General features: G+C 48.5%; 1 protein-coding gene across 5 annotated transcripts; it reads right to left on the reverse strand.

The window, feature by feature from the left end:
• Positions 1-8,723: 8,723 nt before the first annotated feature.
• Hck (HCK proto-oncogene, Src family tyrosine kinase) lies at positions 8,724-49,945 on the reverse strand. 5 transcript variants are annotated; one of them, XM_048811125.1, is made up of 14 exons: positions 49,652-49,776; positions 40,915-41,031; positions 31,436-31,553; positions 28,450-28,489; positions 28,019-28,121; positions 27,309-27,407; positions 25,724-25,827; positions 22,388-22,537; positions 21,537-21,689; positions 20,071-20,250; positions 18,664-18,740; positions 14,556-14,709; positions 11,350-11,481; positions 8,724-9,262 (listed from the first exon to the last, which is right to left on the reverse strand). In XM_048811125.1, exons 3-14 carry the CDS (start codon positions 31,550-31,552, stop codon positions 9,060-9,062), a joined length of 1,512 nt encoding a protein of 503 aa, XP_048667082.1. In that variant the 5' UTR covers position 31,553; positions 40,915-41,031; positions 49,652-49,776; the 3' UTR covers positions 8,724-9,059. The 5 variants fall into 5 exon arrangements, with proteins under 5 accessions (XP_048667082.1, XP_048667081.1, XP_048667080.1 ...); XM_048811124.1 differs by lacking the exon at positions 40,915-41,031 and having other exon boundaries at positions 28,019-28,118; positions 31,436-31,571; positions 49,652-49,945; XM_048811123.1 differs by lacking the exon at positions 40,915-41,031 and having other exon boundaries at positions 31,436-31,571; positions 49,652-49,945.
• Positions 49,946-56,996: the final 7,051 nt, after the last annotated feature.

Genomic DNA, 56,996 nt, shown 5'->3' on the forward strand with positions numbered 1-56,996 from the left:
GGGCTGGGGGTGAGCTCAGTGGTAGACAGCTTGCCTAGCAAGTTTGAGGCCCTGGGTTGGATTTCCTGCACAGTGATAGCAGTAACAACAAGCTTGATCCCATGAGGAAACGCTGGGAAATAATAGTTATTCTACCTGGGAAGGGAGCTGGGAGTCACTAATAGAGGACTGCTCCCCAGGCCCTTAACTCCTACCTACTCTCAGCCTCCTGGGAATCCCTGCAACTGAGGCTTTTTGCGGTTTCCAGAAATATAAGCCCTCAGGCATAGTAATGCAAAAATGACAGCAGAAAGCCCAGTCCACTCTAAGGGATAGGAGCACATGCCACACCCTCTGATGTCAAAGTCTGGAGGAGGACTGTCCAGGCTGGTATGGTACCCTACAACATCCTCAGGGGTCTAGGCTCTATCCAACTTGTCAGCCTTTAGAGTTGGTTCATTTTCCTCAGGGTCTAAATTGGCAGCTAGAGCTCCAGCCTTCACACACACACTTTCTAGGCAGCAAGGCAGAGGAAGAGATGAGAAATGAGGGCAAAGAGCCTATACCAGTTGTCTCTTAAAAAAGGTTCCTGGAGAGCTGTGGATGTGGCTCAGTGGTAGGGCACTTAGCTAGCATGAGTGAAGCTCTGAGTTCAACCCCTAGTACTGAAAAAAAAAATTCCTGGAATCTTCTATAACATACTTAAACTTATAACCATAATTATCAGAACTTAATGATGGGGTCATGTTTTGCTGCAAAAAGGGATTGGAAAATGTAACTTTCATTCTAGGTGGTTATGCTCTCATGAAATAATTTTATTTCCTGCTGGGTGTGATGTCCCACACCTGTAATCCCAGTGATTTGGGAGGCTGAGGCAGGAGAATTGAAAGTTCAAGGCTAGCCTCAGCAATTTAGTGATACCTAGTCTCAAAATTAAAAAAAAAAAGGTTGGGGGTGTAGCTCAGTGGTAGAGCTTTCTGGGTTCAGTCCCCAGTAACACACACACACACACACACACACACCCTCTTCCATTTCTCTAGAAGGAGAAACGTGGATATGGAGATGACCAGCAGTCACTGCCATCGCCTAAAAGGGAAGGAATGCAGATAGAGTGCAAATTGCTAAGAGCCTGTCAGAATATACCATAATGGGGACAGATGTGTGACAAAAATTAAGGGCCCACGTAGGGGACTAAGGAGGCAGTTGTATTCCAGAGCACAGGAGAAGGTTGAAACAGAATGCTGAAGCTCAGTGCCAAGCCAGGGTGAGACGAAGCAGGCCGTTTTGGCCTCAGATTGGAGCATCTTACTTGCCTTTCTTTGCCACCATCCGGGGGAGGATTCCATGCAGTTTTCCCTCAGAACAAGTAACATAAAAAGTATTCCCATGCGCTTTGTATAATTGTCAGACTTAATTTTTAAGAGCAGTGCCATGGTTTGAATGTGTTCTCCAAAATTCGTGTGTTGAATTAGTCGTCAATCCCATAGTGTTGAGAGGTGGGACTTAAGAGTCAATTTGGCCATGAAGTTTCTGCCCTCACGCGTGGAGGAGAGGGGTGAGTTCTCCTGAGACTTGGCTTCTGATACAGATGATACAGATACTCCACCCCTCCCCACACAGTGCTCGGTTCCCCTTCTGCCTTCTGCCATAGGATGATGCACCAAGAAGGCCCTGGCCAGATGAGGGACCCTCAGCCTTGGTCTTCTCAGCCTTTAGAACGATAAGAAATAAATCTATGTTCTTTACATTTACCCAGTCTCAGGTATTCTGTTACAGCAGCAGAAAGGGAGTAAATAGTTTAAGTACACAGAAAAATGAGTGGAAATTACAGTTCTAAAATAGCCCTTCATCTGCCCCCGATTTCCATTATTATTAACATCTTGTGTTGGTGTGGTGTGTTTGTGACAACTGACAAACCAATGTTGAAATACTACTAAAGTTCATATTTTATAATAGGGTTCACTCTTTACGTCCTATATTTTGTATGGGTTTGGACAGCTGTATGATGATATGTAAGCACCATGGTAATATCATACAGAAAGGTTTCACAGCCCTCCAAATGCCCTGTGTTTCACCCATCCATTCCTCCCTCCCTTTCTCCACACTCCTGGCAACCCTTAATCTCATTACAGCCTACATGGTGTTACTTTTTAAGAATGTCATATAGATGGAATCTACAGCAAATGACCTTTTAAATTTGGTTCCTTTCACCTAGCAACATGCATTTAAAATTTATCCATCTCTTTTCATAACTCATTTCTTTTTAACACTGAATAAAATTCCATTATATGGATGTATCCATTTGCCTATGAAAGGAAATCTTTTTTCTTTCTTTTGCTGTTACATCTCAGTCCTTTTTTTTTTCCCGGACAAGTTCTCGCTACGTTGCTGAGGCTGGCCTCAAACTTGCAATCCTCCTGCCTCAGCCTCCTGAGTCGCTGGGATTACAGGCTTGTGCCACTATACCCAGCTTCAAAAGATATCTTGATTTCTTCTGAGTTATGGTATTTATGAATAAAGTTTCTCTGAACATCTCTGTGCAGGTTTTGTGGGACATAAATTTTCAATTCAAATGGGTAAACACCAAGGAGCCCAAATGGTGGATCATATGGTAAGAGAAAGTTTAGCTTTCTAAGAAATTGCCAAATGTCTTCCAAAGCGACGGAGCCGGTTTGCCTTCCCACCAGCAGTGAGAGGTCCCGTTGCTGTATGGCATCAGCATTTGGCATTGTCAGTGTTTTGGATCTTAGTCATTCTAATAAGAGTGTCATTGTCATTCTAATTTGCATTTCCCCAATGGCATGTGATGTGGAGCAACTTTCATATGCTTAATTGCTATCTGTATATCTTCTTTGGTGAGGTGTTTTCAGATCTCTTGCCCCCACCCCCCACACCTTTTTGTGGTATAGGCATTCAACCCAGGGGTGCTCTGCCACTGACAGATACAGCCTGTATTATTATTATTATTGCTTTTAAATTTTGAGACAGTGGTCTTGCTCAGTTGCCAAAGCTGGCCTTGATCTTTTGATCCTCAGGCCTCACCTTCCTGAGTGACTGGGATTTGCAGGCATGTACCACTGTGCCTAGTTTGCCTATTTTTATATTGAGGTTTTTTGTTTGTTTGTTTTTGTACTGGCAGTTAAACCCAGGGAAGCTTCACCACTGAACTACAATGCCAGTCCTTTTTATTTTTGAGACAGGGTCTTTCTAAGTAGTGCTGAGTGTCATGTTAAATTGCTGAGGTTGGTCTCAAACTTGCAATGCTCCAATCTCAGCCTCTCATGTGGCTGGGATTACAGGGTTTGTTTTGTTTTGTTCTTGTACTGGGGATTGAACCCAGAAGTGCTTAACCACTGAGCCACATTTTATTTAGAGACAGGGTCTCACTGAGTTGCTTAGGGCCTCCCTAAATTGCTGAGGCTGGCTTTGAACTCATGATCCTCCTGCCTCAACTTCCCAAGCCATTGGGATTACAGGTGTGCACCATCGTGCCTGGCAGGACTACAGGCTTTTTGGTACTAGGATCAAATCCAGAGTGTTTAACACTGAGCTACATACCCAGTTCTTTTTTCTTTCTTTCTTCTTCTTTTTTTAATCTTGAGACAGGGTCTTGCTAAATTACTGAGGCTGTCATTGAACTTGAGATCCTCCTGCCTTAGCTTCATGTGTCACAGGGATTACAGGCATGTGCCAATGCGACCAGCTTTTTTTTTTATTGTTGAGTTTTAAGAGTACTTTGTATATTTTGGATATTAGTCTTCCATCAGTTATGTTTTGCAAATATTTTCTCCAAACTTGGGGCTTCTTTTCATTTTTTAAACAATGTACTTTGCAGAGCTGAGTTTTCAATTTTAATGAAGTCCAGTTTACCTTTTCTTTTCTTTTTTTTTTTTTTTTGAGACAGGGTCTTGCTTTGTTGCCCAGGCTGGCCTCTAATTCCTGGATTCAAGTGATCCTTTTGTCTCAGATTAACTTTTTCTTTTCTTTTTTTGGTACCAAGGGTTGAACCCAGAGGATGCTTATGGACTGAGCCACATCCCCAGCCCTTTTTTATTTTTGAGACAGGATCCACTAAATTGCTTAAGGAGTCATTAAGTTGCTGAGGCTAGCATTGGAATCCTCCTGCCTCAGCCTCCAGAGTCTCTGGGATCACATGTGTGTGCCATCGCATCCAGTTCAGGTTAACTTTTTCTTTCATGGATCATGCTTTTGGTGTTGTATCTATACCCATATTTTTGTTTGTTTTTCCTGTGACCAGAGGGATAACTCAGTGTTGGCTGAAGGAGTAGGAGGGCAGGAGCTGACTCCTTAGCCTTGTCCCTACAGTCACAGGCTCCAACTCCTGAGATCATGTCTCAGTCAGCTATTGCTATAACAATTCTACATAACAAAGCAACCGTAGAATTCAAATGCATATGATAATAAGCATTTCATTCTCTTCCACGTGTCCACAGGTCAGCTGGGGTTCCGCTGATCTGGGCTGGGCTCAGCTCAGTTTAGTGGCCCCCTGCAGGCGGAGTCCCACCCTGTTCCTAATGTCACTCATCTTCCTTAGGCCATGTTCTTTTCAGGGCAAAAGGCTGGAGCAAGCCCAGACCCGCAAACATATTTCAAGCCTCTAACATACCATTGGCCAAGCTCGCCATCCGGGGGCAGGATGTGTACTCCTCCCATGGATTCCCGAACAGGATCCCGTGTACCTCCAATCAGGAGGGCAAATTCCCATTGCAGGACCATGGGTTTCGATTTCGGATACCTGTCAGGATGGCCTTAGGCCTGAGCCCAAGCAACTCCGTTTTAAAAACTCCAGTTTGAAACCTGCAGTCTCACCAGGCGCACCTAACGGAGCCCTCCAGTGTGGTCCTCAGGCACCAAGAAGTCACTTCTCCCCACCCTGAGAAACTCAAGAGTGAAGCCTGTGGCAGGCTGTCCTCACCTGATAAGAGGGAAAAGCGAGAAAATCAGGGTGTAAATGATGTCACTGAGAGACCCGGGGCAGCTGATAAGGATTGAAAGGGGAGTCAAAAGCCCCCAAATTTGGTATAAATAATAGAGCAAATGAACAGACATTCAGCCAGACGACAGTGATGCCTTCGCGCTGAGAGCCTGAGGACCTGGACTGAAGTCCCGACATCTTTCATCATTAGCTGACCCTCTGCGTTGTTCTCACCGCCCTCAAACTCCACAGCCACTTCTTGACCCTGGTGAGAGCTTCTCCCTAGGACCGCCTCCCCAGCCAGCCGTCACCTCCACCCCAGGAGAAGACTGCCTTGGTTCCTGACCTGATCACCGACGTCTGACTGGGCATCTGCTGGACCGAGAGCCTAAGGTTTGAGACTTCTGATCTGACGCTTGAGCTTAGCATGCAGAGGGAATGTCTGTCGTGAGCCTGTCATGATTAAGCATGTTTGCAGTGCTTAGAATCAATCTAGAATTGTTTGCTGTGAATTGATGATGTCTGTGGCAGTGCCCAGCATTAAGCATTGTCATTTTCTTAAGAACGTAGAGTGAAATTGTATTGAGTGGTCTGAGTGAATAAAGCATTGACTAGGGCAGAAGCGCGTGGACATTCTTTATTTCTCCCCTTGGACTGCATAAGTCACACCTTTTGTTCCTCATGACAATACCCAAGCACCACCCAAACCAAAAAGCAAGAGAGAAATGAAATGACCAACTAGGCAGGTTATGATATTATGCTGTATTTATTTTGGGTTTCTTCCATGGTTCCTGGCTCATGACTCCCTCCACAAGGCGGGCCATAAAAATGGAACTTTCTCTAAGGTGGGTCCCAGAAACTAATCTTCCCTTGCCTTTTTGTCTAAGAGTTAGCTGTACAGAAATTCTCTGACCTCCTCTTGTTCTGTAGTAGGTGATAAGACCCCTCCTTACTGCAGCTGGGTCCTGCCCCAAACCCTGGAGGAAGGACAGCCACAGAGAGAGGCAGGAAAAAAAATCTAAATACATGGACCTTGCTGGGTTCCCCACCCAGTCTGTCAGCAAAAATGCCTATGCAATAAAGCGCTCATAAAACCCCCAAAGGACAGGGTTCAGAGAGCTCCTGGACAGCTGAACACTTGGAGACTTCCAGGGGGTGGCAGGTCCGGACAGGACATGGACACGTCATGCATCTTCCCCCACACCTCACCCTCTGCCTCATTTCCTGTGTATCCTATATAATGTCCTTTATGATAAACCATTAAAACCTAAGCGCTTCCCTGAGTTCTCTGAGCCACCTGAATTGATGTATTGAACCCAAGGAGGGGTTTGTGAGAACCCCGACTTGTGACAGTTGGTCAGAAACACAGATGAAACAGCTGAGGTTGTGACTGACATCTGAGGTCAGATGTCAGGGGCAGTGTTGGGGACTAGACCCTCAACCTGTGGGATCCGATGCTTTCTGAGTGAATAGTGCTATAAACCGAATTGGATTAGAAGTCACCCCCTATGACAGAACTGTTTCCTGAATGGTAGGGGGAAATCCCACACCTTTTAGAGTCACAGAAATCTGTATTGATTGTGGTGTGAAAACAGGAAAAACAGACACTTTGGACACTTTTGATTTTTTTCCTAGACATATATAAGTTAAAACATGTTGGGGCTGGGGATGTGGCTCAAGGGGTAGCGTGCTCGCCTGGCATTCGCAGGGTGCTGGGTTCGATCCTCAGCACCACATAAAATAAAGATGTTGTGTCCACCAAAAACTGAAAAATAAATAGTAAAAAATTCTCTCTCTCTCTCTTAAAAAAAAAACAACAACAAAAAAAAACATGTCTNTTTTTTTTTTTTTTTTTTTTAGTTTTCGGCTGACACAACATCTTTGTTTGTATGTGGTGCTGAGGATCGAACCCAGGCCGCACGCATGCCAGGCGAGAGCGCCACTGCCTGAGCCACATCCCTAACCCTATACCTAGTACTTAAGGTTAGTACTGCTGACAGGTGCACAGTAGATTCAACAGATATAGATTTCTGTGTGACCCTGGGGGTTTGTGTTAGTTAGCTTTCCATTCCTGTGACAGTATACCTGAGAAAATCATCTTAAAACAGGACAAGAGTTATGTTGGCTCATAGTTTCAGAGGTTTCAGTTCATGGTCACTTGGCCCTGTCACTTTGGTCTTGTGGGAGGCAGAACATCACTGTGGAAGCACAGGACAAAAGAAACTGTGCTGTAAATGATCAGGAGGCAGAGAGAGGGAGCAGAGAGAGAAGCTGGGATTTCCATATACTTTTCAAGGTCATGCACCCAAAGGCCTACTTCCTCCAACTCAGCCTGCCCTCCTAACATTTCCGCCACCTTTCTGTAGCCTGGTAAGCTATGAATCCATAAGTGGATGAATCCATTCATGAGATCAGAGTCCTTGTGATCCAGTCACCCCCCTCCTAATGTTCTGACCCTGAACATTGTTGCTTTATACACCAAACCTTCAACATATCACCTTATGAGGGACCAAACCAGAACCAGGGTGCTGAGATACAGATCCTTCAGGGGATGCAATAATATTGAAAAGTGTCATCACGCCCTATCCCATTATCTACATCTTCTTATCTTTCCTCCATGTCCAAAGCTAACTGCTATGCCCGGCACAGTGGCGCACGCCTATAACTGCAGGGGCTCGGGAGGTTGAGGCAGGAGGATCCCGAGTTCTAGCCTCAGCAAAAGTGAGGCACTAAGCAACTCAGTGAGACCCTGTCTCTAATAAAATACAAAATAGGGCTGGGGATGTGGCTCAGTGGTCAAATGTCCCTGAGTTCAAACCCCGGTAACCTCCCCCCACCCAAAAAAACAAAAAAGCTAACTGCCAGAAAGGTTCAGTTTTTCAACTGTGGGAAGCACCCCTGCTTTCTTGTCTCCTCTGCTTCCTGTTAAGTCTCTCTCCCCAGCCCATTGAGAGCTTTCCAAGCGCCGTACGAGGTACCTCTCAGCTGCCCCATTTCTAGACTCCAGGATTCCTGCAACAATGAATACCATCTTAACAATCACGATGGCCATGTGGCCATAGGAGCTGCCAGGGCTTCAGGCAGCACCCACCCTGGGGGAGATCTAGACCAACCAGCTCAGCTAGCAACGTGGCTTGGCAGGACAGTCAGATCATGAGAAATCATTCCTAGCATCTGGCACAACCTGGTCCTGGGAGGCAACACTCATCCAGCATCTGGATGCCAGTGTGATAGGCAAAATAACGGCCCCTCAAGGATGTTCATGACCTAACCCCCAGAAACAGTGACAACGTTACCTTACTTACACAGCAAAAGGGACTTTCCAAATACGATTAAGGATCTTGAGATGGAAAAAGTGTTCTGTATTTTTTGGGCGAGTCCAGTGTAATTCCAGGGATCCTTACAAGTTGAAGAGGGAAACAGGAGACTCAGAATTGGTATAGGGGAAGCGATGATGGAAACAGAGTTCGGAATGATGTACAGAGGCAACCATGAGCCAAGGCGGGTGTGGCCTCTAGAAGCCAGAAAAGACAAGGAAACAATTTTTCCCCTGGGTCCTCCAGAAGAAAGGCAGCCCTGACAACCCATTTCAAACTCTGATTTCTGGAACCATAAGATAATAAATTTGCATTGTTTGAAGTCACTTGTTACAGCAGCAATAAGAAACTAATACAGCCAGCAACTGTTTTAGGGCAGTTGGAAAACTTTGAGCATTGAATGTCACTTTTCTTTACACTTCTGTTCTCTAGGAATGTCCTTCAAGACGGCAAATAGGTATTCTGGAACTGGAAGGACAGGAGGGCAGAACTTCCGGTAAAGCCCTTGGCATTCATATCTTTTATTCAATAGCTTTTATTTAAATATACTTATTTTATAATTTTAAACATTTCTAAATCACAGCTGTAATTGGAATTCAATCATCCCAGGCAATAGAAATATCAACTTGGGAGACTCCTGAGAATGGCACAGTGTGGATTGGTAGAGTCAAAAAGAGACTGTCCAGTCCACCCATCCACTTGGCAGATGAGGAGACTGTGGCTGCAGTGAGGGTGGGTGTCTGGGAATGGGAAGGATGAATGGGCTCCAGTGGCTGGTGTTGGAGACACCTCCTGGGCACCTCCTGGCCCCGGCCTGGTCCTGCCCATCAAGGCTGTTGTTGGTACTGGCTCTCGGTGGCCGTGTAGAAATCATCCAGCACACTCTGGATATATTCAAAGGTGGGCCGCTCTTCGGGGCGGTTTTTCCAGCAGCGGGTCATGATGTTGTAGAGCTCCTCAGGGCAGTGCTCGGGTCGAGGCATTCGGTACCCGTGCTCCAGCGCCCTGATCACCTCTGGGTTTGACATTCCTGGGAAGGAGCCGGAGAATTAGAAAGGGAGGGATTGAGAAGTGGGAGCCCAGGGTGGACAGATACAGTGGCCACCCCAACAACCACGGCTCCCCATCTCCCCTTGCAGGCTGAGCCCCTCCCACTGAGAAAGCCAGACGCTCCCTTTGCCAGCTTTCCTTGTGGCTAGGGCCTGGGACCCAGGAAAGAACAAGGGAAGCTGAGGGGGATGTCCGTTGGGAGATTTCCAGGAGATGTTCTCCTTCCTGATTGAGCGAGGCATGGCGCACACCCCTTCCTTTCTTCCTTTGGACACTGGGAGATGACGCAATACTTGGAGTTATAGCAACGAACTTACCCACATGGGGAACACCATCAACTAACTCAGCATCCTGACAGCTGTTCGGCTGCTGAACTAACCAGCCACCATGGCCTGACTTCTTTCGATGGGGAATAATGACTTGCCTCTTGTTTCAGAAACACTTTGTCTATTATTTTTGTTATTTGCTGCCTAGTACATTCAAATGGATACAGGGCTCTATAACCCATTGCCTGGATTACTAGTGTTCTCACAAAACAAAAGTCAGATGGCCAGATTCAAGGTCATCTTGTGAGTGGGACGATTTCCTTGTTCAATTTAGGTTTATATTAGTTACGTATTAGAACAACTGTTAAATGCCTGTGATCCCTGATTTTATTTATTTATTTTGGTATTGGGGATTGAACCCAGGTGTACTTTATCATTGCTACATCCTCAGCCTTTTTATTTTTTAATTTTGAGGCAGGATCTTGGCAAGTTGCTGAGGCTGGCCTCAAACTTGCAGTCCTCCTGCCTCAGCCTCTGGAGCTGCTGGGATTACAAGTGTGCACCACTGTACCTGGCTTCCAATTTTATACTCTCAATCTTGAACTTTGAACTCATGGATTCGAGGGCTCCCTTAGACATCTTTACTTGGATGTCTATATGTCACCTCCAATTTAACAAGGCTAAAACAACTCTTGAATTTCTACTGTTCCATTAAAGCCAGGATAATCATTCTCTATTCTCCTTCCCTGACCTCTCCATCAGCAAGTTATCTTTTCTTCTTCTGAAAAGTAGCATCACTCCATTAGTTTGTCTTAGTTGATGGGGATAGGATTTAAATTCAGTGCTGTATGTGTAAAAAGTCAGGGACTCTTTAAATCCATCTTGATCCTCCCCAGTGTTCTAGTTACAGACACCCCAAGTATTCCCTGAGTCCCAGGCAATCTACATGCATCTGCATTCAATCTACATGCAATCTACTCGGTATTCATCTTTGTATATCGAGTGTTGGGCACTGTCCTTAGACAGGGAGATATATTGATCCATTTGACAAGTCATTACTAAGCCCACTATAGGTCAAGCACAGAGGTGGGCACTGGAGTCACTGGTAAGGAATACAGCCATGATTTCTGGCCTTATGGTCTCGGAATCTGATGGAGAAAATATTAAACAAATACCTGGTTATCAATTAGGATGGACGCCATGAATGAATATAGCATAGAATATTATGAAAGGAAATCACAGGGGAGACATGCTATACTTTAGATGACTGGGGAGGGGACAGCAGGAAGCTGGAGAGGGAGGCAGAGGCCAGATCATGTGGTGCCTGATGGTCAGTGAGGCATTAGGAGGGTTTGTATTAATTATAATGGAGACCGTTAAAGAATTAGGGGTGGAGAAGGCACAATATCTGATTTGCAGTTTAGAGAAATCTTTTTGGCCACAGATGAAGAATGGTCTGTAGGCGAGAGAGGGGAGAAACAGCAGGACAGATTGGGAGGCCACGGTGCTGAGCAAGGTGATGTGGCCTGGGAGCAGGTAAGGCTGTTAGAGGTGGGCAGACGTGGGACGTGTTTCCAGTTGAATGGCCAGGACCCTGTGACTGCTTGGATATGATAAGGGGTGAGAGAGGGGAGAGGGCCGAGGAAGCCCCTAGACTGCAAGCTTAGGAAATTGGGCAGATGGTGGTGCTTTAGTAGAGATGGGAAAGGCAAGGGAAGGTGGAGGGTGAGGATCAAGGACTGTGAATGAATATACCAGTGAGATGGACCCAGTGCCTGGCCAGGTCCCAAGCCTTCCCTACCTGGGTAAGGGATCCGGCCATAGGTGACAATTTCCATCAGCAGGATTCCAAAGGACCAGACGTCTGACTTGATGGTGAAGGAGCCGAAGTTGATGGCCTCAGGAGCTGTCCACTTGATGGGGAACTTGGCCCCTGCAGGAGCGGACAGAGCAGAGTCAGGGGCCTCTGGAGAGCAGTTGGGGCTGAGTCTCTGCTAGGGCGAGGGAACAAACAGGACAGGGCAATAGCTGCTCCCCACAGGGCTGTGGAAGCAGGGGACATCCATTTGCAGGACAGATGGCAAAGGAGAGTGGACACCTTGTTGATTCAAATGATATTCCAGTGAACTATAGCTCAGAAGAATGGAGTCCTAGAGGGCACAGAATGTGGGGACAGAGACTTCACAGCTGGTACCTTGGTCTCCTCAGCCCTGGAAATGGGGGAGGGGAGGACATTGGCTCAAGTCTCTGAGGTCACAGGGTATCTCCTCCCTGTTCCCCACTTCCTTCCACCTGCCCTGGGAGGGGCTCAGTCAGCCTCTCATTAGCGTTTCTCTTAACTAAGTTAGGTGTGGAGGATGCAGATGCTTCTGACTCAGGATGAGCTTACACCTTGATAAAGCCATCGTGATGGTGGAAATCCCATAAATCAAAAGCGCATTGAATCCACCCCACCTCCTGACCATCTTAGCTCAGTCACACAGCAGAGGGTCGATTGGTTGTTCCCCGGGCTCAGTGGCTCAGCGCCGCAGCCCAGCATGGTGAGAGAGGGCCCTACTGCATATCACTAGTCTGGAGAAGAGATCAGAACTCAAAGTATGCTTCTGCTGGATGTGGATCGCTTTTGCCCCATTGCAAAGTGGAAAAATCATAAGTTGAACCATCACAAATTGGGAGCCATCTGCATGTTCTTTGGATCTGATGAGACCAGCATTATGACTGAGGATTGAGAATGCTCTTGGGGCTGGGACTGTAGCTCAGTGGTAGAGCACTTGCCTCACACGTAGGAGGCACTGGTTTCGATCCTCAGCATCACATAAAAAGTAAATAAATTAAATAAAGGTATTGTGTCCATCTACAACTAAAAAAATATTTAAAAAAAAAAGAAAAAAAGAAACTGCTCTGTGTGTGTGTGTGTGTGTGTGTGTGTGTTTCTCCTTCCCTTTCTTCCTTTAGATCTAGAGAGTTTTTATTTCCTGCTTATCTTCTCCTGGTTTAGAAATTACACATCCTCCTTTTTTTAAAAAAAAATAAAATTTAACTTTTTAATTTTATTTTTTTATTTTTTAGTATTGGAGTGCTTAACCACTGAGCAAAATCCCCAGCCCTTTTCATTTGGTTTTTTTATTTTGAGAGAGGGTCTCACTAAGTTACTGAGGCTGGCTTTGGACTGGCTATCCTCCTGCCTCAGCCTCCAGATCTGCTGAGATTACAGGCGTGTGTCACCACGCCTGACTGGTTTAAACATTTTTATTGAGTCATAACAAACATAAGATTAAAGCGTACAAACTCTAAGGTACAACTTGATGCATTTATATGTATATAAATGCATTTTTACATATAATGCATATTTATACATAAATGCATTTCACTTATATATAAATATTATTATATATAACATATTATTATATATAATATATATTATATAAATATTATAATAATATTATTATATAAATATTATTATTATACTATTATTATACATACATATAATAAATACACACCTTTGTAATCACCATCAGATTAGGGTATAGAACTCTTTAAGCATTAGAAGGCTCCCCTGCTCCTTCCTAATCACTACTTCCCTACTCCAGGTATCCTCTATTCTGACCTCTGTTACTAGAAATGAATTTTGCCTGTTTTTTTTTAACAGTTTTTTTTTTTTTTTTGGTACCTGGGATAGAACCCAGGGGCGCTTAACCACTGAGCCACATCCCCAGCACTTTCTTATATTTTATTTAGAAACAAGATCTTGTTGAGTTGCTTAGGGCCTCACTAAGTTGCTGAGGCTGGCTTTGAACTCATGATCCTCCTGCCTCAGCCTCCTAACCGTTTCTTTAACAGCTTTATTGACATACAATTCACAGACCACAGCATCCATGCATTTAAAGTATACAGTTTAATAACCTTTAGAATATTCACTTTTAGAATATTTTCATCACACTCCCCCTGAAATTCCATAGTACTCATTCCTCATTTTTTCCCAACTCTCCACCCCAGCCCTAGGCAGCCACAAAGTCACTTTCTGTGTTTATGACTGCACATTATGTTCTGGACGTTCATATGAGATGCGTCTGTGTGCCTGGCTTTCACTTAATATGTTGTTTCCAAGGTTCATCTATATTGCAGCATCTTTCAATCCTTCATTCCACTGTATGGTCAAATAACATTCCATTGAATGAATAGACCACATTTTGTTTATCTGCTAATCAGTTGATCAACATTAATTAAGGCTGTTTCCATTTTTGGCGACTATGATAATGCTGCTATGAACTTTTATTATGAGTTTCTTTTTATTTATTTATTTTTTATTTCGTATGGACAGAAGCATTCAGCATCAACACTTTTTTTGGGTGATTTATTTCAATTTGATATCGTTCTGTAAGAATCATCCATTTGGTTGCCTGTGGCGTTGGAATGTGCTTTGCATTGCTGCCTGGTATTATATTATATTATGTGAATATTTCACAACTTATGTGTCCATCCTACTGTTCATGGACATTGGGAGACTAAAGTTGCCTTTTATTTGGTTTGGTTTGGTTTGGTACCAGGGATTGAACCCGGGGTGCTTTCCCACTGAGCCATATCCTCAGTCCTTTTTTTATATTTTATCCAGAGACAGGATCTTTCTACGTTTCTTAGGGCCTTGTTAAGTTGCTGGGGCTGGCTTTGAATTAGGAGCTCTCTTGCCTCAGCCTCCCAAGCTGCTGGGATTATAGGCATTCACCAGTATACCCAGCTATTAAGTTACTCTTAACCCTAAACTTCAACATGTACTTGCCTCACTAAGTCTAGAACTGATCAGTGCTTCTCAATCTGCTCTGAAATTTCCCTTTCTGGGAGAGATTAGAATCCAAGACACTAGAAAGACCTTACCAGCTTCGTAACACAGAGGTAATATTGGGTATATGGACATTTGCCCTTTGCTGTCACTCTCCCAGGCATCTCCTCTTGGCACTCACTCACAGCCCATCCGAGAGGGCATGTGGGGCTGCAGGTGGCATTCCCTACCTTCCCGAGCCGTGTACTCGTTGTCCTCGATGATCCGTGCCAGGCCAAAGTCAGCAATCTTACACACCAGGGAAGCAGAGACCAGGATGTTGGCGGCTCGGAGGTCCCGATGGATGTAGTTTCTCTGCTCGATGAAGGCCATGCCTTCTGCAATCTGCATCCGAAACGGAGACACTCTCACCCTTGGATCTGGCCCAGCCCAAGAGGTTCTCGCCCTAAACCAGAGCATTGGGGGGGGGGATGGGACTGACCAAGTGGGAGAAAAGTGAAGAACATCTGCGCCAGCCCTCTGTCTTGTCAGAAGGGTTCTGGGCTCAGACTGGCATTTCTCTGCGTATCCACCCAGGCTGGGGGATCCTTAAGGCCTGCTCAATTTGGGGGATTTCTCTAGAATCACAAAACTTCCAGAGAGCATTTGAAGTGTCCTCAAGGAAAAAGCAATGCGATGATTTCTCCAGGAGAAGACTCATTTATTCATTCAACAACAATCTACGGAGGGTCTTATGGGTGCCAGACGGTGAGTTGGGCAAAGCTCCTGACGATGGTGATAAGTACCAGAAGGGACAGAGAAGACAGGGTTACAGGACAGGAAGTATTGAGGGCTTGTTGGGTGGTCAGGAAAGTTGGTTGGAGAAGGTGAATTTTTAGCAAAGATCAGAATGATGACAATAAAAAAAGTGTGTCAAATAAATAAGAATATTCCAGGCAGAAATACCAGGTGTAAAGGCCTGGATGAGCTGGTGTTTGTGGAACACCAGGCAAATAAATAAGAATATTCCAGGCAGAAATACCAGGTGTAAAGGCCTGGATGAGCTGGTGTTTGTGGAACAGTGGAAGAGCACAGAGGCCAGGGAGGATGAGCCGAAGATTCAGAGAACTGAAGTTGAAAGGGAGACCACCAGTTCCAAACAGACTTGCAGTCCAGGAGAGGAAGTTGGATTTTATTCTGATGGCGAAGGGAGATATTAGACTTTGAGCAGCAGTGTGCGTGATTTTTTTCATTTTTTTTTTTTGGTGTATTATAGTTGTGGATAATGACAGGATCTGTCGTTACATATTAGCACATACACAACGTAATAATATAATTTGGCCAATATAGTGTGCATGATTTGATGCACATTTTTTTTTTTTTTTGTATCATAGATTGAACCCAGGAGCACTTAACCACTGAGCCACATCCCCAGCCCTTTCAAATTTCATTTTGAGACAGGGTCTCGCTAAATTGTTTAGGGCCTCACTAAATCGCTGAAGCTGGCTTTGAACTCGCCATCCTCCTGCCTCAGTCTCCTGAGCACTGGGATTATAGGCCTGCACCACCACACCCACCTTGATGCAGATTTTTAGACTGTTGTAGCTGCCCAGTGAATAACAGACCATGTGGAGGGTACATTCACGGTAGGTGCCCAGGAAGCCTAAGACACACATGTTTGTGTCTTAGAGACATTTTTCTTCTAAGAGTTTGGATAGAAAATGCTTAAGGTTAATCCTCAGATACCCAGGAAATAACACAATTTACAAACTGGCCTCTGGTCCCTTCAAGCTGGGAATCACCATGATCCCCGTCAGGAAAATACTGAATGTCAGCCTCAAACCCAGGTTAAAGAATCCTAATCTACTGCCCCTAAAATACGCTGCCTCTAAATAACCCTAGAAATCCGGAGTTCTGGAGGGCTGCATGAGTACAATTCGATGAGGCCCTTTGGGAAGGTAGAGGGCGAAGGGTTTGACCAGACAGACCAAGGCCAGGCCAGGGGCTCAAGGGCTGAGGTGAGCGGGTGGTGCACTTGCACGGCATGGACAGCAGGGGGCATCCGAGGCAGGGGGAACTGAGGTCTGGATTTTGGAACAAAAACTTGAGGGTTTCTGATTTTCTTTGGAGTGGGAGGTGTGGGAGTGGGGAGTGGGGGAATTTCTAAGAAGACGAACCATCAGCAAGAGTTATTAGGCTAATGGCAGGTATTAGGTGGGCTCAGAGTCCTCCTCATTGACTCCACCTGACCTTTTGGTCTAGTACTTTGTATGGTGCAGTCAAAAGGCTGCACTTTTTTAGTACCCACTAGCTGACATCTCTTCATTCTTCTGCCTCACTTTTCTATAAAGGGAGATAATAACAGTCCCTGCCTACAGGAGGTCATGTGAAGGTTAATTCTCTAAGCCTACATTCAAGGGCTTAGGATCGTGTCTGCCATAGACTATTCTCTTTGACCGTGGCTATCCATGCTCCCAGTTCTCAGAGAGGTTAAGCACCTTGCTCAAAGCTGCACAGGCAGAGATGGGATCAAGGGGATCAATGCAAAACCCTAAGCCCATTTTGCTTACAGATCATTTCTTCGAGGCACTGGTACTTGGGTTTGCTTCCAAGAGCATCAGGGAGTCACAGAATTGGAGCTGGACCAATTGGAAAGGATATGCTAGCCTGGGGCTCTTCAAGCTGAATCTTATGGATACCTCCAGGTTGTCTGGGGATCAGGGGAGGAAAGAAGGGCCACATATGAGGCTCCTCCCTGCTTGCTTCCACCAGAGCAGCGCTCTTTTGCCTTATAATTTTATATATTTAACTACTGTATAGAACTTCATTTGACTACATTGGGTGCAGTGTCGCACACCTGTAATCCCAGCCACTCAGGAAGCTGAGGCAGGAGGATCACAGATTTAGAGCCAACCTCAGCAACTCAGTGAGGTCCTAAGCAACTTAGCAAGACCCTGTCTCTAAAGAAAAATTAAAAGGGCTGGGGATGTGGCTCAGCGGTAAAGTGCCCCTGGGTTCCATCCCTGGTACCAAACCAAACCAAACAAAAACTTCACTCCACTAACAGAGCTGTGGCTAAACAATGTTATCAAACTTGGCAAACACGGTTGTGGTCCAATTCCCTTATTGGACAAAGGAAAAACTGAGACCCAGAGTCGTTCCTAGTTCAACAGCCAGTTGGTAACGGGACTGGGCACCCTCCTGCTGCAGCATCTGCTTTTCTAGGCCTGGAGGTAAAAACCAGGTCCCCAGGAAGGCTCTTTCCTGTCCCTGGGCTCAGAGTCACCTCTGCTTCTGGATGTACTGAGGCCTAGAACCTCTTTCCCCACTTTGCTTTGTTTTCCCATCTGTGAAACGGGGAGAGTAGCTTTTGTCAGTCTGTGCCCTACCCAGCAAGGTTTCTGCTACTTGATGGTTATAATTTAGCAACAGACCAACTATTATTTCCCAGATGTTAAGGGCATCCCAGTGAAAATACCAGGCCTCGATTTCCATATACCCTTGGTTTCCAGGCTCTGAAAACAGAGCCTTTTGTTAGGCCTTGTCAGTGCACTTGGGGTCCTTGATATTTGCATATGCAAATGAGTTCTGCCCTGGGAAGTCCAGAAAGCCCAGCCCCAGGTCCAGCTGCTCCTTTGTTTCCCCTTTGGGCATTTGTTTCCTCTGTCTAGAACACCCTGCCCTTCCTCTGCCTCCGTAGAACTTGTCTTTCACAACAGCCTCAAGGCTGCTTCCTCTGGGAAGCCCTCTCTGATTGCTCCTGGACCAGGCTGACTGCTTGGCTGTGCAATCCCCCAGCCCCCTGTCCTCCTGTTTTTCCCACAGATAGCAAAGACCATGGGACAAGGTAGAAGTGACAAACACCCAGGCTGGGGAAGATGCACACATACCTTTATTTTGTTTATTTATTTTTACGTGGTGCTGAGGATCGAACCCAGTGCCTTCCACATGCGAGGTGTGCATTCTATCACTGAGCCACAACCCCAGCCCCCAAAGATGGATTTTTTTTTATACTGGGCAGTTAATAACTATTACTTTTTTTTTTTTTTGTATCAGGGATTGAACTCAGGGGTGCTTAAGCACTGAGCCAAATCTCGTCTTTTAAGAAATATATTTTATTTACAGCCAGGGTCTCACTGAGTTGCTTAGGGCCTTACAAAGTTGTTGAGGCTGGCTTTGAATTCAAGATCCTCCTGCCCCAGCCTCCTGAGCCACCGGGATTACAGGTGTGCGCCACCACAGTTGCTAACCATTGCGTTTTGTTCACACTCTGATCACAGTATGTGTTCAATAACTACTTCTTGAATCAATAGCTGTATTCCTGTCCCTTTCCTCACAGCCTCACCATGAGGCTCTTACCTGGGCTGAGAAGTCGATGAGTTTTGGCAAGGGCTGCTTGCTGCCTTCTCCACTTTTCAAAAAGTCCAGCAGGCTTCCTGCATTGGGGAGGGAGGAGGGACATTTACTATTCTTATTATTTAGTGGATGCTTTAAATTTTTTTATTGCAATTTCTTTGATGGGGGTACCGGGGTTTGAACTCAGGGGCACTCAACCACTGAGCCACCTCCCCAGCCCTATTTTGTATTTTATTTAGAGACAGGGTCTCACACAGTTGCTTAGCACCTTGTTTTTGCCGAGGCTGGCTTTGAACTCACGATCCTCCTGCCTCAGCCTTCTGAGCCGCTGGGATTATAGGCATGCACTACCATGCCCGGCTTTTTTTTTTTTTTTGAGACTGGGACTCACTATGTTGCCCAGACTGGTTTTTCCTGGGTTAAGTGCTCCTCCTGCCCCAGCCTCTTGAGCAGCTGGGACTAGAGGTGCTCACACCATGTCTGGCCACAGCAATGGGCTTATGTATTTATTTGCGGTACTTGCGATTGAACCCAGGGTCTTGCACACCTGGGCAGGCGCCCTACCACTGAGCCCCAGCCTCAGCCAGAGCATGGATTTTATAAACGCACTTGCTTACCACGCCTCACGTTTGAGGACTAGAACCTGAGTTTTTCTGAAAGGACTTTCTGGTTGCCAGTGGGGCCCTCTGGCTGAGACGACCCTCTGAGCCTGGGCACCTGGGGTCAAGTTATAAACAAACTGGCATAATTGTATATTTAGAAAAGGGAGTTTTGTGATTTCAAAGCACAAACAGGTTGTGTAAAACGTTTCTGTTGGGCTGGGGCTGGGGCTCAAGTGGTAGGGCGCTTGCCTGGCATGCATGAGGCACTGGGTTCGGTCCTCGGCGCCACATAAAAAGTAAAATAAAGATATTGTGTCCACCTAAAACTAAAAAATAAATATTAAAAAAAATTTAAAAAAAAGTTTTTGTTGATCTCCAAATGGGCAGGGATTGAAAATGGTCATGAAATGGCGACCTAAGAAACAACCCTGGGAAATGCTGAATTGTCACAAGGTGGGCGTGGCCTCCAGCTGATTTTGTTCTGCTCTTTTCTCCACAGCACTGGGGCCCCAGTGACAGGGGCTGAGGAGGAAAAGAGTCACCCTGGTCTCTGAGGCTCACGGTGAGCCACCAGGGACCCACGTGCCTCTCGCCTCATTGCTCAGGGAATTCCAGCCGCGTCCCTCTCCCGGTGGCCCAGGTTCTCCCTTTCCCGCGGTGACCCCATGATCCAGGAGGGCTGGCTGGCTGGTGCCCGCTGGGTGCTTGTGGTCAGGCCTCCTGGCCAGACGTGCAGCCACCTTCGCCTCTGCGGTTCCCAGAATGGGCGGCAGCCGACACCCCCGCCCCCGGCTCCCAGCAGGCACACCTTTGGCCATGAACTCCGTGACGATGAAGATGGGCTCCTGGGTGACCACCGCGTGCAGCTTCACCAGCTTGTCATGCTGCAGCGTCTTCATCAGGTTGGCCTCGGCCAAGAAGGCCTCCACCGACATACTCCCCGGCTTCATCGTCTTCACCGCCACCTTGGTGTGCTTGTTGTAGGTGGCTGAAGGGGGACACGGAGCAGGGAAGGTGGTTGGAATCTGCTGCCTTCCCTCATCCCTGGTAGACCAACTGCAAACGGACCTCCTCCAGAAAGCCCTTCCTGCCCTCCCAGCCCTTAGACAGCGAGGGAGGGCACAGCTTTGGGCTCAGACAGGTATGAGCTAGAAGACTGGTTTGCTGCTTCCCTGCTGTGTGTACTGGGGCAAGTCACTTAACCTCTCTGAGCTATGGTTTCCTCATCTGCAAAGTGGAAATGATAACCATTCTTTCTGAGGGGCTGTCACAAGATTAAAAAATAATTCCCAAACACCACTTAGGTTACCACACTCCACCACACATCTCACCTCAATCTTAACACTGTTCTTGAAATAAACTGCAGACTCATTATGCACCTGATGTGGTGTGCCCACCTCTCCAGCCCCGTCCTCTACCACACTTACTCTTGCTGCCTTATACATGAATCACCCTGAGTGCCACTCAGTCCCTTGGGCACCGCCCCTATCCCACCCCAGGGACTCAGACCCTGCTTGTTGATTTCCTGATCCCTTTGATCTTATCTATGCCTTGGCTTCAGGAAGCTCGGGCAGATCTGGGGCCTCCTAGAGGGAGGGTCTGGGGCCCCTCTACTCTGATCCGTCCCACGTTCCTCTCCATATTTCCCTTTTGCCTCATTCTTCTGGTTCAGTGCCTGGAATACGCTCAATAAATGTTCTTAAAGTGCGTGGCTCTTCCGCTGAGTGTACGGGGGGGGGGGGGGGGAAACCGGGTGGCTGCACCCCTGCGGGAGCGAGCGGTGGAGAATCTGCACAGTGGGGCGCGGGGCCGGGAGTCGTGTCCACCCCGCGGCCCGAAGACAGCAGGGGCGCGCGGAATGTGCCTTTCTGAGCACACAATGTCTGAGGAGCTGCTGGGCACAGGACAGGGGCTCAGAACGGCTTGTCCTTGGTGCCAGCCCTGAGCTCACCTGGAAGGTCCAAGCTCCGTTCCCCACTGTTCCCCTTCACCATCCCCAGGGGCCTCTGGGTTCGTGAACCCAAATGGCAGACCGTCTCCACCAGGGGACTCCTCATCTAGGACTCCCACTTCCCCGAGGGAAGCTCCCATCCCAGCAGGCTGGACGTCAGAGACAGATCAGCACGTGGACCGTGTGGACTGCAGGGGCATTTGGTTCGCTATCAGAGGAATCCCCCTTATTCAAATCCCCGTCCCTGGTCTGGGGAGTTCCTGGAAGCCGACGCACTGTCCCCTCCGGCCCTCCCTCTGGGGCTGTGGACTCTGGGTCCTTACCCATCCAGACTTCCCCGAACTGCCCAGCGCCCAGCTTCTTCTCCAGCTCGAGGGACTCCCGAGGGATCTCCCAGGCGTCTTTCTCCCACGGCTTCTGGGGCTTGGGGGACACACAGGGCACTGACAGCTTCTGGCAGAGCCCGTCCTTCCCCTCTGGAATAGAGTCCCCCGGTCAGTTGGGGACAGCAAGCTCCGAGCCAGCAGGAGCTTCCCCTCAGAGGCCTCCTGGCAGTGTTCTGGCCGATGTCCCACCTGCCTGCCACCAACAGGGATGTTCCCCAGGGAGCAGAGCAGGGCGGGATGCCACTTTTACACCTCTCCCACCCGCTTGCCCAACACACCCAAGGCTTCAGGAGAATCCAAAGCAACTGTTTGTCTGGGGAGGGTCAGAAAGTGCACCCAGAGGTTGGGATTCTGGGGACAGGCCCATCGTGGTGGGACGTCTGAAGGCTGGGGTGCAGCTCAGAGGGTGAGCATCTGCCCAGCGTGAGTGAGGCCCAGGCTTCCACCCCCAGCAACACAAAGCAAAACAAATAAAACAGAAGTGTTGCGGGCACAGTGGTGCACGTCTGTCATCCCAGCAGCTCAGGAGGCTGAGGCAGGAGGATCTCCAGTTCAAAGCCAGCCTCAGCAAAAGCGAGGAGCTAAGCAACTCAGTGAGACCCTGTCTCTAAATAAAATACAAAATAGGGCTGGGGCTCAGTGGTCGAGGCCTCTGGGTTCCATCCCCAGTATCCCTTCCCCCCAAAAAACCCCACAAATATGTTGAAAACTAAAGACCAAGGGGTGTGGGCTCTGCAGGGCGGGGTGTGGGCTCTGCAGGGTGGCCTGTGGCCTGAGGCCTGACTCACTCTTGTAGTGGGCCACCAGATCCTGCAGGTTGCTGAAGGTGCTCCTTGGGGAAATGTAGAAGCCCCCGTTGTCCAGGGTCCGGATCTTATAGTGCTTCACCGTGTCTCCTTGGTGGGGCTCGTAGTCTCGCACCGACAGAGAGTAGCTCCCTGCGATGGCCAGAGAGAAACCCCTCAGGACGGCACCTCTGGGACCTGCCATCTCCGGTCTGCACCCGACACCCTTTCCCGACACCTCTGCAAAGCTGCTCTACTGGCGCCACCCTGGCACCCGGGCAGGAGCACACGAGGGCAGAGTGGGCTGTGGCATCATGCTTCCGGGTTCTCACCCTGGTTCTGCCATGTCCAGCCATGACACTTTGGGCATTAGGAGACTGTATCGACTCTCTGTGCCTCAGTTTCCTCATCTGTGAGATGGGAACACACCTTCCTCCCTCATCGCAATGCCTGGCCATCAAAAGAAGTGATCTTGTAAAGTACTCAGAACAAACACTCTGTAAATGGTCCCTGTCATCATCACCCTCAGTATTTATGGTATTTATCTACCACTTACATCAGTCTATGAAACAGAAAGTCAAGACATGCCGGGTACAGTAGTGCACCCCAGGAAACCCAGCAGCTCGGGAGGCTGAGGCAGGAGGATCGTGAGTTCAAACCCAGCCTCAGCAACTTAGCGAGGCTCTAAGCAACTCAGTGAGACCCTGTCTCTAAATAAAATATTAAAACGGCTGGGATGTGGCTCGGTGGTTAAGCGCCCCTGGATTCAATCCCTGGTACCAAAAAACAAAAAACAACAAGCCAGACTATGCAGGAACAAACAAATAAAAGGACAAATCATACAGAAGACCCGATTACTGACATGTGACCACACCGTGGCAGGCTAGGCTGAGCAGGGGTCCCCAAGATGTTCATACCTGGAACCTGGGAACGGGCCACCTTACATGGTAAAGGGGACTTTACACTCAGGATCTGGAGCGAGGGCCATTATCTTGGACTATCCAGGGAGCCCCAGGGTAAGCACAGGTCCCCAGCAGGGGGGGGGTGAGAAGGTCAAGGTCAGCAGCAGGAGGTGGAAAGGTGGAAATAACAGGTTGGAGAGACGTCAGGAAGGACCAAGAACCAGGGAATGCTGGTGGCTTCCAGAGCCAGGCAGGGAGAGCCTCCAGGAGGGACCAGCCAGCTGACGCCGCCGCCGCCATGTCCTGAATCCAGTGAGGTCAGACTTCTGACCCCGGGAACTGTAACAAGTTTATGAGGGTCCCAGCCACTGGGCTTGCAGTAATTGTGACAACAACGTAGGAACCTGCTGCACTGTGATCACCTGGACCAGAAACACACAAGTCTTGGAGTCCATGACCACAGTCTGCCATCTGCGAGCTGGTGCCCTCGGCACGTCTTCCACCTTCCTCATAGGATTGAGGGAAGGTTTGTTTTGGATTGATCTTTATTTATGGAGGTGTTGGGGATCGAAACCAGTGCCTTGTGCATGCTAAGGCAGGCACCTGCCACTGAGCCCAGCCCAGCTAAACTGTGAATGACTAACTACTGACTGGGAGCTGTTCTAAGCACCCTGTACAAATGAACAATAAATGCAAAGGAATAATATGTATTATAATGAATTATAATTACATTAATGACATTATTTATAATAATGAATAACCCCCATGAGGTAGAGGTTTTATAATATTACCAGCCTTGATTTATAGATGAGGAGATTGGGGCCCAGAGAGATGAAGTAACTCCCCTAAAGCCACACAGCTGGTAAGTGGCATGGCCAGGATTCAAACCCAAGCAACTGGCTCCCTCTTAGTCACTCTGTCCCAGTCCAGATGAGGCTGGCTTGACTCATGCACCATAGGGTGGGCAGAATCCAAAAAACCAGCAGAATGATATTCAGGGGCCTCATGCTGCAATTTTTGTTATGGTGGCTCAGCCATCATGCCCCTGCCGTGGAGGCTATGAAGGCTGGACAAGGGTTGTGCTCCTGCCCCCACCGGCCTGTGAGACTCTGTTTGATTGCTCTGTCCCTGTCTGCAGCATGGACCAGCCCTGTCCCCAAGCTGTCCTGGGCACACCAGAGAGGAGAGCTGCTGGGCGACAGGAAGCCTTGTCTTTCTTTTGGTCTCTGTACATTTCCCCCTGGGGCCTCGAAGGGGGCTTATTGGGTGGGAGAAAATAAACAATCTCTGACCTGAAACACTGACCGTGAGTGACACTGTCCTAGTCACAGGGGTCCAGTTGGTCACACTGATGCTTTGATCAATGTTCCCAGAAGGGTTTGCTTTAGGGTCCCGTGAGGTCCCAGTTTATACAACTTGCTTGATTTATGTGAATCAGCAGCACAGAAACCAAACTACAGAAGCTTAACTTAAAGTCGCCCATCCCCTGGGGAAAGCTAGCCTTTGAGGCCAGGTTGTCACACAATGTTTTCAGGCATTGTTCCTGCCCTCCCATCACCACTGAGCAAGATGTCACCTTCAGCGTACAGGGACTTCAGGAGGCTGCTCCAGACAACAGAACCTCCAAACACCTCCTCCAAGGAGCATTTCAGGCACAGTCCAGAGGAGGCCGGCTTGGGTCTTTCTACGGCCTCACCCTACCCGGTTTCCTTATAGAGGGAGAAATTAGGCTTCTGGACAAGATATATGGTGATTTAAAAAATAATAATAAAAGCCAAGTTGGGCACAACGGCACACGCCTGTAATCCCAGCAACCCGGGAGGCTGAGGAAGGAGGATTGGAAGTTCAAAGCCAGCCTCAGCAACTTAGCAAGGCCCTAAATAACCTAGTGAGACCTTGTCTCTAAGAAATATAAAAAGGGCTGAGGATGGAGCTCCGTGGTTAAGCACCCCTGGGTTCAATCCCTGGCACAAACAAATAAATAAACAAATAAAAGCTAGTAGCCAGATGTGATAGTTCACACCTATACTCCCAGTCTGTCGGGAGGGTGAGGCAGGAGGATCTCAAGTTCAAGACCAGCCAGGGCAACTTAGTGGACTGTCTCAAAATGAAAAGTAGAAAGGGCTGGGGTGTGGCAAGGGTAGAGGCCCCTGGGTTCTCCCTAGTACAGGGGGGAATGCAAGCTAGCGAAGATCCAGTTTCCAGGGTTGGCTGGATAGATTCCCGAGCCACATGGCTGCCTCCCCAGCTGGGGGCCTGGCCTCCTGGGGCGACGGGGCACAGAGCTTGGACCCCGCCGGCAGAGGGCAGGAGAGAACCGGCTGCCTGGCCACCTGGGTGGGTCGCTCCACCCTCCACGGAGCGCGCTCGCGCTGGGAGGGTGGGGTGGTGGCATCGCGCCTGGGGCACCGGACAAGGTGGGGAGGGCTGGCGTCACCTTTTGTGGTCTCGCTGTCCCGGATCATGAAGGAGCCCAGCACGTTGCCGGGAGCCAGGAGGTGGCGCTCTGCGTCCTTCCTGCTGATGCCCTTGAAGAACCACCTGAGGGAAAGGGACGCAGAGGTGGTGAGCCGGCGCGGTCTGTCCCTCTCACGCAGAGCCCGGCGGCCCGCGGGACTCAGTGGAGGACAAGGGGAGGCTGCGGGCTGGCTTCCTGCAGCTTCATTTGACTCTGAGATTTTGGAGAAAACAATCACCTTTTGATGTCCAAACAGATGTTTTGCCAGAGGCAAATCCAGTTTGCTGAGACTGAAGCCTAGGGGACTTGGGGGAGGGACTTCAAAAAATAATGCGGTGTTACAAATGCAAAATGGTCTTTCCAGGGCCGCTCAGTCGGAAAGACAGGGAGATGGATAGGAAGACAGAGTCCAGGGACAACTGTCCTAGCCAGCTGTGAGCAAGCATCTTAATTTTGCAATTTCACAAGCACGGGTGACCCTGGGAGGTTCCTTCTCAGGGCCCTGGGGTCTGTGGAGTGAGGCCTTGAACTTCCCTAGCTTTTCCGACAATCTTTCTCTGCATATACATAGCTGAAAATAAAGTTGGTATGAATTCCTAGGCTTGAACGTGAGATTGAAAAGAATTTTGTAATTGGGATCATATCCTAGGAACTTTTCTTCATTCTTCCTGAATATTTGGAATATTGGGTAGAAAAGTTCAAGTAGCCCCAGTTGAATCCATCCCCACCCTCACAGGGATGATAGAAAAAGCCGGGCACAGTGGTGCATGTCTGTAATCCCAGCAACTTGGGAGGCTGAGGGAGGAGGATCGTGAGTTCAAAGCCAGCCCCAGCAATTTAGCAAGGCCCTAAGCAACTCAGTGAGACCCTGTCTCTAAATAAAATGCAAAATAGGACTGGGAATGTGGCTTAGTGGTTAGGCACCCTGGGTTCAATCCCCAGTACCAAAAATAAAAATAAAAATAAAAAGCCCCAGAACAGATGTCAGGTGGCCTTGGCTCTGCCACAAACCCTGTGTGACTTTAAGCAAGTTGTTTTCCCTCTTTGGGCCACCGTTTCCTCTGTTATCAGCTGGGGAGAAAGATAGCTAGTATTCATTGAGTTCTTCTTATCTACCCAACAACTCTATGGAATTATCACCTTTCTTATTCTGATTTTATAGGTGATGAAACTAAAAACAGAGGGGCAGGCAATTTGTCTGGGGTCTCAAAACTTGGAAATTGTAGAGGGGGTGTTCAAATCCAAACAGTCTAACTCAAGAGCACAAGTGCCAGCGCTTATCCTTGCAGGGAAGGTGCACAACGCACAGGTGAATAACCAAAGAAATGATATCAGTTTTCTGCTAGCACGAGGTGTTCTGTGGGGATAAAACAGGCTCACATGAGTGAAAGTTGCAGAGGGGACCCACCTTAGATGGGTGGCCAGTGAAGGCCTCCCTGAGATCTGAAGGGTGAGAAGCCAGCCCAGCCAGGAGCCTGGGGAGAGCGTGCCAACAGGAGACAGTGTGTGCAAAGGGCCTGAGGCAATCGCGCTTCCTTCTGGAAGCAAGAAATGGGATACTTACTCCTCCGTCTCCAGGGAATTCACGCGGGCCACATAGTTGCTTGGGATGTAGCCCTCTTTCCTGGTGGCCAGAGATCGCGCCCTCCACCACTCCCCAGCCCTAAGGGACAAGAAAGAGGGGAGGAGTCAGGGAGCAGAGGGACCTTTCTCCAGTCCTTTCAGGTCACCCCAACTTGGCCTAGAGAGTCCCCCAGCCCCAGGAGGTCAATGGGGTGAAGGGCTGAGCCAAGATTGTCCTGAGCAACACGACAAGATATGGACTCAGTCCCCACTGAGCATGAGGGTCAAGCCTGTCCCTGAGTTCACAGCCCGTGGACTGGGCCTTTGCCCTGCTCGCCCTCACTGGCCCTGTAGCTGGCCCAAGGCAGGGCCTGGTGCCCACGGGGACTCACAGAGGCTCTGCTGAGCCCAGAGGGTGTGGTTGAGCAAGCCCTGCTCCCCTGTCGGCCCAGCACTGGCTGGTGCTCTCCCCACAGCTGAAGGGGATGGAGCCCGGGAACTCAGAGACCTCCCCCTGCTCCCCTCTGCCTGGGCTGTGCCATTGCTAGGTCCCCTTTATAGTGGCCCCCATCGGGGTGACAACCACCCCTTTTGTCTCCTCTGTTGGGACCACAGCCATCTACTTCTGGGCCAGCCTCTCGGGTCTTCCCTGAAGACAAGGGTCTAATGCAGTACTGAGGTGGGCGAGCTGGGGACAGGGTGGGGACTCACTCCTCCAGGACCACCATCTGGTCCCCCTTCTGGAAGCTGAGGTCTTCACGGTGAATGGCCTCGTAATCGTAAAGGGCGACCACAACAGTGTCCTCAGAGCCTGCTGGAGGGAGAGGCGCGGGAAGGTAAGGCGCAGGAAGGTAAGGCGCGGGGGTCCGCCCCCAGCCCTGGACTGCAGCTCTGCTGTCCCAGCATGAGCAGGCTCCTGCCACGCGGCACGGTTCCGGGGTGGAGAGGGAATGGTGTTTTGCTCGTGTCCCTGGACAGTGTGACAGGAGTGCCAGGGCCTGGGCCAGAGTCTCAGGGCGGTTCAGGGGGTGTTCAAGGATGTTTTTGACCCTCTGGGATTTTTGCCTCAAACTGGACTGAGAACTTGACCTAACCCTCTCCATAGCACCCCACTCTACTGACCCTGGTTGCCAGGTACTCACCCTCCACAAACCCTGGGGGGTTGCCATTGTAGTTAGGCCCCTGGAAGGAAGAAGAGAGAGAGGAAAATGAATCTGAGAATGTGCAAGAAGTCATGAAAGTTGTGCGTTTTAAGGAGGCTGGGTGTAGCTCAGGGGTACGGCACTTGCCTAGAACGCATGGGGCCCTGGGTTCCATCCCCAGCTCCACAGGGGGAAAAAATGGATACCCATCCTATCCTAAGTCCTATGTGTTATGGGAGGAGGCCCAGAGAGGTCAGAGAACATGTCCAAGGCCACACAGCACATCAGAGGCAGAGTCAACACAAAGAATACAGGTTTTTTGAGTTAGGGCCTCTGCTTTGGACATACTTGGATTGACACTTCCTCTCCATGTACATGAGGGAGTTGGTCCAGATCAGTGTTTTCCAGTGTTTGAAGAAATTGTAGGTCCACTAATATTTCCCATTAATAAAAGACTCCATTATGTATGTGAAAAAAATCTAAGTGTCCATTCAAAGGGGATCTGCCACTCAGATGGTGGTGCTCTAAGCATCTCTTAGAAGAGGAAGGTCAAGACTCATATAACTTGACCTCAGAGACACATCATTGGATTAAAAAAAAGCTAGTTCTGCAGAATGATAAGTACAATACATATCCTCAATATTTTCCATGGCCTCACACTAGACGGTGTGAGTGTAAATTTATGGAAAAAGTTTTGCAAGGGTCCACTCCAAACTGACAACTGTGGATTCCTCTGGGGGCTGGGGCACTTCAAGTGGAGGGGGAGCATGGGGCAGTGGACACTGCGGCTCTAGATGTAATCTGTGATTCTCTGTTTTCAAGGAGAGTATATTTGTCTGTCACGTGTGTCATTAAACATTCGCTTGAAGAAATTAGGGAACACCGTGGAAGACACGATTTTGAGGGGGGTGGAGATTCACAAGGTTCATTACAAACATTCCCCACCGCTCTGGTTTGACCAGGGAACCACACGGCCCCCTGTAGCTGAGGAACAAGGAACCGCTGATAACTACAGTCCTTAAATCTGATGTTCAGAGAGGACAACCAGACACTGGCAGGAGAAACCCTTTGCTTTTTGCTGGTGACAACTCAGAGGGCCTCTGAGAACCTGGGAATTGGAAGCCTTCAGCCCAGAAACGTCCCAGGGCCACACAGGTTAGAAGAGGAGCAGACCTAGGGGTGCCTTCGGGTTTGTGATCTGCGGTCCGCTCAGGGCATCACTAGCATCAGAAGCTCATATCATCTCAGGCTGTGTTAATAGAGGTCAAAGGTCAAAGGTCAAAGAGAGAGGTGACTTCCATTAGTCTCCCTTTTCAAGAATTAGTCCTGTTGGAGGCATCTTGCTGAGGAAGGGCAGCAGGATGGGGAGAGGCCAGGAACTCCTGTCCTGAAGGGATTTGGAAGCAACGGCTGGTTGTTTTCAATCTCTATGGGCTGTCCAGGGGCAAAGGCTAACAGGGAGGTTTGGGATCAAGAAGTAAGGGCTGGGGCTGGGGCTCAGTGGTAGAGCCCTTGCCTCACACGCGTGAGGCCCTGGGTTCTATCCTCAGCACCACATAAAAATAAAGATATTGTGTCCGTCTACAACTAAAAAAATATTAAAATAAAAAAAAGAAGAAGTAAGGTTATGGGAGCTGGGTATGTTGACACACGCCTGTAATCCCAGCAGCTCTGGAGGCTGAGGCAGGAGGATCATGAGTTCACAGCCAGCCTCAGCAACTTAGCAAGGCGCTAAGCAACTCAGTGAGGCCCTGTCTCTAAATAAAATACAAAATAAGGCTGGGGATGTGGCTCAGTGGTCGAGTGACCTGGAGTTTAATCCCTGGTAACCCCCCCCAAGAAGTAAGGGTTATGGGGTAACAGGCCTCCCTTCAATGTGAGGAAGAACTCCCTGAGGGGCCACCCAGGAAGGCCCCCTCACCTAGCTGGACTTCCAGCTGCTGCCGAGTCCCCAGCCAACCTCAGTTGGGACAGATAGAGGGGCACTGAGCAGAGAGAACCCCAGATCTGGGGTTAGAAAGACATGGCTGAACGTTTCCCTGCTGCTTGGCCCTCTGGAGCCATTTAACTTCTTTGAGCCTTGGTCACCCTGGCTGTGACGTGGCCTAACTGCTGTCTCCCAGCTTTCCGTGAAGAATCATGACAGGAGGCCGCTTACCTGGGCGCCCAGGCCCTGGCAGGTGCTCAATGAACAGGAACGATTAGATTATTACACCCATTACCCCTGCCGCGAGCCCAGCCACTGCCATCACAGCGTGAGTGTCTCACCACCGCTATGACGCTAATGACCCTTTTCACCACCATCATGGTCACCACTAGTATGGCTGCCACCGCTGTCTATCAACCGCACTGTCACCACCACATGACCATCCCCTTCTTTAGCATTGGCGTCACCTAGGAACCTACTCGCCCACCCCTAGGGGAGGCCCTAGGTGAGCTGGCTGATCTCTGCGCCCAGCTGTAAACGGGCAGGTACCGATGGTCACTACAGCAGGCCTGTTGCGAGAACTCAGCCCGTTAATTCTGTAAATCGCACAGGACAGCCTGGTCCCTCGGAGACTGGACAGCAGGGAGTGGGCACCCCCTGGTAGCCTGGCTGCGCCTCTTATTCACTGTTGTGCCTGCTGCTGCGGCTGCTGTCGCACGCCCACCACCAGGCGTACTGCGACTGCTAGTGTATTCTTGCATGACACAGATGCTACTGTGACTGCCACCACCGCCGCTGCTCTTAGGACTGGTCTGGTGGGGGTCACTGCTTTGCAGCTTCCAGGCTGGTGCGCCTCGGCTGGTTGTTGGAGTCACGCTGGTGGGCAAGGTGCTCTGTAGGACAGGGAGGGACGTCCTTGCCTGGGAAGTATCCGGAGAGGTATTCTGGAGAGCATGGGCACCGGCGATGGCTAGGCAGTGCCACCCCGTCCCCACCACACCCTGCGCAGCCTGGGGAAGGAGATGCTGCCAGGGCCTGGCAGGCCCCGCCCCTACTCACCAACTTGATCGGGGTCGTGGGATCTGGCATGTACACAGGGCTGTGCAGGTTGGTGCTGGACTCAGACTTGGAGGCCTTGCCTTTATTCCGGAGGAACTTGGACTTCATGCACCCCATCCTGCAGGCAGAAGGGAGGCTGGGTTGTCCAGAGCCCAGCAGGGGAGTCTGCTGATGCTGCCTGACCTGGTCCAGGACCAGCGGGCTGTGGAGTTGACTCAGAGGATAAGTCAGGGGGACAATGGGAACACCACCGTGCCGGGCAGCGGGGCGGGCAGTGGGTGGCGGGCGCTTCGGCTCCTGGTCAGAATGCCCAAGCTAACCCTCGGCACCTGGCTTCACTCACACCCACCTGTCACTCTCCTGTCACCCAAGCCAGTCTCAGCTCCTCATCAGCAAAATGGGGATAACAATAAAACCTGCTGGCAGGGGGTGGGAAGGACACGAAGACACATGGACAGAGAAACAGCAGCCTTGGGCTGAGGGACTAGAGTCAAGTAAAACTGGACCATTATTGTGCAATAAGTCACAAAGGTGAGGTCACATAACGTGGCTCCAATGATCCAGCTAAACAGTAACCAAGGCATCATATCCCTGTGTCATTCTGTATTTGGTTTAGGACCCTCCCTCCCGCCTTCTCCCTCCCTGGCTCCTCTCTCTCTCTCTCTCTCTCTCTCTCTCTCTAACTTATTTGCTCATTCATTCATTTACTCAATAAACATTTACTGAGTACTTTTCTAAGCCCTAAACAAATCGGGCAAGTCCACGTTCTTATGGAGCTCAACTGAAGAACAGGAGACACAGTTAATAAACAAGTCAACAGTGAAAATAACACCATATTTAGTTAGTGGAATGAAATGTAAAAAGAGAGCATGTCAGAGGGAACAACTGGACAGGGTCCTGTAGACAGTGTGGTCAGGGAAGGCCCCTCTTAGGAGGTGATATTGGACCTGGGGTCGGAATGACACAGGAGCTAGTCATATGACACTCTTAGGGAATAGTGTTCCGGGCAGAGAGAATAGCAAGCAAGTGCAAAGGCCCTGGGGCTGGAATGTGTTTGGAAGAAGGCGGCTGTGAAAGCAGGTCAGTGCAGCTACAGCTCCAGGGCAGGGGAAAGGAGGCTCCGTGAAAGGCTGCCACATCTTCTGGTGGCCATGAGGAGTTTGGATTTTATTCAAAGGAAGGTCGGAAATGATGGCAGGTTTCTGGCAGGACAACCCTGGTGTTCAATTTTTGCTTCAAATCTTCCCACTGGTTGCTGGGTGAAGTATGGACTGGAGGGAGCCCCATCAGAGACTGTGGTGGTCGACCAGCCCCGAGATGATGGCAGCGTGGTGCAGGTGGTGGCTTTAAAAGGGGTAGGAAGTGGAAGGATTTAGGGAATGTTTTAGAAGTAGAGCTCACAGAAAATCTTTGCCACCTGCACCTCAGATATAGCATTAATTTCCAGGATATATAAAGAACTCAAAAAATTTAACCCCCAAAAAACAAATATCCCAAACAAAAAACGGGCAAAGTAACCAAACAGACACTTCACAGAAGAAGAAATATGATCAGTCAACAAATATATTTAAAAAATGTTCAACATCAATAGCAATAACAGAAATGAAAATTAAAACCACAAATTAAAACTACAGAGATTTCATCTCACTCCAGTTAGAATGGCAATTATCAAGAATACAAGCAAGAACAAATATTGGCGAGGATGTGGGGGAAAGGTTCACTCTCACGCTGCTGGTAGGACTGCAAGTTGGCACAACTACTCTGGAAAGCAGTATGGAGATTCCTCAGGAAACTTGAAACAGAACCATCATTTGACTCAGTCTTCCCACTCCTCGATCTATACCCAAAGGACTTAAAAACAGCATACTACAGTGACATAGCCGCATCAGGTGTTTATAGCAGCTCAATTCAAAATAGCTAAGCTATGGAACTAACTTACATCCCCTTCAACAGATGAACGGATAAAGAAAATGTGGTACATGTACACAATGGAATATCACTCAGCCTTAAAGAAGAATGAAATTTTGGCATTTGCTGGTAAATGGATGGAGCTGGAGACTATCATGTTAAGTGAAATAAACTAATCCCAAAAAACCAAAGGTCGAATGTTCTCTGAGATACGAATGCTAACACACTGGCAGGGCGGGTAAGAAGTTCACAGGATTAGACAAAGGGGAGTGAAGGGAAGGGAGGGAAGATGGGAGTAGGAAAGACAGTGGAATGAACCAGACATAACGTTCCTAGGGTCATATATGAACACATGACCAGGGCAATTTCACAGCATGTACAACCACAAGAATGGGAAGTTACACTCCACGTGTGTATGCTATGTCAAAAGACATTTCACTGTCTTGTATAACTAAAAAGAACAAATAAAAAAAATTTTTTTTTAAAAATATTTATTTATTTATTTTTCGGCAGACACAACATCTTTGTTTTGTATGTGGTGCTGAGGATCGAACCCGGGCCGCACGCATGCCAGGCGAGCGCGCTACCACTTGAGCCACATCCCCAGCCCTTAAAAAATTTTTAAAAAGAAGTAGAGCTCACAGACTTTGCTGCTGTGTTAATTTAAAGATGCTTAAAGAAAACACATTTGCCTGACTGGATTCAAAACTGACTGTATCAGTGGAGGAGCATTTCATTATTTTTTTCTCAAAATGGGTGCGCGTATCGAACCACAAGAGGAAGCTCTGCTTTCCCCATCTCTGCAAAACTGCAATTTCTTCTAAAGCAGCTAGAACTCGGTTGTCTATATCTTGTTAAAATAAACACATGTGCTGGGCGCGGTGCTGCAGGCCTGTAATCCCCGTGGCTCAGGAGGCTGAGGCAGGAGGATCTCAAGTTCAAAGCCAGCCTCAGCAACGTCGAGGCACCAATCAACTCAGTGAGCCCCTGTCTCTAAATACAAAATAGGGCTGGGGATGTGGCTCAGTGATGGAGTCCCCTGGGGTTCAATCCCTGGTACCAGAAAAAAAATAGATTTTTAAAAACACATGTTTGTAGCTTAAGAAAGAAAAATATCTGAATGTCCACACCTAGGAAAATCACTGTAAAAAATAAATAAATAAAAAGGAAAGATCCCTCTTTATTTACCAGGATTTGTCTGGTGGGAAGTGGGAACGGTTTACCACTTAGAGACATGAGCTGTTTTGGCTTCGTTTGGTGAATCAAAAAGGAACACATTCTGATTGCCGGAATGCTGGATCACTAATTTGAAAAATTATCACAATTAATCACCATTTTATAAGGTAACTGAGTGCACTTAAAACTGAAACCAACCTCTCTGTTTGATTTGTGACAAATAGGTATTGCCGTCTAGGAGATTAAATAACATTCTTGTGTGGTTAATCACGGCATAAATATATATCACATTTATTTCATCTATTTTACTCGACATAAGGGGATTCTGGGAAGAGCACTGCTGTGTGACATGGGGCGGCTCCTCCCCCTCTCTGAACGCCCACTGATCTGCCTCTGCGACATCAAGAGTCCAACCCCATACATAATGAAAGCTTAACCAATGTCATTTTAGGGTACAGATTTACATAGTCATGATGGCCACAGGGTCCTGAGGGATGGGTCTCTCTGAAGGGCTTGTTTTCATTCACACCAAGGCCATCTCTGAGAAGGATGGTGGTTTCGGGGCTCAGGGTCTGGTGAGCACTGAATTGAGAAACCTTGGAAAGTCCCCACGCACAGTGGCACTAGAGACGCTTGCTCACCACGACCCCCTCTGCTGGCAGCCACCCACCGTGGCTTTGCGGGAGCGCGAAGCACACACAGCTCTGGGCTCCTCTGGCCCAGAGGCTCCGAGGGGCTGAGGCACATTGGGCTGATTTTTGTAAAAAAGTGATATAATGCCAGGAGACAGATCTATGTAAAATGTGACCGTCTCCCGAACCAGGAGAACCACGTCCACTGCCTGGTGTGCGGTGGGCATCAGAAACGTCCATTGCCACATCCCCCAGAAAAGTAGCGTGAGTCTCATTTATAATTCAGTGCTTTCCACAGCCATTTCTTTATGTATGTATGTATGTATTTATTCATGTATTAATTTTTGTGGCACTGGGGATTGAACCCCGGGGTGCTCTACCATGAGATACATCCCAGCCCTTTTTATTTTGAAACAGGGTCTCGCTAAGTGGCCCAGGCTGACCTTGAACTTGGGAACCTCCTGCCTCCATCTCCCAAGGTAAGATTACAGACGTGCGCCACTGTACCTGGCTTTTACATTTTTTATTCTCCCTTTATTTTTTGCCACATTGGGGGTTGAACCCAGGGCCTCACACATGCTAGGCAAGTGCTGTGCCACTGAGCTACAGCCATATTTTTAAAAGTAAAAAGAAAAACAAGTTAGTTCATCTAAAAATGTATTTATTTTACACAATGTCTAAAATTTATTAGCATGCAATAAATAAAAAAAAAATTATCAATGAGATATTTTATGTTGCTGTGGGTCTCACTATGTTGTCCAGGCTGGCCTTGAACCACCAAGCTCAAGCAATCCTCCTGCTTCAGCCTCCTGAGTAGCTGCAATTACAGGCCTATCACACTGACCCACATTCTTCTTTTGCACTAAGTCTTTTTTGGGGGTGGGGGGGGTAAATAGGGATTGAACCCAGAGGCACTCTACCACAAAGCCAACTCTTTTTCTTTGTTTTTGAGACAGGGTCTCACAAAGTTTCTGAGACTGGCCTCAAACTCACAATCCTCCTGCCTCAGCCTCCTGAGCCACAGGGATTACAGGCATGCATGACCAGGCCCAATTTTGTACTGTCTTTAAATCCTAGTGCGAGTGTTACATTCGGTTATGCATCGCTACTTTTTAGGTGCTCTGTCACCATGGTTGGCTCAGGTCCGAGGCGGTGCAGGTACAGGCCATTCCCATCATTGCTGCACAGTCTGGGCTGATCTCCCTCTCATCTGGGTCCCTGAGTGCTGAGCTCAGCTCCCGCCTGGCACTGGCACACAGGGAACCAATACACGCCCAGAGCACCGTGCCCTTTGCAATGGATAGTAAAAGTGTCAGGATGTGATTTCTTTCTTTCTTTTTTAAAATATAATATCTGCTCATTTAAAAAAATACTATGCAGTGCTGAGGATCAAAGCCAGTGCCTCACATGTGCTAGACGAGCGCTTCACCACTGAGCCACGACCCCAGTCCCCTGCCAGGATGTGATTTCTGTTGGGAAGAAAAGAGTGGATATACGGCGCTACACTCCAAAGCCACGTGTGAAGAAGCTGTTAGCAGAGACAGAAAGTAGAATGGTGGTCACCGGGAGCCAGGCCTGAGGCAGCGGGAGGGGGATGAGATGAGATGAAAACTTGCGGAGATGGATGATGATGATGTTTGTACAACGTCGTGAATCCACTTAATGCCACGGAAGGTACCTTTAAAATGGTTTAGATGATAAATTTTATATTATATGTATTTTACCACAATAAAAAAGGGTGGGTACTGGAGATGTAGCTCAGTGGTAGAGCACGTGACCAGCATGCACGAGGCTCTGGGTTCAAGCCCCAGTACAGAATGGGGAGGGCCTATAATAGACACTATAATAGGGAGTGGCAAAGATATGCATGCTGTTAGTATACTCATGCACATGGCCAAAGTTGTTAATATACTTATTAGGTGATAAATGCAATCTGCAAAACATATAATATCAAACTCTTTGATAACATGAATATATGTGTATATTAGCATGTTAATAGAAAAAACAATCTAGGTTTTGAAGAGCAGGGAGGTTTTGAATAGATAAAGATCTGGTAAAAGTCAAGAATGTGAAAAAAAAAAAAAAACTTCCAAAAGGGATTTGAAAAAGCTTAAAACATTAACCAATATACAGAGCAATTCAAGACTCAAAGGAAACCAACATGGTGGCTCACGCCTGTAATCCCAGCAGCTAGAGAGACTGAGACAGGAGGATCTCGAGTTCAAAACCAGCCTCTGCAAAATTGAGGTTCCAAGCAATTCAGTGAGACCCTGTCTCTACTGTCTCTAAATAAAATGCAAAGTAGGGCTGGGGATGTGGCTCATTGGTTAAGTGCCCCTGGGTTCAATCCGTGGTATTAAAGGGGAAAAAAAAAAGATTCAAAGGAACAATCATTGAACCGGAATCCTACACTTATCTCAGAGTTCCTTAGTAGCCAAGAAAAAAAAAAAAATGGAAATCTCTATATCATCACCTTAAGATCCTGGAAGCGCAGGAACTTAGCAGAACAAATATCTTTTGAGCACTAAATTCAAAAGAACATTTATCATGTCACGCTCACATAAAGGCCATTGAAGGGGAGACGGACACTCTCTCCCACTGTGATTTGGCAGCAGAGTCTAATACTTGCTGGCGAGGATTTCCCCAACATATGTCATTGATATTCAGGGGGGTCTGGGAACCATGGAATGGGCAGGGTGGGGAGAGGATGATGGAAGAGTTTTGTGCAGCTTAGGACCTCTGGCAGGGTGCCCTGTGACAGAGGGGCTTCAATTGAGCTTAGAAATGTCATAGAGCCTGGCTCTGGGGTGTGGCAATGTGAAACCAGCAGCATCCACTCCCGAGGGAGATTAGAAATGCAGAGCTCAGGCCCCACCTCCCAAACAGAGTGTGCCCCCTCAGTCCCCGGGTGACCTATGTGCACATTCTGGTTGGGAACGACAGCCCTAGTGAGCATCTTTTGCTCTGTGTCCTCATCATTCGCACTGGGGATTGAACCCAGGGGCACTTAACCATAGAGCCATATCCCCAGCCCTTCTTATATTTTATTTAGAGACAGGGCCTCACTAAGTTGCTGAGGCTGGCTCCAAACCTGTGATCCTCCTGCCTCAGCCTCCCAAGCTGCTGGGATTAAAGGTGAATTTGGCATTCATCCCTCTCCTAATAGTGCCTGGATTTTTCTCTGGGAAAACAACCTTCTCCTTCTCAGGATAGGAGATGTGGCAGGACTAACCCACTCTGGCCTTTAGGATCACAGAACCCTGTATCCCCTGGCCTTAGCAATTGATCTAGTTACAAATCTGTGATCCTTACGAAGGCATTCAGAGTCTTCCCTGGGCATTTTGCTGGCAAAATTAGGAAAAAGGCAGTCTTTATAAATCATGATGTAGGAACTTGGGGCTCTTGGGAATCATCTTGATATCATGAAGAGAGAAGTTGCTTTAAAGTGAAACAACTACAGAGGACAACAGAACTGAGAGACAGAGACAGTGATTCCTGATGGTAATCCTGATGGAATCAGTTTGAGCACCTGGATACAGCTATACCTGAAGATTGTAAACCCCAGGATTTTTCTTCTTCATGAGCAAATGAAATTCTCATTTTTGCCTAAACCAATTTGATTCGGGTTCCTGCCACATGCACTCAAATAGTCTTCACTGATTCTGGCCTATTCCTGGGTTACATGCTAGATTAAACGAACCAGGAGTGAAGCCTAGAAGATGTATGGTGCTGCGGCAAATTCTTTTTGCATGATAAAATCTGAGACCCATCAAGATAGTGGAATGGAGGCTGAACCAGGTGTGGATTATGGTTCTGCCGCCAACTGACTGAGAGACCTTGGTCCCATCACTTCTTCTCCTGAGCCTCATTTTTAAAAAGAAAGGAGGCATTTGTTCCTCAGGCTTGGCCTGAGGTTCTGTGCGACAAGGGTTGTGAGAAACCTTTAAAATCTCCACATGCACACGTGTCTTTCCCCGTGTGGTTCCTGACCAAGCTCTCAGAGCAGAAGTAGCTCCCTGGCCCCACACTAGCCCAGAACCATGGACGCCTGGCTCAGACACTTCCTCAGGCCACTGCCCACCCTGGAACCCGAAACCTGCTCCTGTCCCCTCAGTTTCTGCAGGCCCTGCGTGGGAGGGAAATGAGAAGAGTCAGGCTGCTTGCCCTGGCTGCTTCCCACGGTCACCACGCAGGGTGGGAGGCCTCTCCCGCACCCAGAGCTGAGCCCAAGGAGGAAAGGCCAGGGACTGCCCCCCCCCCCCCGGAGTGGACCGGAGATGGCTTTCTGGGAGTGTCTGTGCACAGCAGAGGTCTGCAAAGGCTGGGGGTGTGAAGCCCCAGAGATGTCCCTTCTCTGTCAAAAGCTCACTGGGCGACCTTAGACAGGTCTCAGTTTTTCTCTGGGCCTCAGTTTCTCCTAATGTGGGCCGAGAAGCTAGACAAGGAGTTCTCCGAAAGGGGCGGGTGCAGTTCTTTCCTGCATGGTCTCTGCTCTCCCTTCCTTCCTCCCTGTCTCCCTCGACCCCTGCAGTAGTCTGCTAGAGGCCATGACTGCTCTGGCCAGTCAGAGTTGATGCAATAGAAGCAGAAATGGGCACTGACTCAATCCTGGTCAAGAAGAGTCAGCCTGTGGCTTTTGGCTAGAAAACAGGCATGTAGCAGCTAAACAGAGTCCAAAATAGATGAATCCAGATTCCCAAGCTCGGACCTAGCTCGGCTTGAAGCTGATACCTCATAGACTTTCTAATGACCTCCCTCTTCTGCTTGAGCCAGTTTGAGTTGGATCTTTTGTTTCCTTCAACACCAAAGAATACTGTCCAGGAAAGAGGACATTCTGACAAGGAATCGCAATTCACACTCAAGTGTAAATGACTGATGGAAAGACTTCTCTGTTAGCAGTTTTGATAGAAGAGAAACTAAGATGATACTAGACCGTAGAGCCAGACCATAGAGTGGGCGAGCATGGGTGGAATAGGGATCCCATGGAACTGACGGCACCAAAGCACCTGGCCGATAATAGGCCCTCCATATTCCTTGGTGGAGTGAATGGATTGTGTTCTACTCTTCACAGGCTTCACCGCACGTGACTGAAGTCAGAAGACCAGAACTACGAACCCAGATCTCAGACAGGAAAAGTTCTCCCTGCTGCAGAGCAAGAGGGTCTCCCTGCTGGTCGGTGACAGGTGGCACTGGTCCTCAGCTCTGCTGCCATTCCCCATTCACTGGGGTCAGCCCAGAGGCGGCAGGCGATGAGGGAAGAGGACAATGAGGAACCCAAACAGAAAGCTTAGGAAGGTGACAGATGGGGCCGGTGGCTCAAGGACATCCAGTTAGAGGAACTTTCTTTTCTCAGAACAGTGCAGTTTTGGGGGCAGGGAGGGACATCTTCCCCAAACAGGGACCAATTCCTTGAGCTTCAAGGTGCAGCCCCTGTGGCTCTGATTTCTCAGATTCTCTGTCTTCCAAATGAGCCACCCTTGTTGCAAGTGACTGTTGTCCCTAATGGACACTCGGGGGCCACCCCTGGCCTCTCATCTGTGCCCCTCTCTGAGAGAGCTCAAGAGCTTGATTTGCAGACAGGAAGGGACTTGGGAGGTCACTGTCTTCATCCTACGGGTGGAGAAGCCACCCTAGACAAGGGCTGGTGTTGGGCCCTGGGTCACACCAAGGCAAGGGACAGAACAACACACAGGATTCGCAGTTGTGGACATTCACTTGGTCAGGCCAGAGTGTTGGCTTCTGAGAGGCCCGTGTTCCACCCACCTGCTGGAACCACATACTGAATTCCTAGCAGCTCGACGGTGCCCTTGGCCTTGGGCCGCTGGCTGAAGCCCAGAATCCCAGGGTCACCGTGGGCCTGAGGTAGGCAGGGGCGAGGCACTTTGGGAAATAGAGGATGAGATCTGAAGTCAGAGCCGGCTTTGGATTCTCATTCTGCCTCTTACAAAGAAGCCGGCCTCTCAAAACTTGAGTCGGGCTGCCTGCCTCTTCTGCTCCAGGCCTCCCAGGCTCCCTTCCCACTGCATGAAAGCCCCGCCCCGTCCAGGTGGGGAGACCTCGGGGCCTGAGCTTCCCTCACCTCGCAGACTCGCCTCCTGCTGGGTACCAGGCCTCTCCATCTCTCCCCATCCACCCCACCCTTCTTGCTGTTCTTCAACTCACCAACCACGCTTCCCTCTCAGGGTCAGGGCAACCTGCTGCTTTCTGGAACGTTCTTTACCCAGAAAGCCTCCTGCACTTCATCCAGGTCTCTTCAAAGATCTCGGCTTCTCAGAGAGGCCCTCCCCCATTGCACTGGCTAAAACACAAACCCTTGTCCCCAACCCCATAGGTCCCACAGTCTTCAAGGCTGTGACCACCCCTTCCCCGGACGACCCCAAGGGAGCAGAGAGCTCAGTGAGTCGACAGCCCCAGCGCTGTGCTTTGAAGGCCTCTTGGGCCTCATGGGCTGCTCCCAGTCAGTGTCAGATGTGGCAGGGAGACAGAGGCCCGGGAGACCTCCTTCCTTAGGACTGCACAGGGGACCAAGCCCTCTGCCTCCCCCCGGCTTCTCTCCTCCTTCATTAGGGGTCAGACCCGTCTGGCCGTCTCAGGGATCCTCTGGTCCCTCCTGGTTTCTCCCCACAGGCGTCTCTGCTAACAAATTGCCTGCACATTTACTCCTGTGGAGGCTGCTTCGCCACAGACTTGAACAATAGCCCACCAGTGGACCTCATGACGCACGTCGCCCCCCAGAATGAAGGCACGGCGAGGACCCTGTTCTCTTCGGTGCTGCTCCCCCGCACGAAAAACTGGGACACAGTATGTGCTCAGTGAAACTCCTGTTGAATAACTGAATGAAGTTGCTGTCAGCTTCCCGGATGCCCCAGATTTCCCATCTACCTGAAAATTATGAGTGTGGTTCAAAGCAGGAAGGGTAATCTGTGTTTGCTCATTCCTGCTTAGGGCCTGGAGGCGAATGCCCCAGTCAGAGAGGACACAGTGGCCTGCTGGCCCCAGGGGCAACTTTTCACTCCTCCTGCCTCGATGCTCCAAGTTCAGCTGCCCCTCCCCGCCCAACCCCCACCAATGGGGTCCTCACAGCCACAGTAACAAGTTCTGTTGCGTTTTCATTGTTTGTTTGTTTTAAGTTGAGAGTTCCAGGCCTCAGTTTCTTTTATATTTTGGAGTGTGTAATTTTTGATTCAAAAATGACCTTTCAATCGTGGTACAATGGCCCACACCTGTAATCCCAGCGGCTCAGGAGGCTGAGACAAGAGAATCACGAGTTCAAAGCCAGCCTCAGCAATGGCAAGGCGCTAAGCAACTCAATGAGACCCTGTCTCTAAATAGAATACAAAACAGGGCTGGGGATGTGGCTCAGTGGTCGAGTGCCCTTGAGTTTAATCCCAGGTACCAAAAAAAAAAAAAAAAAAAAAAAGATCTTTCATCACCTGGTAAGTCGTATGAATGCTCATTCTTTTTTTTAAACTTTTAAACTTTACAGATACACCTAAGGTCCCCTCGGATCACTGCTTCTATGCATCCTCCAAGACCACCTCTCCTCCCTTTCCCCTGTGGCTTCTGCCAACGTCTGGCCTCTGCGTTTACACACATGTATATGGAAGCAGGGGCTGTTGGTGCCCTGTCTGTCAACCTGGCAACCACCGAGGAACATTCTGGCTGGCCTCCAATTGTCAGCACCTATGTGTCTCTGCCCGAGAGGTTTCTCTGCAGCTATGGGTACTTGCTCTGCCCACAAACTTGGCAAACTAGAGAAGTGCTAGAGAATCTTCATGCCCGGGGAGCAGCCTTTGGCCAATGGCTGACAGGGGCAGGGGCACAAATGTCCCATTTTCTTCACCTCGAGCGTGCTCGGCACTGGTTCCCAGTGCCCACAGTATGACCGGCCTGGTAACTCACCTTTCTTTCTACCTCCTCTTTCCCACTCTCCTGCCATGGTCTTTGGAATTGGCTCCCAGATAAACTATTCAAATTTGAAACCTTGTCTGGGGTCTGCTTCTGGGGAAACGCAAATTAAGACCCATATACCCATATTTAATTCTGAAGTATGACTATTGTTTCATGTGTAATTTGGAGTGTGTTAGTATAATGGGAATTGTATTGAACAACTGTATTAAGCAATCCATCTTATTCCCATGTTCCAGATGAGGAAACCGAGACTTGGAGAGTGAAGAAATCTGCCCACCGCACCACAGCTTGTCTGAGACGGAGCAGGCACTCAAATTCAGGTCGGTTTGCTGTGCTCTGTCTATTGTCCTTCGTTTCTCTGGCGGAGAGGAGGGCGAGACTCTATGCTCTCGGGGGCATCTATATCTCCTGGGTCCAAAGGGGATGCTGGGAGTGCAGGCAGGTGACTTTAGGGGAGCACTAGGCATAAAAGTCCCAGGGCAGTGCCACCCAGAGGATGCAGTGCCAAGCAGGGGTGCAGCTTATGTGGCCCCAGCCTCTGGCCAAGGGCAAAGACACATTTCGTCCTTGAGCGAGGGTTTCCTACATCATTACCAACTCTACTCCCGGCCTGGAGAAATGGGTTGGGGACCAAAATGCTGTGGGGATTTGTTTAGAAAGATGGAGACCCAGAGAGATCGTAACACTAATTTGCTATTGGACTTTGGGAAAGCAACTTCCCCTCTCTGGGCTTTATATTTCTTTTCTATAAAAAGGGAAGCCTCACCTTATATTTGGAGAGCCAGGCTTGAAAACTCCAACGGCTAGGAGAGTTAGCAGCTGCGTCCTGGCCAGTCCCCCAATGCCAACTCCCTTCTCCTCACTCTCTGGGGCAAGGACTCCCAGAATGCAGTCTGCTCGGGATAGAGTAAGACTCATGCTTTGGGGGCTGGGACTGACGCTCAGTTAGAGCATCTGCCCAACGTGCATGAGGCCATGGGTTCAATCCGCAGCACAGGGGGAAAACATTATGCATTCCACCCCCACTAGGATGCCAGAAAAATCATAATAGTTATATTATAGTGAGAATATGGGGGAAACTGGAGCCCCAGTACATTGCTGGGAGGAATCTAAAGTGATGGAAAACAGTTTGGCAATTCCTCAGCAAGTTAAAACATAGAATGATTATATGACCTAGCAATTCCATGCCAGGTATAAACCCAAGAAATTGAAAAGAGGCACTTAAGCCAACTCAGGACCACCACGGCACCGTAGCCCAAAGGTGGAAACAACTGAATCCTCGTGTGCAGACATCCTGAGAAACAGACTGCGGTCCATCCATACAATGAGTCACCCGTAAGTGGAAGGAAGTACCAACACTCGTTAGCATGTAAATGAACCTCGAAAACATGATCCTAAATCAAAGAAGCCAGACACTGGTGCACACCTGTAATCCCAGTGATGTGGGAGTCTGAGGCAGGAGGATTGCAAGTTCGAGGCTAACCTCAGCAATTTAGCAAGGCCCTCAGCAACTTAGTGAGACCCTGTCTCAAAATAAAAAATAAAAAGGACTGGGGATGTGGTTCCGTGGTTAAGTGCTCCTGGGTTCAATCCCCAGTACCAAAAGGAAAAAAAAAAAAGCCAGATGCAAAAGGCCACATATTGTATGATTATATTTATATGAAATACCTGGAAGAATGATTTAATCCAGAGACAAAATGCAGATTGGTGGTGGTGGTTGCCAGGGAATGGTGGGCCGGGGAATGGGAGCAGCAACTTAATGGGAGCAACCACCTTTGGAGTGTTGAAGATGTTTTGAAACTACCTGGAGATGGTGGATGCACAACAGTGTGAATGTCGTAGATGCCACTCAATTGTTTACTTCAAAATTTTGCCTGGTGCAGTGGCACACTCCTGTAATCCCAGTGGCTCGAGAGACTGAGGCAGGAGGATCTTGAGTTCAAAGCCAGCCTCAGCAAAAGTGAGGTGCTAAGCAACTCAGTGAGAACTTGTCTCTAAATAAAATACAAAATAGGGCTGGGGATGTGACTCAGTGGTTGAGCACCCCTGAGTTCAATCCCCGATACCCTCCCCAAAAGTTGATTTTTTTTTTAAATTTTTTATTGTTGGCTGTTCAAAACATTACATAGTTCTTGATATATCATATTTCACACTTTGATTCAAGTGGGTTATGAGCTCCCATTTTTACCCCATATACAGATTGCAGAATCACATCAGTTACACATCCATTGATTTACATATTGCCATACTAGTGTCTGTTGTGTTCTGCTGCCTTTCCTATCCTCTACTATCCCCCCTCCCCTCCCCTCCCCTCCCCTCTTCTCTCTCTGCCCCCTCTACTGACATTCATTTGTCCCCCTTGTATTATTTTTCCCTTTCCCCTCACTTCCTCTTGTATGTACTTTTGTATAACCCTGAGGGTCTCCTTCCATTTCCATGCAATTTCCCTTCTCTCTCCCTTTCCCTCCCACCTCTCATCCCTGTTTAATGTTAATCTTCTTCTCATGCTTTTCGACCCTACTCTGTTCTTAGTTACTCTCCTTATATCAAAGAAGACATTTGGCATTTATTTTTTAGGGATTGGCTAGCTTCACTTAGCATAATCTGCTCTAATGCCATCCATTTCCCTGTAAATTCTATGATTTTGTCATTTTTTNATACCGCCTGATTCACACTTCCTGTTAGCATTGTTTTTGAATTTCATGATTGCTTTCTCTATTTCTACAAGAAATGCCGTTGGGATTTTGATTGGCATTGCATTAAACCTATAGAGAACTCCAAAAGTTGATTTTATAAAGCTATGTGCACATCAGCTCAATTTAATTTTTTTAAAATTGCTAACTCCATAAGAGCACTTGACTAGAAACAAATTATGCTGCATCAAACAGAATGGTATGTGGCTGTTAAAAATTCAAGGACATTTTAATGATGTGGGGAAATATTTACTAATGGGATGAAAATTATATATGCAACACTATGCCAATTATGTTAAATAAAAGGTGCATAGAAGAATATATAAAAAATACTAAAATGTTTGTAATTAAAAGATTCTTACTTTCACTTTTCAAGTACCTGCTAAGCACTGTGCACAGGAAGCCAGGTGAATGGGACTCCTGGGGCAGAAGCCACAGGGTCTGGGAGAATGGCCTTGGGTCTAGAGAGAGAGGCGAGGTCAGCACAACTGGGTTCTTCTCTCTTCTCTGCACCAGTCTTCCTGGGCGGCCTACCCAGGGCTAAGCACTCCTCTCACAAAGGGTATGGTGACAGTGCCCCCTTCTGAGAGCGGTCCAGCTCTCAGTGTTTTCCTCAGGAGACACCTGCCCACGTGCCCAAGGCCACCCATCCCCAAAGATCCCAGCGATGTTGTTTTAGTGAGCACCTGGGACCACCCCACGTCCATCAACAGGGAAGGAGAAAAAATGTAGGAAGGTCCTCTGATGGCACCACGGCAGTTAAAAGAAATGAACTGGACCTCTGTTTCCCATCCTGGAGAGATCCTGACAATTTAATGACCAATAAAGGGGAAAGAAAAGGAAATTGCAGACTCTCACAGTTTATAGTACTTACGTTCAATAGTTCCCCCTAAACCACAATTTACTTTTCTACAGTTTTGGTTACCTGCACCAACAGCAATCTGAAAATATTAAATGGAAAATTCTAGAAATAAACAATTCTTTTTTTGGTACCAAGAATTGAACCCAGGGGCACTCTACCACTGAGCCACACCCCAGCCCTATTTTGTATTTTATTTAGAGAAAGGGTCTCACTGAATTGCTAAGCACCTTGCCATTGCTGAGGCTGGCTTTGAACTCGCGATCCTCCTATCTCAGCCTTCTGAGCCGCTGGGATTACAAGCGTGTGCCACCAGGCCTGGCTAGAAATAAACAATTCTTAACTTTCAAATGGTGCTCACTTTTGAATAGCATGATGAAATCTACACTACCTCCCTGCATCCATGAGGGAAAATGAATGATTCAATCCTTTGTCCAGTGTATTCCTGCTTTATATACTACCCACCCATTAGTCATTTAATTTTTTTTTTATACCAGGGATTGAACCCAGGGGTGCTTTACCACTGAGCCACATCCCTAACACTTTATATTTTTTTTTATTTTGAGAAGGGGTCTCACTAGATTGCCTACAACTTTGGTAAATTGCTGAGGCTGGCTTCAGCCTCCTGAGCCAATGGGATTATAGGTGTGCACTTTGAGCCTGGCTTCTTTAGTGGGTTTTTTTTTTTTTTTTTGTGCTGCTGGGGATTGAACCCAGGGCCTTGTGCATGCAAGGCAAGCACCCTACCAACTGAGCTATATCCCCAGCCCGCTTCTTTGGTTTTGATTATTGTCAGATCAACTGTGATGGTGCCACAGTACTTGTGTTGAAGTAACTTTTTTTTTTTTTTGTACTGAAGAGTAAACCCAGGGACACTTTACCACTGAACTACATCTCCAGCCCCCTTTCTAAAAATTTTTAAATTTTGAGACAGGGTCTTGCTAAATTGCTGAGGATCTAAGTTGCTGAGACTGGCCTAGAGCTTGTGATCCTCCTGCCTCAGCCTCCCGTGTCACTGGAATTCCAATCATGCACCGGAATACCTGTCAAGTAACTCTTATTTTACTTAAATGGCCCCAAAGCAGCAGAATACAGATGCTGGCAATTCAGATATGCCCAAGAGAAGTCGTAAATTAATGAATCTGTAGGGTTCAGTATTATCCACGGTTCCAGGCATCTACTGAGGGTCTTGGAATGCATCCCTTGTGGATTAGGGAACGCTGCTGTAGGTCTCCAAAACAGAAACAACTCTGTGCATTCTTCTGTGTTCCTACAGGTGCAATAAATCTTAAAGCGCAAACCAGAAGGACTGCAATCCACAGCACTGGTTGCCTCCGGGGATGGAAACGGGACTGAGGGACGCAGGGTGGGGGCTTAAATTGTATGTTTAGTGATTTTATTTTTTAAAAATACAAAGCATACAGGACAAAATGCTGACATCTGTTAATTCTGGGTGATGGATTCCTGGGGTAGTTACTGTATCACCCCCCTTTGCTTTTCTGTGTTTTAACACCATGCAACCACACCCCTGCCCACACTCCCCCCCAAAAAAGGAGAAGGAAGGAAAAAAAACATGAAATAAAGTAACATCTCTACTGTGGTCCTTCTGTGCCAGCCAAGTGGTTCTGAAAGTGGGGTCCCTGGCAGCATCAGCATCCCCTGCACCAGATCTCCTGAATCAGAATCTCTCGTGTCAGGGCTGGCATTTTTTAAAATATTTTTTCTTAGTTGGACAGTTATTTTATTTATTCACTTATATATGGTGCTGAAAATTGAACCCAGTGCCTCACCTGTGCTAGACAAGCGCTCTACCGCTGAGCCACAACCCCAGCATTATGATGAATGAGGACCCAAGTTTGAGAACCATTGGGCCAGACCTCTGAGCAATCCATGTGACAATACCCCACATAGCTGAGAGCTTTTCCTTCAGTACTTAATTTAGTCTTCACAGTGACCTCAGGAAGGAGCATTCCCAATCCAAAATCTGAAACTTTTTGAGCACTGACCGGACACCATAAATGGAGAATCCCACAAATGGCCTCAAGGGACCGGATCACCATCAAAACTTGGGTGCACTAAAAATATTGTACCAATTCCCTTCAGGCTAACACTTGTAGACTTGGGCCTCCTCCCCCAGGGTATCTCATCCCGTATTTGCAAATAGTCAAAAATCTGGAAATATCTGAAATCCAAAACACTTCTGGATTTTCAGATAAAGGATACTCAGCTTGTATTATTATCACCATCCCCACCAGATGGTTATGGAAACTGAGGCACAGAAAATGCAAATACCCTGCCCAGGGTCCAATAGACAATTTACTCCGGAGTCCCCTCCCCTGCCCACTACACTGTCTCCCATACGTCACCTCGCAGATACCTTGAAAGGAAGACAAAATAGCCCATTTTACAGGCGAGGAAATTGGAATTTAGAGAGGAGGAGAGTGACTTGCCCAAGGTCTCACAGAGTTGATTGAGGAGGCAGGTTGTGGGCCTTGACCTAGAGGCCTGCTGGGGGTCCGAGCCGGTGGCACCGGGTACGGGTGAGGAGGAGGACTGAGCTTAGAGATCCAGCTGCAGCCCCGCCTGGGTGTGTCTCTCACGCCACGCCTGTGCCCAGCTGCCTCAGTCCCCACGCTGGCTGCCAACCCAGCGTAACCCACCCCCACTGGGAACCGTCAGGGCCTTCCCCTCGGGGCTTCTCTTTTTCTTTTTCTTTTGCAGAAGGGGAACCTGGACGGTCCAGAGAAATAGCAGCTCCAGCAAAAAGTCACTCCACAGTCCAAACTTCCCGTTTCTCTGAGGATCCCAGGTTCGCAGCTAGGCGGCGGCGTTCCACCCTCACCTGGTCACCCGGCACTGGCCGGCGACCCCTCCTCCCCAGACCCCTCGGCCGCTCCCCTGATGTTCCCTTCTCCACTCACTGCCCCCAGCTGCACCCATCGAGAGCCTAGCCCTCGGCCCCGGGTTCCCCGCGCCCAGCCAAGACCCAGCGGAGCTCACGGTCCAAGTGGCCCCCAGCCCCGGTCGCAGCACTCACCTGGGCGCCCGCTCTTCTTCTCGCGGGCAGCCCGGATCCTCGCAGCTCGAGCGCCCCCCCAGCTCAGCAGCTCCCGGGGCCCGGGGCACCCGAGCCCAGAAGAAGATGGGCTGACTGTGGAGATCAGGAGGCTGGGGCCACTCCGGGGGCGGCGGCTTCGGCCTCGCGGGTCCTCTTGGGCTCTCCCAGCGCTGGACTGTCCGGTCCCACTCGCCTCTAAACCTACTCTGCGCCCCCGGGCTGGAACCAAGAACCCGGTGGCGCCCACAGGCCATCTGGAAGCCTTAGCCGCGCCCTGAGCGATGCAAACCCCGCCCCCAAAGTGTCCTGCCACCACCCTCTAAGATTAACCCCAGCCCAGGGATCACAACCAGTTCCCCAAGGTTCCTAACCTGTCTCCTGCTCCCAGTACCCTTATCTCACCCCGAGTGATCTTTTTAAAAACCCCACCCATCGAGACTTCTAACTGCCCCCAAGGACGTTAACCCCGTCCCTGGGGGACCCTAAGCGCCACAGACCCGAACCCTAACTCCCACCCTCCTCTTCCCCAGTTTCCCACGCTTCCCCTTTTATATATTCCCTTCCCCGGATTTTCCAAACCTGAGTCCAAAGAATTCTAACCCAGCCTCCAGTGATTTCTAACCCGCTGGTCCAAGAACCCCAGGACCTGGTCTCCTCCTCCCAAGATCCTAATCCTGCCCCCCCCCAAGGATTTTTTGCTTTCACATCTACATCTGAAGGATTTTTAACCTGCCCCTTTCCCCAAAGATTCTAATCCAGCCAACCAAGAATACTAACCCCTGTCTTCAAAGGATTCTAACCAAGTCCAGTGCCCTGGCACACACCCATAATCGCTACCACTGGAGAGGCTGAGGCAAGAGGATCTCAAATTTGAGGCCAGTCTGGGCAATTTAGCAAGGCCTTGTCTAAAAAATAATCAAACAAATAAAACAAAAGGACTGTGGGTGTAGGAGAGACTGTTTCAATCCCTGGTCTGAAAACAACACAAAACACCAACCAAACAAGAGCCCCCCAAACTTACCCTGTTCTCGAGATTTATAACCCTAACCTGGAGGACTTTTGGGGGGGGTGAGGTGGGGGGCATGGGCATTGAACCCAGGGACGCTTAACAACTAAGCAACATCTCTAGCTTTTTTTTTTTTTTTTTTTTTAGGGTCTCCATAGATTGCTTAGTGTCTCACTAAATCTCTGAGGCTGGCTTTGAATTCACCATCCTCCTGCCGCAGCCCCCCACCCCCACCCCCAGCTGCTGGGATTACAGGCCTTCCTCCCCAGCCCAGGTTACTGACCTGGGGATTCTAATTGCTCCTGGCTGATTCTCCAATTCCTTCTGCCCCAAGAGTTTTATTGAATCTCCAGGATTCTAACCCTCACCACCCCCAAAATCTCAACCTGGCCCTTTAGGGATTCTGACCTCTCCTGTTAAAGGATTCCTAGCCTCTCTTACTCTACCGCCTCCTCACTGTTAGAGGAGTCTAACTGCCCCACTCCCAAATTTTCTGTTCTGTTTCTCGCATTCCAATCCCTCCCTTCTCACCTGGCCCCTCCCCCACTGTGTGGTTAGCAGCCCCCTCCCCCCTCCCAGCGCTATTCAAATGCCATGCAAAGTCCTGCCCACAGGAACCTCCTGGGGTCCTCCTGGCCAGGGTTCAGGACAACTCAAGGACTTCCCAAATTGACAGGGGAGAGAGGGCTTGACTGCAGGTGACGGAATCCCCAAGTGGATTAGATGTGCCCAGCTCCCAGAAAAGATAAGGACTGTCACCCGTGGAACACACCTCCAAAACCTATAGGAGTCCTCCTGCGTCTGTCTCTGTGTTTCCACTGCTGTCGGCCCATCCAGGTCACCATGGTCTCTCCTTCATGCGCTTAAGATGCATCCATCTGGTGCTGGGCTCTGCTCCGGAGGCTGGTCTGCAGAGCTTCTCAGACTCAGCTCCGTGGAAATTTGGCTGCATAATTCATTATCGTGGACCCTCCTGGACGAAGTGGGATGTTTAATAGCTCTCCTGGGCTGTGCTCACCAGGAGCCAGTAGCACCCCTTTCCCCATTTGTGACAACCAAAGACGTATCCATACATGCCAAATGTCCCCTGAGTTGGCAGAACCATGAAAAAGAAAGACAAGACCTTTTATGAGTTCAGTAAATGAGCTTGACTATATATACAGATATATTATATGTGTGTGTATGTATGCATATATGCCCTTTTAAAAATAGGCAATATGTGAGTGTGTGTTCAATTTACTTGAGTGGTACTTACTCAACTTGTTCTTCTCACTCGTCACAGTTGCTGATATGTAGCCAGCTGTGAATGTGACAGCGGTGGAGTCCTAGGTCATGGACACCCAGGCTGCACACAATGTCTAACTACTGTAAACGATGCCACGGGGACATTCTCAGACGCTTCCCCTGAGGGACTCAGGTGAGAATTTTGCAAAGACTTGTTTTGCCACGAGTGACAGGAACATGCAGGATGGCCACTGTCCTGCTCTCTCTCCCGCCATTTCCCCATACCTTTACCAACCCTTGGTGTCTGTCGTCCACTGGGCCTAATTTGTGTTCCTCAGACACAGACCCTGGAGGATTGACATGGCAGTAGTGGACAGTAGCTTGGGAGACAGAAAACGCTGGTCTGGAAGAGGGAGGACCAGAGAGAAGGGGAGGGAGGGAGCCTGACCAGCGCGTTTCCATTGGGGGCAACCGGATGAGCCGGGATGTGCTGGAGGCAGCGGGGGCGTATCCAGTGTAGGGTCCCACCCGGGAGGAGGGAGCTGGGCATGTCTACACCGACTCCCTCCCGTGAGGCACTGGAGAGGGCTACGTGGAGGGCATCAGTCCTCTGGCATTGCCAGCCTGCTGCCTGCTCTCCCAGTCCCCAGAGCCTCCAAGGGCAGAAAGGCAGGTCCTGGGATGGGGCATCTGCATCAGCCACCTGCAAAGGGCCACAGAGAGCTGAGACGTCCTCCTCTTCAAGGACAATTGACCCATATTCTTTACTATCAAAGTAATGTTGCAATCAAATCCTTGTACGTGTTCCCAAAGCTCCTATCAACTTTATCATAACAGAATTCTTTTCCTGTTTTTTTTTTTTTTCTTTTTGTACCAGGGATTGAACCCAGAGGCACTTTACCACGGAGCCCCATCCCCAGCCCTTTTTATTTTTTATTTGAGACAGAGTCTCGGTAAGTTGCTTAAGGCCTTGTTAAGTTGCTGAGACTGGTTTTCTGGTCTTCCTGCCTCAGCTTCCTGAGTCGCTAGGATTATGGGCGTGTGCTACTGTGCCTGACCAGCATAATTAAAAAAAAAAAAATTGTAGTTGTATATGGACAGAATGCCGTTATTTTATTTGTTTCACTTTTTAATGTGGTGCTAAGGATCAAACCCAGTGCCTCACATAGGTGAGGCAGGTGCCCTGCCACTGAGCTATAGCCCCAGCCCTGGCATAATTTTTATAAATAAAAAGTACCATAATAAATATTCAGCTTGATGAGTTTTGACAAATAGACACCTCTGTAACTAACCACCACTCCAGTCAAGATATGAACATTTCCATTATCCAGAAACAGTCCCTTACAGTCTATTACAGTCAACTTGTCCCACCCTTAGGTGGCCTGAGGTAACAGGGCATTGATTGGCCTTTTTGTCATTATAGATTAACCTTGTCTTGTCTAGAATTTTACATAAAAGCATTCCTACGTATTTATTTAATATTTATCTTCTTCCACTTGCTTTTGAGGTTTTCTTTTTTTTTCCACTAGTTTGTTCCTTTTCAGGGCTGAGTAGTATTCCATTGTATAGATGTGCCACTGTCAGTTTATTCATTTACTTGTTGATGGGCCTTTGGGTTGTCTTTGGTTTTTGTTGTGTAAATAAAGCTGCTATGTATAAGTCTTTGTATGGATATATTTTTATTTGTATTGAGTAAATACTTAGAATTGTTGGATCATAGAGTAAGTGTATATTAATAAAATTCATAATAAAATCCACAACTAATGTGCAAGTTTATAATAAACTGTGCATGTTTAACTTAACAACAGACTGTTTTCAAAGAGGTTATATCACTCTGTGTTTCCATTAGCAATGTGTGATTTCCAGTTGTTCCACATCCTTGCCAACATTTGATATTGTCATTCCTTTCTAAAAAAAATTTTTCTAGTTGTAGATGGACACAACACCTTTATTTCATTTATTTAAATCTATGTGGTGCTGAGGATGGAACCCAGTGCCTCACATGTACCAGGTGAGCGCTCTACCACTGAGCCACAACCCCAGCCCCTGTTATTCTTTTTAATGAAAAAAATTTTCTCCTCTAACTTTGATATTTGCTTCAAAGAACATTTGTATAATTATGAATTTTATTCTAAAACACTGGTCTTTGGAGTGACAAACATTTTTTCTATTCATTCATTCATTCATTTCTTGTCCTAGAATATAAAGCTGGTCACAGAGGTAGAGCTCAACACTTCATCTCGAGTCAGACTGGAGTTCACACCTTGGCTTGCCATCTGCCAACTGGGTGATAGTGTGCAACCCAGGTCACCTCTCTGAGCTTGTTGCTTCATCTGTCAAGAGGGAATAAAATTAATGCTTACCTTAGAAGGTCATTGCAAAAATCAAATGTAAGTAAAAAGTGCTTAAGCACAGTATGTGTACCAGTCAATCTCCTTTTGTTGTTGTTGTTTGTTTGTTTTGTTGGCATTGAACTCAGGAGCACTTAACCACTGAGCCACATCCCCAGCCCTTTATTTTATTTATTTATTTTGGTATTTTTATTTAGGGGCAGGGTCTCATTAAGTTGCTTAAGGCCTCACTAAGTACCTGAGGCTGGCTTTGAGTTGTGCTGCCTCAGCCTCAGGAGCTGCTGGGATGACAGGGATGTGCCACGTGCCTGGCTAGATACGCAGTGTCTTCGGTAGAACCTCTGTCTATGTCATTAAGTTTTATACTGCTGCTTGGACACTGATTCCAGCACACTTTGGAAGTCACCTCTGGTGCAACCTGCTTTGTTCCAAAGAAGAAATAGATTTTTTCTTTTTTTTTTTTTTTTAAGTATTTTCCTTCAGATAATGGATCCTTTTGACCATGGATACAAAGAACCCTGGAATGACTTTTTCTGGGCCTGAAGTCAAGTGATCTCAGTGGGTCTTGGGCAGGACTCTCATCCCCCTTCCCCGCATTTGCAGCCTGAGCATGGCATTTGGTGTCTCTGATTCTCTCAGTCAACAAACATTTATCGAGCACCTTCTGAGTCTGGGTGTCTGAATGGTGTCGGGGAAACAGAGGATGAGGCAGCCGCCATCCCTGGCCCCGGGGGGTTTCACCTTCACGCTGGGCATTAAACCAGTGCTTCCAAGAATAAGGGCAGGTTAGAACTGTGACAGTGCCATGGAGGGGTGGGGATCCATACAGGAGCTTTGAGGGGTCGACAGGGGAAGGTAGGGAGGGCTTCCCGGAGGAGGCAGCATTTGCGCAGATACCAGAGGATGAACAGGAGCCGGCGAGGCAAAGAACCAAGGCAAAGGAGCAGCTGGTGGTTGGTGTCCATCTCCAGATGGCGTCTCAGTGTTCACAAGGCTGGGCACTCGGCCCCTCCTACTCTGAGTCCAGCGGGTCGGGGCCACCTGCTTGATTTCCGCAGTTAGGTATGGTGGAAAACAGAGAGCGTGACTGCTGAGGCTGGTTCCTAAAAGACACTGTGATTTTCTCCCTGGTCACTCCCTCTGGAGGAAGCCAGCTGTCCTGCTGTGAGGACACTCAGCAGTTTGAGGAGGATGTGACAGGAGGTGAGGCCTCCTTCCAAGGACCAGCACTAACCCTCCAACCCTCAGGCATGTGTGTGGCCACCTGGAAATGGATCCTCCGGTCAAGCTTTGAAAGGACCAAAGCCTAGGCTGATGTCCTGACCGGGCCCCAAGGAAGACCCGAGCCAGATCCCCGGTTACCAGCTGCACCCAGGTTCCTGGAGTACAGAACGGGGGTGGGGGTGGGGCGGAGGTACTACATTCTTATTGGTTTAAGCTGGTACATTTTGGGGTGACTTTGTGCCATGTGGACAACTAATTCAAGATGCAAAGGCCTCCAGGTGGGAGGGGGCCTTGTATGTCTCAAGAACCCCCAGAGACCTGTGGCGAGGTCCACAAGGCTGGCCAGGTCACTCGGGCCCTTGTTGTCCTCTGTAAGGAGTGTGGATTTGATTCTAAGATTCATGGGAAGCCACTGGATGGCGATGGACGGGAAGTTGGCATGGTCAGCCTTATATTCAATTTTTCTTTCTTTCTTTATTTTTTAAATATTTTTTTTGAGAGAGAGAATTTTAATATTTATTTTTTAGTTTTCGGCCGACACAACATCTTTGTTTGTATGTGGTGCTGAGGATCGAACCCGGGCCGCACACATGCCAGGTGAGCGCGCTACCGCTTGAGCCACATCCCCAGCCCTTCAATTTTTCTTTTTCCTTTCTTTTTTTTTCTTTTTTTTCTTTTTGGTGCTGGGGATTGAACTCAGTGTCGTTTGACCACTGAGCCACATACCCGGCCCTATTTCATATTTTATTGAGAGACAGGGTTTCACTGAGTTGCTTAGGGCCTTGCTAAGTTGCTGAGGCTGGCTTTGAACTCAGGATCCTCTTGCCTCAGCCTCCCAAGACGCTAAGATTACAGGCGTGGGCCACCGTGCCTGGCTTACAGTCAAATGCTGGTGGAGTCCCTGCTATGGGCCGCACTCTATTCCTAATGCTAAGGAAATAATAAAGAATTAGAAGATGTTTTTGCTAAAAGCACTGACTCTTCCTTTGGGCCTGTAGATGCCCAATGGGGAACTAAAAGCAGGATAAAGCCGTTTTCATTTTGAATCTGTCTTCAGATTCCTGCTCAGCTCTGTGTGCAGGCAGGTTAGTCATTTGAGGACTGTTCATTTAAAAACTGGTAACACAAGGTTTATTAGGCTTATATTTACCTAAATCTACCTCATCCTCCTTCAAGACTGGTGACACCAAGGGGCATTTGACACCAGCTTCTAGTGTCCTGTGCCAGACCCCAGAGTGGTGCTTACGAGTCTGTCGTCACTGCCCGACGGCTTCCAGAAACAGCCTTCCAGAAGAGCAACCCACCATGAGACTGCCCTCCTCGGCAGGAGCCATCATTTCCTGGGAACCGATGGCCCTTCCAGGATCACAGGTCTAACACGTAAACATCCCGAGCAGCAAATAGAGGCTGTCCCCTCGAGTGGCGAGGACCGCACTGGAACCAGCACTGAGATGGTGACCGACCAGACCTCAGTTTGACCAAGACTGTTGAATCCCATACACCCCCCCCGCCACCCCCC

Source organism: Marmota marmota, unplaced genomic scaffold (genome assembly GCF_001458135.2).
Source record: "Marmota marmota marmota unplaced genomic scaffold, marMar, whole genome shotgun sequence".
NCBI lineage: Eukaryota > Metazoa > Chordata > Mammalia > Rodentia > Sciuridae > Marmota > Marmota marmota.

Excerpts from the sequence above, each read along its gene's own strand:
- Hck (XM_048811123.1), bottom strand. The coding sequence starts at position 49,926 with ATGGCCTGTGGGCGCCACCGGGTTCTTGGTTCCAGCCCGGGGGCGCAG. Across the intron at positions 28,122-28,449 it reads CCCCCCAGGGTTTGTGGAGG|CAGGCTCTGAGGACACTGTT; the intron begins GTGAGTACCTGG and ends CTCTCCCTCCAG. Across the intron at positions 21,690-22,387 it reads TCTGGTGGCCCACTACAAGA|AGGGGAAGGACGGGCTCTGC; the intron begins GTGAGTCAGGCC and ends ACTCTATTCCAG.